General features: G+C 46.7%; 1 protein-coding gene and 1 long non-coding RNA gene across 2 annotated transcripts; both read right to left on the bottom strand.

Annotated features, from left to right (window-relative positions):
* Window positions 1-21,695: 21,695 nt before the first annotated feature.
* Window positions 21,696-67,538, bottom strand: LOC144146551 (uncharacterized). The gene is made up of 7 exons (XM_077678495.1): window positions 67,492-67,538; window positions 64,861-65,713; window positions 40,866-41,668; window positions 33,600-33,786; window positions 31,830-31,912; window positions 30,522-31,350; window positions 21,696-21,831 (listed from the first exon to the last, which is right to left on the bottom strand). Coding segments are annotated over exons 1-7 (2,760 nt in total). The 5' UTR covers window positions 67,495-67,538; the 3' UTR covers window positions 21,696-21,829.
* Window positions 22,767-28,149, bottom strand: LOC144147051 (uncharacterized). Its single transcript, XR_013317806.1, has 3 exons — window positions 27,882-28,149; window positions 25,354-25,438; window positions 22,767-22,886 (listed from the first exon to the last, which is right to left on the bottom strand). It is a non-coding gene; the product is annotated as an uncharacterized LOC144147051 (long non-coding RNA).
* Window positions 67,539-72,089: the final 4,551 nt, after the last annotated feature.

The raw sequence follows: 72,089 nt of genomic DNA, 5'->3' as shown, positions 1-72,089 counted from the left end.
CGTTTTGAAATGCCCATGTAGGACGGGCAAATCGTCGAGGGAGTGTGACATCCCCGCCGGTGAAGAGATCTCCTTTCATGTGCTGCCAAACGACGAACCGCGGCGAAGCAAGTGGCTACGTTTTGTGAACTTTGCAAACGGAGGAGAAAGAGAGCTAACGGAAGTACGAGTGTGCTCGCTTCATTCCCGAGGAAGTGATTACGGCAGGGACCCTTACGTTAGCTCACTCCTGGGACATGCTGGCGCTCGTCGCCGACTTCGTCAAATCGCCGTCAAAGCGCTCTGACCTTGGGGGAAAAAATGCCGTACACACCGCGCATTGACGCTCGTATCTTTCTGGTTGGAGCAGAGAGCTCGCGCGAACGGCTTTCTATACACGACACCGGCCAACTGGCATAAGCGATACTGCTACTGAAATTGAACTATTATTAACCGTAATAAAAATACGGCACATACGTACCAGTCTGTATTCGTCCGTCGCGACGGGGCTGACGAGGCAGCGGTGCCGACGGCTGGGCGTTCGTCTGTTGTGGCTATCGCGGAATGGTCGCTTTCCGGTCCATCCGCGTATCCCACAACTCCTGCAGCTCGTGCACTTAGAAGCATTGAGCGTTCAAGTGGTGTGAGGTTGTTAAATGCAAGCGCGAGCTTCTCGGCGAGAGGTTTCTTCTCCGGATCAGGCGATTCCATGACTAGGGCTTCGGGTGCACTAGGTTTTACTAGTATTTTTAAAATGGCCACCGTCTCGGTTTCGGCACGAGTTCCGGTTTCTGTTTGATTCCCGCCTGTGGGTGCCATATGGAGTCGACATACTAAGTATCTGTTTCATGGCCCGGCTCGTATGACGCCATTGTTCACGTCACGAAATGTGCAATTTAGCGGGAGATTTAAAATTTTCGCTTAAATTGCCTTATTTCTCAGTGAATAAAGCATCATTTGCTTCCGGGAAAGCGCTTAGGGTACTATGAAACACCTATCTTTCGAATCAAACAAACTTTTCTTTTCTCTTCATAGCTCCTTTCAGCCTGCTCGGTATCGGCGTCCTCTTCGGTTTCTTCCATGCCGTTGTCTTCGAGCTCTTCTCCATCATAGGCGTTCACGGCCGATGACTGTAGAGTGAAAGTAGTCTGGGGTGGCTGAGGTTCGTTGGAGATCGCCTTCCCGTCCATGGTAGGAGTATGTCCGTCTTCAGTGTGCATAGGAGTGAGATCGGAGTAAGTGGGAGCCTTTCCATCCGCAGCTGCTGCGACAGCCGCACACGCAGCCGCCACGCCGACAGCTGCGGCCGGCGGTAGGCGAGCACGTCGTGGAGGCCGTTGGGTTAGGCCTAACCGACGGTTCGGGGAAACAGACTTGGCTCTGGGACGCTTGGTGGTTCCGAAGGGCAAAATTTTGGGTTCGGCGGGTTAACAACATGTCCATGAAGATGGGCAAACACAGGAAGAAGGCCCAACGTCGCTTAAAACGCCAGAACTTGCGAAAATAGCAGGAGCGCGTTTGGAACACGTCCGCTCGGCGCGGCCCCCTAGCGGCGATCCGGCCAGCGAAGAAAACGTCACGAGCCGTTCCCACCGAAACCCTCTTAGTGGGAGACGACGGAGCTTTCGTCGCGCTATTCCAAGGTGAAGGTTAGAGGGCACGGCGTAAACACCATTATGCACTTTTCCTCATCTAGTGTAGCGCCGGTAATACTGAATACATTTTAATTATTCTTGCGGGAGGAGATTCCTGGGAAAATACCCCAAAATGCAGTCATAAAAGTCGGTGGTGGGTGTTGAAGGGTTCCCTTAATGATCTCCGTGAGGCCAAAGCTATTGAAGAGCCGTCCACTATGATGTCCCTTATTAGGCCGCATGTAGTTTCGGCGCGGGAAACCGCAAAATTGTTGGCTGATTTGTAGACTGCGTCTGTTGCTTCGCGCACAAATTACAACATAATTTCGAGAAACGCCTTGCATTAATTACGGGTATGCATATTTGTACAAGGGTATTTGGAAGACTGTCCCAGCGTTAACTTCAAATGATATTAATTTTCTGCCACAATTTAGACCGGCCACCGGTTGGCTCATTGTGCACAGCACATAAAAAGTGCCAAAGCTTCTCCCTGTCTTTGCGTCATAGTATCTACCTTTTAGAATTTCTTGGCATATCACCTAAGAAACAGTGGTTGAAACGCAATAAAGCGGCCGGCGTCTTGGTAAGCGGGCGCATGCATCTGATCACCCCCTTTCCTTTAATCTCATCACCACCCACTTTTCCTTCACTTTATTTAGTGTAACACTTGTTGTACTACGCCACCTTGCAGATACATGTCCCCCCTAGTTTTCATTCTGATACACGCACCTGCATAGCTCACGAGGGTTGACGCAGTGTGCAGCTCGGCACAGATATCAGTTTTAAGTGCCTCCGCTGTGCACCGACTTCTCCTTCTTAGCCCCACCTTCCAAGACGGAAGTCTTGAGCTAGCCTTCAGTGTCCCGTACTATATTATCAGCAAAGTTAGGACCAAACCACTTGGTAAATGTTCTCGTTAGCCCAGGGAATCAAGAGCGCCAGGTGTTGACTTGGCTCTCTTTAAGTTTGCTGTAGGCGGTCAACAAGAAATGTATCGACACTTATTTCCTGAAAATGTCGCAGCGATCCTAGGCAAATAGGTCAATAGAGTTTTCAGAAACAATATGGAAAGATGCCGTACTACATACGGTAAGAGTAAGCTGCGTAATACCTACAGTGTTTATCAGCTTGGTGAAAGCAGAGCTCCTCATTGCTTGCGGCATCTGCAGCGGCGGGACTTGCAAAAGCGGCATGCTACACCCGGAGTTTAAAGATTCTTGTTGGAGGTCAAGACGAAAAAGTTTATTGAAGGCTGCAATTAAGTCCCCGTGAAGAGGAAGGCTTGTACCGCAATGGCTCGCTGAAGGCCCGCCGAGTCCGTACTAATCCTAGCACTCAGGAAATAGGTGCCGGAATAAAGGCAAGCTTGTTGCAGAGGTCCACGTGCACCAGAAGCGATCTGCACTTGCCCTGATCTCTTGGCAGTTGGGACAGTAAGAAGCTTTTTGCTGCCGGAAGTTGTAGAGCATTACTCCCGAGGGGAGATCATTCGGTTGTATCGTTCGGAGGTTGTGGGTTTATCGGCACTCCGGGAGGCGTGCAGCTTAAAAAGGGAGTTAGCGCTTTTGTTTTGTGTGTTACTGCGCTTGTCTGCTTTGGTTATTGCATGCGAAGGTGACTCCCGGTGACATTGAATTTGGCTAGGGGGTCACATGGATCACGCTGTTCATTTCGCAGGTAAACTGAATGCATCGTCACTTCCATCAATGCGCTCATGGGCAGGTATCCGCGCAGTGTGGTTGTAACATTGTGTTTTCGCTTGCATTTTATTATGGTGTCGTGTTTCTGGCGCTGTATTAGCCTCTCCTTTATGTTTCTAATTGCTTTAGTAGAGTCTCTGTAGATGTTTATGTTGGGGTCTTCTATCTTCAGCCAGTACGGGAACCTTATGTGGGGGGTGTATAATCGCGAGTGCTCTTGCCGCGGCCAAGTCAGGGTTGTTATCAGCATCCCTCTGTATCATTAACGGGTGTTCGACATTTATGTCATGATATTACGCAGGCGTATGAACCTTTGACCACGCTGCGAATTTAAACATTGTGACACATCTCGGCGGGATGTTGCTGCGGCTTTTTCTCACAGAATTTGATGCATATTTGGCGCCGCCAAAAACTCGGACTTTCGTATATTGCGAAGTTCCTCCACGCTAAAGTAGTTTTTTAAAACTGTATATTGCATAGGTAAACCGTAGAGGCTAAACAGAGAGAAAACATGGAATGAATGGCATAACGCTAAAATTGAAAAAAGGAGAAAATGGAAAGACAAAAAGACTAGGGAAAGAACGGAAAAAAAATTTATCAGTTCTACAAAGTCTGAAATCTGCGGAAAGACCGGAGCTGAGGTTCGCTTGTGTCGGCTCTATCGCAAACAAGCGGCGCCGTCGCCAAGTCAGCAACAAATAAAGAGCTTCGCGCAACAAATCATGCGGCTGGAAGCTCTCTCTCCTCTTTCTTCCCTGCCGGTGGCAAAGGGAGAGGGTTAGGAACCTGCCTGCGCCTACGAGACCACTGCACCGGCTGCGGCGGCGATATAATTCCTGTATATAGCTCCCCCAGGGAGCTGAGAGTTGCGCGACCCTTTTCCACGCGCCACCGTGATGACATCAATTCGGTTATCCTTGCCGCGCAGAGAAGCCCCCACTACGGCTACGGCGTTGCCGCTGTCGCTGGCGGCATCGCGCCCCGCCCAGGAACAGCAGCAGCAGCAGTGTGAGCGACATCGCATGAATCCAGCGTGGGACGCTCTGTCCGGCCAACAACAGGTCGAGGTCATGACGTCACTGCTAAAAGTCACGTGGGAAAAACCTTCTCGGCACTTCCTTCATAGTTTCACCCGATTGCTTCGTGCGTTTGTTTTTGTGCTACGGTCGTTTCGGCGTTTGGCGTCCGAGCTTGTTTCTATCGACGTAGCTGCTATGCGCATGGTACGTTGTCGTGGCCGGTTACTTAAACCGAATAAGTGCAGTGTCGAGCTGTTAACACTCGTCTTCAAGTTGTCTGCTTCCTTGAGCCAGCTCACCGGTGAGCTGGCGTGCTAAGTTCTCGAAACGGTGACGAGATGAAACCGACTCACCTCCTGAAGAATCGAGGGCGAAGATCGTCACCACTAGTCGTGCGCTCCCTATCCTACAAGTATGGTACAAGTCATGTTGCCATCAGCAACAGCATGCATCAACGCGGTGCAGAGTTCACCACACGTAGATATGCTGTGCTGAGAATTCAGTGATGTGGAAATGATTGTGTGCATCGGGGTGTTGTGATAGCTGCGAAATGCTGTGATGCGGTACAGGGTAAACACGGAAATGAGATGTGGTCTAGTGTACTGTGTAGTGGCATATCTACCGATTGCACGCTGATATCGATATTCATGTCTGCCCGCTCGGCGGCTGGGATACTTTCACGGGCAGGGATTGTTGCAGGCCACCTTTGCAGGCAACAGGCTTTGCTGCAATGCACTTGTGATTTGCGGGTAAAAGACAGGAGGAAAGTGCTGAAAAGTAATTAGCGCTACAAAAACAGCGGACGATAAAAACGAATGAGGCAGGCGTACTTGTCATCCTTTCTTCTCGTGCGTTGTTTTTGTAGCGATAATTTTTTTATCTTTGTTATATCATTAACCAGCTCTACCAAGAGCACGTTTAGAAGAGCAAGATGCTTTTGGGGAGTGCTTCAATTTGAGAATATTCATCGTTTGGCGTCCGAGTTGGTTTCTCTCAACGTAGGGACTATGTGTGTGATAATCTTGCCGTCGCAGATTGCTTAAATAAAGTACAGCATCCAGCTGTTAGCGCCCGGCTTCGCGTTGTGTGCTCGCCTGAGCCAGCTCACAGCTGAAGCCAGCGTGCCGAGTTCTCGCCGGTGAGTTACAAGTGACAGCACTGCTTTGAACAACGCCGCTAAACTGGAGACAACACGAAGGCACTGATACATATCCTAAAGAATCAAATCAGCAACAGAGGACGAAGTTTGCCACCACTAGTTCTGTGCTCCTTATTTCACAAGACACGTTGCCATCCGCTAATACCACGCATCAACGCGCCAGAGTTTGCCACACGAAAAAATGAAGTGCTGTGATGTAACGAATACAGTGATGTGAAACCTATTGTGTGCATCGGCGTGTCAAGCTGGACGTATCAATCTGGATTGTTATTGCGGTGATGCGACACATAGTAAATATGGCAACGAGACGCAGTAGAGGTTATTGTGTTCCTGTATATCGACCGATTCCATGGTGTGTGTGTGTGTGTGTGTGTGTGTGTGTGTGTGTGCCCAGTCGAAAAATACAACAGGAATTTCTGTCGCACAACAGAAATTTCTGTCGCACGACAGGGATTTCTGTTGGGACTACAGGATGGTCTGTCGTGCGACAGGAAGTTCTGTAGTACAACTACAGAAAATCTGTCGTACGACAGGCATTTCTGTTGGGACTACAGGATGGTCTGTCGTGCGACAGGAAGTTCTGTAGTACAACTACAGATAATCTGTCGTACGAAAGGCATTTCTGTCGCACGACAGGAATTTCTGTTGGGACTACAGGGTGGCCTGTCGTTCGACAGAAATTTCTGTAGTACAACTACAGAAAATCTGCCGTACGACAGGCATTTCTGTCGCACAACAAGAATTTCTGTTGGGAATGCAGGATGGTCTGATGTGAGACAGGAATTTCTGCAGAATGATGACAGAATGTCTGTCGTACGACAGAAATTTATGTAGTACAACAGACATATCTATCATGCGACCGACATTCTGCACTCCCCACTACAAAAACCTTTGTAATAGAACTACAAAATTTCTGTCGCATGAGACATTTCTGTTGTACCAGTTATTGTGCAACACCCTGTAGGCGCTACACAAACTTCTGTTGGCCCACAGACTGTCCTTCAGCCACTACATTCAGCATTCCGTAATTACCATTATTATCTACCATGCGACAGATCATTTTGTAGTCCCTGCAGATTTTTTATAGTGTGAAAGAGAATGTTAGATCCATTGCGAAAGTGTCACATGACAGACTGTTCAGTATTGCTACAAAATCTCTTGCTTACCCTGTCGGAAAACCCCGCGTTTTCCGGCATTAGGAGAGCGATGGAATAGCCCGGAAAGAACGGAATACACAGGAAAACGCCGCGCTGAACGACAGCAACGCAGGGAGGTTGCTGGAGAGCATCGAATAACATGGGGACATTGCCTTTGGGGACAGGGCTTCAGCCAATGCGAAGGGGATAGCACGAACGGGATAGTACGGGATGGTATGGTGCCGCTGCTTGGCTGGACACGGGAATTCCGCGCGCCGCGATCGACGCAGATGCTCCGAAACTTGGTGTTTGCGGCCCGTGCGGTGCCGCAAAATCCCACTTTTTTAGCGTGCGGTGCACGGAAACAATGCTGCGTGCGAGTGACGGTCATCTCGTTCAATTGCATTGCAAGCGCCTGTTGTAATGAACGTTTGTTGCATTGCGGCCATTAGCATTCCGGCCGTGTTGGAAAAAACCTTCGCTACAAATTTGCAATTAACAACACAACTTAGCACAAATCACACTAATGTTGGAGCATCTAAGCGTAGCCCCATAATAAAAAAAATGGATACATAGAGAACTTCGGAAATTCCTTGGGTTCTTTGAGTGAATTGCAATTGCATATATTGTACTGTGGACAATGTTTGATAAAAGAATCAGGAAACAAGGGTAGCCGCTCGGCAAAACGGACGCATAAAAAACAAGCAAGATGTGCTTTTTGAAGACGTGGTGTAATAATTGCAGTGCACATTCTGACATGTATTTCTGGGTGTCTTTGAGAGCCCCATTGTTTCAATCTGCGTGCTGTTGTTTTATTTTTTTTGCGAGCAATTTTTTTTATTTGAACGCGAAACATGTGTCCAATCAAGCCGAAATAGTTAAAATAAGATTTTAAAAACAGCGAACTAGTTGCCGCTACCTGTGTGAAAAAAAAAAAAAAGAAACGGCGCCAGTGAACTCGCTGCATTACCGAGATGTGTTAAAAAAAATAAATGTAGAAAGAAAGAAAACGCGCGCCTTCCCTCTAGCCTGGCCCTTCGGAAGAAGTTCGGGGAAGCATCGTCACCACTGCAGGCATGTCGCGTCGCGGCAGAACTCGCGGGACGGGGAGACCACAATACGAAGAATCGAGAGGGGTCAGGAGGGGTCGTGAAACAACTTCTCGTGATCGGCCGGTTCCCTCCTTACCCTTCCTTTGTTCCCTCCTGCTTTTCGTCTCCCGGTCAAAATTTGCGGTGGCTGCGTTGCCCAGTGGCTCGTTCACATTTCACATCGGCGCTTTGCTCAGTTGAAGTTAGGCTTAACTTTTTTGTAAAAACGTGCATCTTATGTCTCCGCGGAGTGTCAGCAGCAACATTTGAAGCTTAGGAAGCTGTGGTAAAAGCAAGATCAGTGGTCCGGATTTCAAGCATCTCGATGTGAGGACTCCTCCAGCGACGACTAACCGGGGTGCTTGGGATAATTGGCACTTTAATGTGAGTGAATGCGACGAATCTCGCAGGCAGCGTGATTTGGAATACGTGCGATGTGCTTCGACAATCGACTGACCTTGCCACGATTTCGACGTGCGCTTTTCGCAACAGGATACCCTTCCACGCCTTGCTGTGCGAATGCAACGGAACAAGGTTCACAAAGGCAAGCATTCCAGCTAAAGATTGACTTTCCATTTTAATTTTCTCACGTTCTCTCACGTTTTGCAGTGTAAAAAAAAATTTGTTCACTTGTGTTTTAATGGCCCTAACTAATATAAGGAACGAATTTTCGAACGGTTATTGTCGATGATCGTTTAATATTTTTTTTCTATAGAATAAATTTGCTTTTATGAACAGGTTGAGCGTCATTGACGGAACGCGATGATGGGACGCGATTTGGCCCTGCTTCCGAAGCACGGCCAAATCAGCTGAAAAGTGCCCAAATGACTCTGGCTAAATTTTGTAGCGCTACTGAGGTTTCCCTGAAGGAATGACTTCTGTATTTCTTGTTAACAGCTACGCGGGTTTGCAATTACACGGCTATTAAAGAAAAAAAGGCCGGGCGTGTTCCAGCGTTACGTTCCAGCGGCTGCTAGATCCACGAGTTGGCGCGTCCGGCGTGTACCAGCGTCCAGGTTCCCGTGAATTTGCAGCAGGAGCAGTTTCGCATGACGTGCGGATGAAAGCTGTTTTGTACTAAAAGAAATTATAGTTCTGACCGTTTCCAAGTCAGCACGATCATGGAGCATACAAATAACGCGCCATATTTTGTTTTTATATTTGGCAATGAAATAAAAATTATTTGTTTTTGTGTAACAGCAGCATAAGAGGGCAGTAAAAGCCTCTCCATGACAAAAAGTGAAGCCACAGTAGTGCCCAGGAACAGTGTTGTAAAAAGAGGAAAATAAAATGGATAAACACCGCAAACTGCTTTTTTTTCGGACTGTGATCAGGCATGTGCAGTCTGCGTAACATCCAACTTTTGTGTTGCATGCATGAATGTACCACTAGTTGCATTGCTTAAATGCCTTTTGGTACAGCTTTCTGAAATCAGTTATTCACTGAAAACAATTTCAAGCTTGTACCAGAAAGTCAAGAATGACCCGAAATGCTTATGTTTGTTGGTCATATTTTGATTGAAATTGTTATTGAAATTGAAATTGAAATGAAATTTTATTAAAATCCTGCATACTTCATGTACCTAATAGAAAAAAACATCACGGGAAGTAAATTTCTTATGCCAAACAAGTTGAAATTGGAGACATGACAGGATTTACTACGAAAACAGACATGACAGGATTTACTACAGACTACAGAACAGGATTTACTACAGACTACAGGGCAGGATTTACTACAGACTACAGGACAGGATTTACGACAGACTACAGGACAGGATTAACTACAGACTACAGGACAGGATTTACTACAGAATACAGGACAGGATTTACTACAGACTACAGGACAGGATTTACTACAGACTACAGGACAGGATTTACTACAGACTACAGGATAGGGTTTACTACAGACTACAGGATGTCCCATTCCCTCACAGGATCATTCTGTCGTATTTTTCTGTTGTGTTTTTCGACTGGGTGTGTGTGTGTGTGTGTGTGTGTGTGTGTGTGTGTGTGTGTGTGTGTGTGAGAGAGAGAGAGAGAGAGAGAGAGAGAGAGAGAGAGAGAGATTGTTTTTAATGGTAAAGGCCAGGTTAGCCAAGACATTTTGCTAGGCTTGCTCTCGCCATTGATGTCAGCGCACTTGGCGGCTGAATGCCGTGCTTGCACAAGTAGCGATTACTGCAGGCAGCCTTGTGATCTGGACTTCCAAATACAAGGGCCTCACTTTTACACCGCCCAATTGGTGAACAGCGTGAAGTTTAAAAGAAATCAGCGACAAGCTAAAACGTAAATCTTGATAGCTTTCCACCTCACAGGGCGAACTGCGGCAGCAAGTGGTGAGCCAGTCGGCAACCACTATTGCCTTACCTGACCACATTACAACAACTAACGTTACAATATAAGGGTACTAACATATAAGCCATCTGCACAGACGCGGTACTTTGGTGTCCCTGGAAAACTCCCAGCTAATCATAATCACAGTTTATAAATCAGAGCCAAGAAGTGAAGTTAATCTTGTTGTCAGTGATCGTAGCAGTATACTGACTTCTACGGCCAGCCTCCTCCTCCTCTGACCAAAACACCTTCTCCAACGGCATCATACACCTATGACTAGTGTTGCTCAGGCCCCCACCATGCTGCACGCAGAAGCAGCCATTCCACTGAGAGACGGAACAGTCACATTTTCAAGCCTGAGCAATTGAGATGTCAAACGTCACATGTACTCATTCAATCGGCACTCCAATTACTTTCGAAACTCCAAGTTGTACGTTGTACTTTCAAAACTGTAGATGCTCTCCGACACAGGGCCACACGTCTACACTAGTTCAATCAACACAGTGAAGCACTGTAACAGGAATATGATTTGAGTCCCCCAGCATATTCATGCTCACAGTTCGAGATTTCTATGCAGTGATTGCAAGGACACAGCCTGAATGTTCATCCCGTTGCGAGTGACATATTCCACCTGCCTTACATGAATGCTTGCCAAATCACTGAATTCCGGTCCTGTCACTTTTTTTAGCTCACAAATGTCTGCCCTGTAATTTTCTGATGAAACTGCTCCATTCGTTGAAATGTTTCCGGGAGGAGGAAGTTCCTCTCCAAACATTTGTAGTTTAGTGGCACTCGCACTTTGGCAATCTGAACTTCAAGAGCCAACACTGGCTCATCTAGGGTACTGCCCATGTTTGGCCCTCATGGCTGAAGAGAGTGCTGATCACTTACTGTGGAACAAAGACAATGACCATTTGTGGCAGTCTGTACGGTGGAGGTACTATGCTGCTTGATAACCGGCACGACTTAGGCTGCTGAATGCACTGCATGTAGTCCGCCCATTCGTGCTACCAATACTCTTTACTCTTCCCTTCTTCACCTCTCTTCCTACCCTTTTCTCTCCATCATTTTCTTTAAACCTACGAGAAAGAACAAAGAGGGTGGGAAGAGCACTGAAAAATTTTGACGTTAAATGGTGCCTAACTGAAGTCGTTCAGCAAAAAAGCAGTATGGTTTTTCGATTGATTAGTCTTGGCCTTGCCACAAACTCTCTGAGAAGATACCTGGCTTTTGTTTCTCGCATGTCTTCTTGTGGTTTGAAGACTCCTCATACTGCCTGTGGGCTATCTGCAGTGAATCAGACTGTAGAGCCCGACGTGTATGTTATGTAACTGAGTCAACTTGAAGCATATGTGTAAAACTTCAAATATTTATTTGTCACTTTATTTGTTTTTTATTGTCTCGTTGCCTAACTCCATTTCAGGACAAAACTGGAGTGTCGGCGTTCAGATTGTTAGCGACGACCCCTGCACTAGAAGATAACCAACAGAGTCAGTGATGATCGTATGCAAATATTCGGGACCGAGCGCCGTGTATGAGGCGGTTATGGTATGCAAATATAGAAGTAAACATCTTTGCAGGCTGCGGGCGTGCGATTTGGGGCTTGTTTTGCGTCCATTATTAGCGCTGAATTTGTTGATTTGACGCTATTGCCTCATCTACTCGCTAGTATACATGTACACTGCTGTTCGTAAATCATGCGGCAAAACGTTACGCAAGAATCATTTAGTTTGCGTAAATACAAAACAAAATTTCCACTCGTTTTCAAGTGGTGGCAGGCCATGGAGAAGTGCCAGTTGAGTCGGCTGCGCAATTCTTGCGTTCGCTCGCATGCTCCCGCTGAAGCAACCTTCTGCAGTTACCAGCAGCATTCCGTGTTTATGCTACTCGTGAACTTTCCTTTGTCGACCGCACGCAAGAAGAAGGAACGGTAATGGTCGTCAGGAAGTTAGACCACCCAACCTGGCGATACTGTGCCGTGCACGCCGCGACGACCGCGGGAGCTCGCTCAAAGAAAGCCGATAAATCGGCTTGTTTTAGCGGATAATATTTGGTTTAGCCTCTGCAACTACTTGAAGGGCTGTTTCATACAGTATGCAGCCATTTAAATGCGCCACAAAGCGATTAAACGAAGTACAACCAACTTTCGCTCTGGCTTGTAATTGAAAACACATGAAAGGCGGCGAGGGTCGTCTGCTTTTGTACTACCCAGAGGCGTCGGCCGCCAGGGACGCTGCATGTCGCCAAAAATCCAGCGCAAGAGGCTTATAGGGCAGCGTGCTACTGTACAACCCCGCGACATGTCGCGGCCGATGATCTGGCGTTGTGAATATGGTTTGCGTTTTGGGCGCAACCTTTTTTGTAGTCCATGCTAGTGATTTGACATGTTGTTTTGTTGCAGAAGTTGCAAGCCCCTCTTATTCTCGCAAATCATCTATCTTAAGCACTTTGAATCTTGGTCATAACGTTCACTTCACGGTCCTTTTTTACGATACTGTATACTTTTTTTAGTCCAGATGCGTGAGTGCATAAAATTAAAAAAAAACGCTAAACAGACATACACTGAAAGATATGAAAAGAGTAAAAAGACGTATCATTCGGACACAGCTTTCAATTTTGCAATAAATACTTCAGCACTGGGGATGTCAACAAAAGACTTCAGAAACTGATCCCAGGCTGCTATGGTGCTGGTTAAAAACGAAGATTTGAACATGTTAATATTTGCTTGATGTCGTTCTACCCGTTAGCCGTTATTGCAAGACCGTTGGCCGGAGATACAGATGTTATGATGGGAGACAAATCAATCATTAAGACGTTGTCACACATAAAAACATGTACGTAAAAATTTAATTTGAACTAATCCACGCGACGTACCGCCGCGCTGTAGTCGAAGCAAGAAAATACTGCCCATGACTGCACTTCTGGTTTGTGCATATAATTGCTTCTTTTGATATTGGAGTTCAATGGGTTGTCATTTTACATAACCAAAAATTGATATTATGAAACGCCGAAAACGTTTGGTATGGAACGGAAAAGATGCTATGGAATCCGGAAGAGTAAGGAACGCACGGCAGTTTTCGCGAGGCGTCCGTTCTAGCGTCTCGCCTTGAAGGACGTAACGTAGTTACTCGATACTTATCTAGATGGCGCTACTTGCCCTATGGCGGGCGTTACAGATCATTTACATCGAGCAGTTAGGCCCGCTATAGCCAGATGGCACCAGCGCCGCTCTCACCGCTACTGATCTTTTCCAGTTTCGGTTTCGCCGTAGACTCCCATTTTCCGCCCGAAGGGCGTCGTTAGTAAAATAGGTTAGGCACGAAGAAAAGTCACAATCTAATGATGTGGGCTCAATCGAAGCTCATGTTGGTCGTCACGAAGCCGAGCAGAACGTTCGAGAAAGCCCTCCAATATACGGAAGCATGTGAAGTCGGTGGCGCAGTGCCACCAAGCGTGATTCAGTCATTCGCTGCTAACAGTTCAGGTTTCCTCCATAGGCCCCATGTGTCGTGTTTATTGCGGTGCGACAGGTAGATCAAACGCAGTGTGGGAAAGCAAAGAAAAAACGGTATCGATTACGGCTGTGGCTGGAAACATCTACTCAGCCGGCGCCCTAAGCGAACATCTTGTGCCTTATGAAGGGCATTCTCGAGGACATTAGTATCTGAAATCTTGAGCGATACATTTCGCTGCGTAAGTCCTGGAAGTATATTATTCTAACGGCACATTTTCCGCGTAGTCCGATGCAGAGCCACAACTGAGGATGTACAAAATGGAAGTTCGCAACTTCAGCTCGCTGTAATTAATCCTACGTAGTGTTCCAATCGGTGGCATACATGGTTATTGCAATAAAGCCATTACGTAACTGATAAATAAAACTTGCTGCTGCAAGTCTAAAAAAAATTAATGCGCGAACGAATAACAAATAACGAACGAATAACAAATAAGAACTAAGGACATAACACTGCCAGGCGCACGATGCTAAATTTCGTGCTCTTATATGCACAGGTATTCCTGGGACTGGGTTTGCGCGGCGATGCGTCGCTTCCGGCGCCTTTGGGGCACACTGCATCCGTGACATCGACAGCATCGTATCAAGTTGGCCTGGCCCCTGCTACAGCCATATCGCTTCCCCGGTTTGACTCGGCGAAGCGTCACGTGGTCCATATCGATAGAAGTTTCGGCAGCCCAGCAACCCCCGCGACCTACGAGGAGCAGCATAAATTGGGGCAACGCCTACGTCCAAGCTTCAGTGGGCTCGGTGGCACCGCCAGGCGCACGATGCTAAATTTCGTGCTCTTCTATGCACAGGTTGGTGAAAAAAATCGTTTCACGAAGTGTTTCAGAACTAGCTGTGCATGCCTTGTGGTGTTGCCGAGCCCCGGCTGTTTGTGGTCATGTTGTATGGATGCGTCTCGTATAGTTACCTTATTGCTAATTCTGAGCGGCGACGTAGAGGAAAACCCAGGTCCCGATTCTGATGTAGCGGGTAATCTTGGTCCCGATTCTCATGTTTTGCAGAAGATTTTAAATGCCGTCACAGAAATTAAGGCTTCCCAATCTGAACTTCAAATCGGAATGCAAGGAGTCCAAACACGCTTGTCTCTCATTGAGAATACACTGGCATCACTCAACGACTGTAAGGAAAAAGTTGAAAAGTGTGAAGAAACTGTTAATGCGGTTCAAAAGCAAGTCGCACAGTTATACAGTAAAATGGACGACTTGGAAAACAGAAGCCACCGGAACAATATTGTGATATACGGCATACCAGAAAATAACGATGAAGGCCCCGCGTCTTTGAGGAAATATGTCGAAAACAAAATCTTCAGCCATCTGCTGAAAGTTAAAGTGAAGACCGTGGAGCGCGTTCATCGTGTTGGCAAAAGAATCGTTAATCGGGATTGCCCCGTCATATTGCGTTTTTATGACTTTGCTGAAAAAATGGCAATACTGCGCAACTGTTCAAAGTTGAAAGGCACGAACATATCGGTGTCCGAAGATTTTTCATTTGCAGTCCGTGAAACACGCAGGAAATTATGGGAGTCCTCAAAAGCTAACAGAGACAGCGGCGATAAGGTTGTGCTTCTTTTCGATAAACTGAAAATAAACGACACGCAGTACGTTTGGGATAGCCAAGTTGGAAAAAGGATACCTCTGCAGCCGGCGCGTTCCGAAACTGCTGGCCACGAAGGCAGTAGTTCAAGTACATGAAGCCAAGCAAGTACGCCGTCGTTTTCTTTGTTATGTTTCAATGCCAGAAGTATAGTTAACAAAACGGATAAACTAGAGGAGATTTTACTGGCTTTCGCGCCTGATATTTTAGTGATTACCGAGACGTGGCTTCATGCCAGTATCCATGATTCAGAAATAATTCCAGATGGCTATAGCCTACTTCGCAAAGACCGTGATAGCCGCGGAGGCGGAGTGGCTATCGCTATAAAAGATGGCCTAGCGTTCCAGGAAGAACATGGTATACCGAACCATGAGAGTCTGTGGTGCACTGTCACATTTCAAACCACGCCTCTACTAATAGGTGGAGTATACAGACGACCTGGGGCACCTGAATCTTACCTTACGGAGTTGCACAACTATCTTCTCGAGAAAATGCATGATCGGACGAAGCTAGTACTTGTTGGCGACTTCAACTTGGCAGGAATAGATTGGGATAACCTAACCGTCAGCAATAGAGAGGCAAATAGCTGCGAGCAACTTCTAGATACCATGCTAAGTTTCTCATTATCGCAATGCGTAACGCAACCGATACGCATTCAAGGGCTTGCTTCCAACATCTGAGATCTTGCTTTAATTTCTAGCTCAATAAATGCTCAAGTTACGGTGGAAGATGGAATCTCTGACCATAAACTGGTTCTAATTGAATTTCCCAATCTTAGCCTGGTAAAAAGTGGCAATGAAAATTCACATGTATTTATTAAAGACTATTCCAGAGCGGCCGATGAAAGCATTATTGATTACCTAGAAATGAAGTTAGACGATTTTTACGCTGAACCTCCCGACGATGTTGACAACTTGTGGTTAAAATTTAAGGCAGCAATTTTTCACTGTGAAGAAACCTACATTCCTACGAAACGTAAGAGGACAAAACGAAGGAGTCCTTGGATAACGCGAGAAATAATTCATATGAAACGGAAGCTGAAAAGAATGCGGAAGCGTAAATGCGATCCAGCTGTAATAAGCCAGTTTTACCAAGAATTTAAAAGCCTGTTGCGCCAAGCGAAGAACAATTTTTTTTCACACACCCTAACCGATTTTATGACGGCACAACCGAGAAAATTTTGGCGTTACCTTGCTAAGCCGGACAGTCCAATCCGTAAGATGGAAATCAACGGCATTGTCACTGAAAATACGCATGCAATAGTTAACTCGTTCAATTCCTTTTTCCAATCGGTATTCACCCAAGCATGCCCAGTCCAAGGGCCGCTTGTTGAACGTGACTCTGCCATGCCGGAAATCGAGATAACCGAACAAGGTATCTTGAACCTGCTTTTACAACTTGATGCTAAGAAATCGCCGGGTCCAGATAAAATCCCAAATGCGTTTCTTAGGCGTTATGCAGAACAACTTGCTGCTTTTTTGCTTAAAATATTTATACTTTCACTGAAAACTGGTGCACTTCCGAGAGACTGGCTACGCGCAAGAATAATTCCGATCCATAAAAGTGGTAACAGATTTCTGGTGGACACGTACCGACCCATATCGCTAACGACCTACTGTTGTAAATTAATGGAGCATATCCTCAACAAAGCCATTATAAACTACTTAGAGTCTAACAATATGCTGTACCCGAAGCAACACGGATTCCGTAGGGGTCTGTCCACGGTAACGCAACTTGCAGAAATAACGCATGACTTCGCTGGCATAATTGACTCCAAACTTCAGGCTGACGCAATATTCATAGACTTTGCGAAAGCTTTCGATCGTGTGCCTCATTCCAAATTAATATCCAAGCTTGAATCATTTGGAATTAATAGTAAAGTAATTGCATGGATCTCGGCTTACTTAACCAATCGCTCCCAGTATGTAACTTTAAACAACATAGATTCTGACTGCCTCAGTGTATTGTCCGGTGTACCTCAGGGGTCTGTTTTGGGGCAAACATTATTTCTTATCTACGTTAACGACATCTCTTCTTGTGCGGAACCGGGTGTAACATTGCGACTTTTCGCAGATGACTGCGTCATTTACAGTACAATAGGCAGTATTGATGACCAATTAAAGCTAAATTCTTCTTTACGAAACATTTCCCAATGGTGCGAGATGTGGGGAATGGAAATAAATGTGTCTAAAACCGCGTCATAAGCCTAACCAAGAAAAAACGACCTTTGTCTTTCGTGTACAGCCTTAATGGTTTTAATATTAGTAAAGTTGACAAGGTAAAATATCTGGGAGTCACATTTTCGCAAGACTTAAAGTGGGAACAGCACATTACCAATACATGCGCCAAGGCATATAAACAATTAGGATTTCTGCGTAGAAAATTGGGCAAAGCACCTTCAGCAGTTAAACTAACCGCCTACAAAACCCTAGTCAGGCCCATTCTACAATACGGAAGTATAGTGTGGGACCCTCATCAAAACTACCTTCGCGACAAACTTGAAAGACTGCAGAACAGGGCCCTGAGGTTTATCTATTCAAAATACTCTTGGCGCGACAGTGCAACGGACATGCGCAATCAAGCGCACATAGCAACTCTGTCTTGCCGGCGTCACGTTGCTTCCATGAAGTTTTTTTATCTCCTTTTTCACGGTCACCTTAAAATCTGTAAAGACGACTATATTCATCCGCCTGGCCGCCGTTCTAGTAGGACGAACCACGATAAATGCATACGTCCCTTCAGTGCGCATAGCAATGTATTGAAATATTCCTTTTTCCCTCGCGCTGTGAACGCTTGGAACGCGCTACCAAGTGACGCTGTTAATATTACAAATATTGACCAATTTTGTTCATTTGTGGAGCAGGTAACAGAGCCTGAATAGTTATTTTTGTTGTTGTTCTTGTTGTTGTGATAGCAAAAAATGTGTTTTGCAGTGGTGTATTGTACTTTTTGTACATACTTTGTTTGTCATGCGTAGAACGCGGTTTCTAGTACTTTTGTTTCTTCTTCTCGTGTATGGGAAGAACACCAAAGTACTATCGATGTACTCGCTATTGTAAGTGTTCCGCTGTTCTGCGTATCGTCCCTCGAAATATTGTATTTCCTTGACTTTGTATCTAATCAGATACCTGGGATGTTTTATGCCCGCTTCCTGTATGGGTCTGCAGAAGACCTACAGTATTAATAAATAAATAATAAATAAAATAAATAAAAAATTGTAGCGTATTATATACTCCAACTAGATTAAATAATGCATAATATAAAATATAAAAAAATGCTCACATCCGTGGCCTGATGGGCGATCTCGGGAAATATTTGCACGTGTTAACAAGGCTACCCGACTTGAGCGTTTATAAACTTCCCTGTGCGCGCTAAGCATTATTTCGCGATTTGCGCGTGAGCACGCTTTATGTTAATAGCCACGCATATGTGAATTTTTCGGTCCACTGTATATTGCACATGGCAGTGGCAACATGTGTGTTTCCATAGCCAAGAGTTAGCACATACCGAACAGGAAACAGCTGATAATGCGAAACAGATATACAATGCACACCACGTAGGCTGTAAGTCAGCTGTCAATTGAAACGCTCAGTGCTGCAGCTTTTTCATCGGAAGTCGAAACATAGAGAAGCGGTTACGGAGTAATACACCATTCATATTATAATGGTCCACGGCCAACCATATTAGCGTAGGCCGGAAAAGAAAGCTTTCAAAAGAAGTTTCGGAGCATTATGAACACCTCCAAACTTTTGTTTTATACACGATGTTACAGCTGTTTGGCTTTCATTTTGTAACTCTAAGAGACTACGTGGAAATAGAAAAAAAAATACTAAAACAATGGGGCAGCTTTATTCGGACAAAACTCGTGAACAGGAGTCTAGGTGACGCAAGCATATCAAAACCGCGCTCAAGCAACCTTTCATGCGGGATTTTTTGTGACGATGTAATCTCTGAACGTTAGCCCACCCTACATGCTTCTACAACAAGCCCATATTCACAGCAACCCTAGAAAACAATTGTGAAATCCGCCCGTAGAGCCACGCCGGTGCTCTCCGATGCGCACGGGCTCCAGCGAAGGCCACGGGGAGAAACGTGTTCTGAAGGCCGGCCATGCCCAATAACATCACGAACGCTGCCCAACATTGCCGCGACAACGGCGTCGCGCTGTAAACGGTCTATACCTTCGCTTCGAATTGCCGTTGCAGCATCACATTCTCTGAAGGGCTGCTTCAATTAGGATCTCGCACAGAGCGGGCTGTTGCCACAGTGTGTGTGCAACTGTAAGGTTTTCGCCCTACATGTAAAACTATTTGGGGAGTTTTCCCTCGCCGTAGAACCATATGACCATGCAGCCATTTTTACGCCAGGCGTCGGGCAGTTTTGAAATTTCTTGTGGGAATTTGATTTTTAAGAGAAATGATTTGAATCTTAAGCTAAATGAATCCGTGAAAGTACGAAATTATTCTTTCATTTAACGGGTTCTAAAGCCAAGTTTGTCTGCTTGATTGCGTTTCTGCAGCTAGATCCGCCTAAAGAGAGCAACAGAAAATCACACTCATCAGAGAATCACGGGCCGCAAATGGATACGTGCCGAGAAGGAAGACGTCTTCATTAAGAATTGAGCATTCGCTATCAGCACCATGGAAAAAGAAGGACTATCGGCATAGAGTTCCACACTATTTAACATTGTATAATAATAAACGTTACATGACTGTCAGTTATATGGCGACATGATGACTTCACATAATAAATATTTGCCCGTCGTTAACATGCGATAGAGCTAGTAATTCGGCACCCGGTGTTGAATGGTCTGACGGTTATGGTACTCCTAATCCCAAATTTCAGCGCAGAGCGAAGTGCAATCTTCAAGGCGACGGCGCATAACCGCTGCATGTCAGGAAGTGGCCACGACATCAGCGAGCACACGAGCGCGCTATACCCTGAGGTTATCTTGTAGCCCGGGGCCACCGGGAACCACGTGTCGCGCGGCCCCGGCATACCACCCCCTCCTCCTCCCCCTCACACTTTCGTCATAGTATCATTCTTTGCTTTCCTACTCGCTCTATCCTCCGTGGCCTCTTAGTTCTCTCGGTTACTTGCAAGGCCGACGCCCAGGGACGACGCGACACCACAGCAGCAGGTACTTTAGAGCTGAGCTCTGAATTCCTGCGCCCTTGCATTCTGTGCAGGATGACCAGCGAAGGCGGGCGCAGTGCAAGGAAAGGACAAAACAAAGCGCAACTTTTTGTAATCGGCGACTGAGCATGCTTCCTCGTCTTACAGGCAAATGAAACTTGGAAGGACACTAGTTTTATTGTAGCACAAGAGCACGGAGATGATCGTTTTCCTGCGTTAGAAGCCTGTTCTAGGGAGGCTGTCACATGTTCTAGCCGGTTTGATGGCATATTTTACGCAGTAAGGCAAACAAATGAAAGAGAAAAACTGACGGGAACACGTCATAGCAGAAAAGAAGCCGGTAGAAGCAATTCGTGCCGAAAGACAAACAAAATAAAGAGAGGAAAAAGGCGCAAGAAGTTGTTAATACGTATCGCCATGCTTTCTCCCTAAAATCACGTAAGAAGACTTGAGTACCCCGCAGGAATTTGATTTTGTATCGGTAAACGGACGGAAGGGTTTCGATAACGTAACACCGAGCAGCAATTATTTTCAACGGGGCGACCTCCCACCACCTGCCTTCTTTTTTTGGCAGTCGCCCATAGTCACGTGATCGCATGTGTGTCGCCGACGGCGGAAAGTGCTTGTTAGGGAGAACATTTTCAAACAAAAAGGTTAAATGACCGTCTGGAATAAATAAATAAATAACCTTTGTAGTCAAATGCATATTAATCAAATAAATGCGCGATGCAGCAAAGTAGCTCGATTTGGTTGCCCGCAGTAGTCGCAAGTGCAACAGTGGAGCGAGAGAAAGGACTGAAAAGCGCCACGCCCTAATCTCACCTCCTCGGAGCACGCTTCCATTAACTGATTGTGTCACCTCAAGAATCAGAAAATAGCATGAATCCCGTTTTTAAAGCGCTTGATCTCCTCCTCGAAATATTATCATGCTACGTGGCCGCGCCAGACCTCGTGTATCCGGACTTTTCGCGCAGTCTCGGGCCTTCTGGAAAAGCACCCCAAGATAATAAATATTTGTCTGCCTCTCTCTTTATTGCTTATGGAGCTGCCAGCATAAATACAGAAATGTGCCCTAGATCGTATATTTCTGCACCTAAACTTGCATCCATTTCTGAACCAAGCTAGCACAAAACGTGGCTTCACGACGGATAAAGACACTTATGAATGCGGAGAAAAAGCAAGTGATGATGTACTGAAGAATATTCGGCAGCCTATTATAAGAAAAAAGAGGTATTGCTGTCGACCTAGGTCCACCTATAAGACTGTGTCACTCGGAAAGTCACGAGGGTGATGCATCAAGAGAGACGGCAATGCGGCTGTTATTGGACGGCCGTGAGTTCGATTTTGAACCACAAAATAGCCAACATTAAGATGTAAAATAAAGACAACATTAAGTTCAAACTTCTGGAGGTTTATTGTCACATCTCGGTCCACTTGGGCAGATGTCCAGGCAGAGGTGGATGCCACTATTAAATTTGTTAAGTCTTCTAGCTTTCTAAGATGACTATGGAAACTCCTGAAAAAGATGTTTCTGAAAAGAAAAAAAAACAGAAATTTGTGAATATTAGCATGTACGCTGTCTCACACTTTGTCTTGATCGCGTTGCCATAAACAGCAATGACGTAACAAAAACAATACAGACATCTTTTAGAAAGCACAGCCGTTATGAAATTAAATTATCGCCGAGCAACCTTGTTTCCGTAGAAAAACAACAAAGTGCCATATCTGCATTCCGGTGCTAAGATATGAATTTTGCTACCAATATTTAAGGTGTTCAAAAAATTGTCTTGAGGGCATTGGCACCAAACAAGCCACAAGCGCAAAAATCCTAGTGTATAAACTGTATTTATCACGCTCTAAGGCGCCGTTATAACACTAGTTAGACCATAAGCCATTCACATTGAGATTACCCGCGCGGTGGCTCAGTGGCTAAGGCATTGCACCGCTGAGCACGAGGTCTCGGGTCACATTCCCGGCCGCGGCCCCTTATGAAAATTTCTATGTCCAGTCAAAAGACAGTCTGCGTCCCGAAGGAAACAGACTGCGTGCGTCCTGTGTGTTTCCTCTGTGTTGGAATTTCGCCACCGACTTTCTGCGTACTCCAAGTGTCCCGTGTGTTTCCGTCCTCCATGCGTCCAGTCTATCTCCCAAAGGCAACACAGACACCATACGGCCTTTGTGTGTCCCCTATATGTCTTGAAGGCAACAGACCGCATTCGTCCCTTGTGTGTCCCCTGTATTGAAATTTCGCCACCGACTTTCTGCGTCCTCCAAGAATCCTTTATGTTTCCGTCCTCTACGTATCCCACAAGCTTCCACCTTTTGAGTGCCCTTTGCATGCTGTCAAATAACAGTGCCCCACAGCCAGCTGCATGTAGAAAATGTCAGCCAGCTCCACAGTCACTGTTTCATGCTGCAGCTGTTTCTGTAAGAGCAAGCTGACGAAAATCACATGAATCACACGACTCTTGCAAACCTGACTATTTTATTCAGGTTGGATCCATACGTGCTGCTGCCGCCTGCCACACCAGGTGTCGCCTCATCTTTACCCCTCACAGGACGGGATAGCCACTGCCACGCTTGAACCTGAAATGACAAACGCATTGATCGCATATGAAGGGGTTTAAACAAACACGTCTCAAACATTTGCTGGTTATGCTTATAAATATAAAGGAGTGTTCCCATACAAAACTGAACCAAGTATCCTGAAAGAGAAGGTATAACTTCTAGGTTGCAAAATTAGCCACAAAATTTAGACCACATAAATTAACTAATGAGCTTACGAACATCAAATATGACATACTGTTACATAGGCAACACAACCCAGAACTAAGTACTGTTTAGATTCATGGCCTCCTCATGACGGGCATTTATACAGCCTCGCAAGAACATTTGAGATGAGATTATTGCAGCAGCACTGTGGGAACAAAGCAATATGGGGGGGGGGGGAGGGGGGCAGGGAAGGCAACATAAAATTGCATGAACATGCTAAGACAGGCATTGATCAGTCGTCATCATGAGTAGTTGCTTGTGTCTACGCGTTCTTTGGAACCTATAAAGCCAGCAGTTTTATTGTGCATTTCGTTTACGAGACAGCACTTGCATTGTCTAGTTTGTTTGTCTGTGCTTGCTTACAAAAAGCAAAATGTACATCACCATGAACTGACCAACCTCTAGGTTGGCTCCTCACTTTTTATATTTCCTTGTGTCGATGGGTAGCAGACACGGGAACAGAAATAAAAAACAACCCTAGAAAAACGTCGGAGATAGCACACTTGCACCCATCATTGCACGCGTGCCACGTGGTCACTCATCCCAACAGATGTACAGTGCACGGAGTGACCCCCAAGCAGCGAAAGCTGGGTGTGGTCGCTCTGTACTTTGTGAAAATACAAGCTACTAGAAAGATTTGACAGATAGCACAAACAGTGCAGGTGCGCCAACTTTGCACCATGGCACGAATTTTTCAACGCACAACAGAAAACGCACCGGTATGTCAGTGACACCGTGGAGGAGAAATTCGAAGACAAACCAGGACATCAGTGACAGTGAAAGGGTTAAAGCGGTCGAATACAGCAAATTTAATTTCAGGGTTTATGCTTACCAGCAATGAGGAAAGCTACCGCAGTAACCTGAGCTGACTACTCTGTAACGTGCACTCAAATGCTAAAAACACACAAGCATTTTTGCATATGTTTGCACACAGAGCATTCATACTGTTCGGAAATAATGCAGGTTTTTCCTACTATAAACATCATAATATTGCCCCCAACCACGCCATTTGATTTGTTTACAAAATATTTTGTTACAAGCACCTGGCCACACCCTGCAATCTTATCCTTTTTTAAGGGAACCGTCTTTTTCCCCTTTTTTCTTTGTATGCTGCACCAGCAGTCCTGTTTGATATGGAAAGGGTGTTGCTTTGTGATCCCTATCCTAGCTTTTCCTGTTTTTTATTGAAAATGTTCTCGATCTAAATGAACAAGTGCAAAAGAAACCCTGCAACATTCAATTCGCCAACGCTCATCCATGCACGTCCCTTTGCTGACTCCTTCGAGGTTTGTGTTTTTTTATGTTTACTGCGGAGCACAAGTTTGCTCTGATAATCTATATTTTTACAAAAACCCTGCATTATCCGTGGCTACATAACAATATTCCAAACAAAGTCTGATACACAAACCAGAACCCCCCACAGCTCTTTCTTCAATTGCTGAGTACCCTTCTACAATTGATTAATCGTAGGGTTTAACGCGCCGACGCAACGCAGGCGATGAGGTGCGCCGTAGTGGAGGGCTCCGGATTAATTTTGACCCCCTGGGGATCTTTATCGTGCGCTGAAATCTCGTACACACAGGCGTTTTTGCTTTTCGCCTCCATCAGAAAAGCAGCCGCCGCGGCCGGGAATCGAACCCGCGACCTCGTGCTCAGCAGCGCAACGCCTTAGCCACTGAGCCACCGCGGCGGGTACCCTTCTACAATTAGGACCATCATTAAATTTGCTAGAGTAAATAGCTGTTCGGGGGGGGGGGGGGGGGGCTACGATGTTTAGTGAGACTCATTACACTACATGAAACACAGTGGCAAAAAGGCACGCAATACACCCTTTTCACTGCTGCATTGAAGTGAATTCACCTAAATTCTATTTCTGGGTGCATGGAATTGTTTCACTCATGTAATGTAATCCATAATATGACTTTTGAGTAGAAGTCTAAAGATCTAGTTCATCTGTAATAGGCGGTAGAAGTAAAATCCCCACACACTGTCTGTGGGCACCACGCAACTACCACAGTGAACAAGGGTGACAAAGTCGTTATTAATTAATTCATGGAGCAAGGATGCAGCCCTGATGCGACAAAAAAAATAAGAAAGGTACCAGGAAGTTTCTCACCCTCATCAGTTCCTTATTTTTTGCCCCATCTCTGCAATGTTCTTATGTCTTAATATCACTAAGGTACCACAAGAATGCCACAATGGTTTTCTATGTTTTCATGTTCTCTCAGCCTTCAAAATCGAGATTTTCATGCATTTTACAGCCGTAATGAACTCCACTTACAGGTCGTGCAGGATAGATAGAAACAGGAGGCAGCCAATTCTTCTGGTAGCTCACAACGTACATCCTCCATGTCAAACACCTGGCCCTGTAAAAAATGGAAGTTCAAGTAGTAAACAAGCCGTAAATATGCGGTATAATGCCGTGAAATACTCGCTCTGACAGGACATGACAGAATTTGTTTTTTGTAGGTGCAAAAAAGGCACCTTCAGTTCTTTCAAGCTAAAAAATAAGTACAGTGCTCACTGACTGAAACGCAACACTGCGAACACGTGGCCGCCAATACATGCAGCGCCGTCCATGGACGCCGCTGTCGCTGACAGCGCACCGCTGTCGCTGCGGGGAACCACTGCCCCGCTTATTGGCAACCGGAAGCAGCAAGCTTATGGTCAAAACACTCTCATCCTCGTGGTATACCACAATGCAACACCTAGCTTCCACGGGCGTCCACTGGCGGCGCTGCATATAGCGCAGGCCACGCGCTTGCAGTGTCGCGTTTCAATCCGTGAGCACTGTACATACATGACAATCCTTACAAGGCTTTCAGCCATACTTTAAAGGAACAGAAGCATCCTTACACTGAATTAATGTTAAACTAAGCCTATTAAATATCCCTAGGTGGTAGAAATCTGTGGCCCCAGATTTCCACTGTGCAAGCATATTCTCTGGTCCAGAGGGTGCGAAACGTGGTTACGGCTTTTAAAGAAGCCATGAAGAGAAAACACAAGTTTGGTTCATTCAAAGGATTCCGTTGCTAGAATCACGCTGACACCATTTTTAACATAAACTCCACTCAAATAAGCTACAAATTAGGAACAAAGGAAATGGCCATGCGACCCACTAGCTCATTTCCCGCAACAGAACCTATGTCATACCAGCCAGCTCTGCAGTTAGCGGAGGGCGGCAACAGCAAACGCGAATTAGGCAGAGGTTATAAGCTTGCCGAACGAACTATTTGCGCTTAAATTTAGGGCACATTCTTTTTACAGTAGTAAGAATGGTGGGACCAACAGTAAAGGTTAGGAAAGCACACGTAAGCATAGAAGTACCGATGCGTACTGCTGTTGGTACTGCGCGCACGGTTTAGCTGCACAGGACTGCGGGGCTTTGGGGTTGTCTCGGACAACAATGGCCGATTGACACAAGCAACGGTGTCTTACGTGACCATATTTGTGGAGCGAGCACTATGTTTCATGAAACGATTATTTTCTCGCTGAACAAAAACAAGCCACGTTTAAATACGGTAAAAACAAAACAAAAGCAGAAAGCGGCTTGCCACGGTATGGTGGCACCATCTAGGTTACTAACGGTAAAGAAGGTTTCCCAATCGGCTGCAGAGCGGTCGGTTCCTGTGATGTCATTGCAGACCCTGAAAATGCACGATTTAGCGGGAAAACCAAAATTTTAGCTTAAATGAATGAATTTCTCAGTGAATAAAGCATCGTTTGCATTTGGACAAGTGCTGGGGGCACCATACCACACGAAATCTTTCGAATAACACAAACTTGTATTTTGTCTTCATGGCGCCATTAAAATTCTCTCTGAGGCACATGGTGAACGTCTCAGCGTGCCAATACCTCTAAGGGGTAGGCAAGTTGAAATGCTGACGAAACGAAAAAACAGGATGGTGAAGGAGCACGGTGGCAAGCCCACGCCCTGTTGAATCTTTTTCGCACCGTGATTGTATCCCCATCACATGCATATTTGTAAGAATCAATACGTTTAACCCATGCTCTACATGTTACGGTCAACACAATTTATGCAAGCCAGCTACAAATAATGTCACACCACACAAGAATTTCTGTCTGATCATGACGATGCTGGATGAGCTTAGGAAGGTGGAAAAATTCCTTGCATTAAAACAGTGAAAGCTGCCCTGTGACTGCACCAGCAATGCAGGCTGGAACAGCATGTTTTCAAGCTGCGACGTCTAAACAATTATCTGGTCAAATGTTCACTGTCTAAAGACCTTGCGCATGTGGTACTACTTATAAAGTTGCTAGCAATGCTTAAATGTTGAAAATTCAACGTATATGCAACTCTTACGTATTATAACTACAAATGTAATGCAGCCTCCTTGCATTTCTTTACCCGTAAACGAAAACTACCCGTTAGAACAATGCTAAGCTGCCTACGTGCTGTAAAAAAATATACTGTGGGTCAACTGCCTCCTAAAAAAAAAAAAAATCGGGGAGTGGGCGCTTTGTTTTACAACCATTAACGCAGTTTTCTTTTTTTTTTTTTTATGCAACAAGCTTTAGCGTCGAATCCACCCAAGCCAAGCGGCGGCCGCTGGGCCGTCAGCATAATGTTTTCGTTGCCGGCAATGGCAAGGGGGTCAATCACTCACACAGCATACTGGCCGCCGCTCCTGGAAGCTCATTATGACCGCGCCGACGCAGCCGGTAATTTACAATAAAAGAAGCGCGGCGAGCCGAACACCAAGGAATATACTCAACACGTTTAACAAAACAGCACCGCGGCAACGCGTAATAAAATTTTAACATGCACCACGATAAACAATTACTTACGGCAGAACACGCAGCATTTTTCACACGTCGCGTCGACAGACTGGAACTTGCAGTAGAGACTCTTGATTCACGTAGGCACGCACAACTTGTCAGGTATTTTGTCAAATGGCGACCTCGATGTGCGTTTGCTACAGCAGCGCAGTACGGCGACGACACAGACGCTTTGCCAGCACTCACGATGTTTCAGGTGGCACAAGAGCACTAACACGTAATATTACGGCAGGAGGAGCACGTAGTAATTCACGTAACACCAGCAAATCGAAAACAAACCACTTAACGAACCAGCCACGTCTTTTCTTGCGCACCTATATAACAATGACTGCATATATGCTAGCCTAGACTAGACTTATTACTACAGTTGGCTATCTAGCAGTCATAGAGTTTTAGCAGTTACTTTCTTCCTTCATCATCACCCCTGAAGCAAACTAGGCAGACGCCATTATAGTATTTTGTTAAAGTTGATAATAGCAAACATATATATAATGGCAGTATATTTTCTTGATGCGAGCAACGTCTTTTGTTGTCGTAAGTTGTTGCTACTCAAAAGCGAATAAAAATGGATTAACAAACGAAGTTATTATCATCGTCATCTACATCTAGATTTACTGTTTTGTGTTTTGTTCAGCGTCCAAGCATTCACCATTCACTGTTTGTGGGCTTTTCACAAACAGAACGGCCGGATAAAAAAATTATTCCCCGCAGACATACGCAAACACACGCGCACACGCATACGCGCGCACACGCGCACACACACGCGCACACACACACACACACACACACACACACACACACACACACACGCGCGCGCGCGCGCGCACACGCACGCACGCACACAAAAGCACCGTGCGTCAAATCCACGCAGGCAAACAACTCACTCAAATGGAGGCTTAGCAAGGCTATGTGAGCTCAAGTATTTATACCTAGGTTTACGACGTGATCGTGCGCTGTTTTGGTGGCTTAGAGGTTAAGTACTCGCCTACTGATTCAAAGGGCGGAGGTTCGAAACCCGCTCGATGACCTTTGTGTTTTTTTTTTTTTAACCGTGCTTTAATTAAAGTTTTTCTGCCTTAGGTTATATTTTGACATTGTTGTTGCTCTTGTTGCTCTCGTCTGGCTGTGTCCCTTTTTTTTCTGTCGCAATATATTTCTACCGCAAGCTCTGCCCCAAAAAACAGTACACCGCTCAGCATTTAGTTGCAAGGATAAGCCATTTTACAACGACCCTGAAGGAAAACACACACTAGGACAATCGGAAGCCACTTTTTAGGTTGTTTTTGTTTTCATTGCTTCGTTTTCTATTCGGCTTTTTGTGTTTTTACTTTTTCTGGTCTGTATATTCTTCTCCCTCCCACTTTTTTTTCGTAATGGGAGGGACGAGGCACTTCGAACAGCCTCGTTCAATATGTATCCTTCTTACGCCACTGTTTCATACAAACGTACCAGTTGGTAATATTAATTCTGCGCATTTATCAGACCTCACTAGCACGAAATAACGTATACAGTGCTGCAGAATTTCCACAAACCATCGGCATTGTTTCTTACCATCTCTAGCCAAGCCAAAAAACTTAACCTTTCGAGTATAATTAAGGCTTACATGCTCGACTTTATGTTTACTTGAGGAAGCACAATCTTCAGAAAAAGAATGTAAGGCAACAAATAGTTATCCTTCCTCCCAGTGTCCTAGAGGCAACACAAAAGACATAAGTCAGTCTTTTGACTTCATTTTGCCTTCAGTACATACATAAGCAACAGCATTACGGCACACAGAAGAATTAAGACAGCAAATTCAAGTTCTATCTTACCGCCTTTGTCCTAGAGGCAACACAGGGGAAACAGGCCAAAGTCTTTTGACTTCATTTTGCCTTGAGTACACACATGGGCAATAGCATTGCGGAACTCAGAAAGAGAAGAAAGCAAGTCATTTTTAAAGTTTTATACCTCTCATCCGAAATAAAATCTTCGTATAGAAATTTAAACTTTGTCTTTACCATAGTACATATAAAGGTAAAACATCATGGCTGTTTATCCGGCAGTCTATAAAAAGTACACAGCCTGTTTATGTCCTAGAGGTAACACAAAGGAAAAGTCAAAAGAAAGGCCACACAGTCAACATGCAGGAGACACAAAGTAAACAGAAAGGAAAAGTTCATTTTCATAAGGGGCGGCCTCTCTTCTGATGGAGCCGAAAAACAAAAATGCCCGTGTGTACGAGATTTCGGCGCACGTTAAAGATCCCCAGGTGGTCAAAATTATCCGCAGCCCTCCACTACGGCGCGCCTCATCGTCTACGTTGCGTCGGCGCGTTAAACCCCACAACCAATCAAACAGATTTCGGCGCACGTTAAATATACCCAGGTGGTCATAAATAACCTGGAGCCATCCACTACGGCGCACCTCACCGCCTGCATTGCGTCGGCGCGTTAAACCCTACAATCAGTCAATCAATCATTCACATTGGGATTATTGAAAAAGATTCGTAGATAAGTAAACTGGCTAAGCATTGTATTCCTGCACTGAAGAACCTCTATTGCAATTAGAGCAATACAAATTGCGGTGATACACCGAGTCAGTGCGCTCTTGTTGTCCGTCAATGTTCGCGTCATTCAGTGACAAGCTAAAGAAATTTTTGCAAGCACTTACACTTCTTCTTGCGGAGGAGGGTGGTGTAGTCGAAGGGAGAGCCGAGACCGTAGCCGTAGTTCAGGCCGTAAGAGCCGAGACCGTGGCCGAAACCGTAGTGGCCAACGCCGTAGCCGAGACCGCTGACACCGTAGCCGTAGACTGGGGCAGCGTGGGAAACGCCGTAGGAGACAGCTGGGGCAGCATGGGCGACGCCGTAGGAGGCGACCACTGGGGAAGCGTGGGCGACGGTGGCCACAGCTGGGGCGTGGTGGACGGCGGTGGTGGTGACGGCTGGGGCAGCAGCGTAAGTGGCGACTGGAGCAGCGGCGTAGGTGGCGACTGGGGCGGCGTGGTAGGAAGCGACGCGGGTGATGGCTGGGGCAGCAGCGTAGGTAGCAACTGGGGCAGCAGCCACGACTGGGGCAGAGCGGACGACGCTGGTCACGGCGGGGGCGGCGTGGTAGGTGGCGACACGGGCCACAGCTGGAGCAGCGGCGTAGGTGGCAACTGGAGCAGCGGCGTAGGTGGCGACGGGGGCAGCGGCGTAAGTGGCGACTGGGGCAGCGTGAGCAACGGTGGTCACGGCTGGAGCAGCGTGGTAGGTGGACACGGTCTTGGCAACCGCTGGGGCAGCGACGGCGTAGCTGGCGGCTGGGGCGTAGCTGTAGCCCAGGCCGAGACCAGAGTAGCCGACACCGTGGGCAAGGCCGTAGTTGGACAGGCCGTAGCCGCCGTAGCCGCCGTAGCCACCGAGGCCATATCCGAGGCCGTAACCACCGTAGCCGGCAAAGCCGGTGTAGCCAGCGAAGGCGCTGGTGGCCAGAGCGAGAACAAGGCAGGCACGGATCTGCAATGATAAAAAAAATGTTTCATCGGTGTTCCCGAACCTTACTGCGTCGTTAGTCTTAAAAATCGTATTTTAGCATTTTTTCACAGTTCTAGTGACCACGCACTTTTCGGTTGACGTCGTGCGTACGAGATTATTAGCGAGTGTAGTCTTAATATGGGCGTTCGTAAGCGATTATAGTTTTGTGTAAAGTCGCAATTTTGTTTTTGCTTTGTACGAAAACGTGAAGTGTATCTCCGTTACGCCTCCGCGCATGGTTTCAGATCGACAAAATTTGCCTTTTTACAATCTTTGCTTTTCCATTGTGCATAATCTTTGAAGAATAACAAATTTATCTGGACTAAACTTTCACAACCTATCCATCGGAGCAAATTGATGTTTCACTGTTATCCTTAAATAAAATCGAAACTTAGAGTAACGCGGCTAGAGTTTCGGAAGATTCTGGTCAATATTACCATAGCCGCAAGCAGGCCACTCACCATGGTCTCTTTCAGCTGCTGTTGGTCCAACTGCTGAATTTTCTTCTGTTCGAGTCCCTTTTTATACATAATGGCTGTTGAGGCTCATCCAGTTATTCCTAAGCTGAGAGGGAATGAAACAAAATGCTATTGGATAAGGAGGATGCCCGCCACAGAAAGTAGCAAGAACAACGTGAACGCTGCTGTTGGCGTCTCGAGCATGATCTGCATTGTAATAGGATCAACGCACACTAAAGGAGTGCTCTACGTGGACAACCGCAAAGAGAGGTTACACCCTGACCTTGACATCGTTACAAATGGACGTGTGTGTAGGATATGATCGCCGCAATGAACGCCAAGTTATCATGAAACACAGAGTAACCACGTAAGATGAGTAATTATGGAACATAATGACAAGTAGAACCCGGATCCTGCACCTTCATGGCAATGTTTTAATTGATGAGCGTCGGCACTTTGATGAGATCATTTCATTGACAAATAACTCATAGATTCAAGGCATGCGACGCATTCATCTGTTTTTTTTTCGATTTCAGTTTGTGTTTGCATTATTTCGGAGTAAGCACAAAAACGTAGAAAACGGATACAAATACCACAACGTTGTCACTTTTCGCTGGATATGTGACCTTTAAAATGTATACGGGGCATAGCGGGGGCTTGTGAAACGAGAGTGTTCACTAGATCCCTGACGTAATTTAGAGTAAATGTGGCGGCTGTAGAAAGTGTTGCATTACAACGATTAGGACAAGAAAAAGACTATACTGAGCGCACGTAGCCAGAGCTACGCTTGCACAAACGCACACTGCAACCGGTTGTTTACGACACTGCGTGCACCGGGGCACATTCTTTTACCACCGTATTACTGTCTATGGCCTGATCTGCACACGAGGAAGTATTTGGTGATAGAAACCTTGGCTGCATTCTTGTTCCGTTTTTGCCAGTTTTCTATTTTGTGCAATAAACTCAGAATTCATAGCTAGCTCCAGGAACTCCACATTCTATTTCAAACGTTGTTTTCTTCACCATGGCGAGCGGGGAGGCCAATGCATGCCACATGGGAACGAATTCTTTACGGGACGGCTGAGCATACAGGTTGGTTCAGAGTCAGTATCCCCGCTTTGTTGCTGCGTAACCCGAAGCATCATTATATAATGCGCCATAGACCACATTTTTAAAGCACAAATGTTGTTTGCTCTTCAAACTATGGGACACGTTAGGGCCAGTCGTTGATCACACAATCGGCTGTGGCACTGCAGATCCGAGAGAAAATCTATAACTGCGAACGTTCATGTCATATTCGGTGCTCGTTGTGGCTCCACGCGAAAGCTTCACCAATGGGTGAAGTAATGTACATATTTAACAAAAACCTGCTAGCATTGTAAAAACGTTCGAAACGTAAAATATCTGCGAAAGAAAAATTTTGGCATTAAAGCATGAAAGCTGCATCACGAGTGGGGTCGCGTTGGTGTAAAGGGCTACTGAAAAAACTTGACGCCCAAAATGACTTTACCGCGCGGCGAAATACGATACGGACAAGCTTTGCAAATCGGTTATGCGTACGCCTCAAGTCCACGCTCAACGCTTAGCACACTTTATTCAATGTTGACGGACAGAGCCCGTTGTATCTATAATTGCGCAAAATGTACCCCAGAAAAAAATAGACGGACTCCAGACAAAGGTGGGAATCAACTTGAACCGATGCTCCGATGGCAAGCAGTTTTGAATTCGTTCCTCACAAAGTGCTTGTCGAAGTATTTCTCCGTGCCAACATACCAGCCCCGCTGCTCTCGCAAGGCAACGAGGCGCTCTTGTCGACGCAGCGGAATGGTTCGGACGGTGACCGAAGTGCAGTCCGTGTCGCTTCCGTAGGAGATGTGGATTGGTTCGGTAGGGGTTGAAGGGAGGCCGGTGGCTCTTCGCTTCCATCGACTAATGAAATAGAACAAAACACTCCCTTCACCTTTGGAGAGTTTGCAGGTCAGAGGGATGCTAGCAGGCTTTTCCTGGGTTTGTAGCTGGACTAAGAGGCTCCGCCTTAAAACGCTATCTTTTGTAGTTCCAGCATGGCGTAACTTTTGACAAAGCTTTTGTAGGTCCAGCAAAAAAAAAATTACTGAGTTGGACTTATAATCTACATCCTCTGTCTTGTAGGCGGGGTCCTGTACGCATGTGGACTGAGGACTACTCTTAGACCCTAACGTTTCAAGCTCACATTATTCTGATATTACTCGGGTTGGTACAAATATATCGACTTTGTGGCTCAAATTTAGCCGGAAGGCATCGCAATATAGCCAAATTGTCTTCATTGTTTACTTCTGTTTGGGAAATTTGTTGCTTAGATCAGAATCAACCTTCAACCTGAACATTTCTTGATTTAGTCAGGACTCCCGACATTGCTAATGCTAGATCTTATTCCTTGTTGCCACTTATAATGCTTCGGATGTTGTATTTACAATAATCACTTTTGTAGAAGAAGCTATGCAGAAAGTTCTGCGAATTAGCCGAAGCAAGGCATACAGAACCACAAATAGCCTCGCGTAGTCTGCATCGGCACCAGAGTACAAAAGAATACTACAGCTAAAAACTCCACGAAGCTGCGGGAGCCGTATATCAGATAGAGCAGGGTTATGTTTACGGAGTCCGAGAGCACCAAGTGTGCCACTTCTTTCTGCTGTGAAAAAAGCAAGCGCTTATTCTTCAGTAGCCTTGTTAAAGCAAGGGCAACCTCCCAAGCGTTGGACATTCGCATCATATAGATACGACATCTTAAAGGGACGATGAAGAGAGAACACAGGTTTGTTTAACTCCAAATACTAGGGGATTTACAGTGCCCCCAACGCTTGTCTAACGAACCAAACTTGCAATTAGTCTTCATAAGACCTAAATATGTACCTAGGTAATTAAGTGACCTTTTTTCTTTATTACGATGGCCTAACAGTACTCTGCAGAAAACGCGAACAAACCGGTAGTATCTTTATGCGTCTTTTGCAGTGTGGCAAGCATTGCATTCGGGATTAACAAAGTTGAGCGTATTTTCACTTCCTGTAGTCACACCCGCGAAGGCAAACGGCCTGTACAACGAAATCGCCGTTGATGAAGCGCAGAAATGTAGCCGCGTTCCTGCTTGCTTCGCCAATAATAGTTCTTTTCCCCTCCTGACACGTGAAACCGTCCTGTCTCCCTCTTTCCTACCACTCACCATATTGCAAACTACACACGCTCTTTCCCACCCACCTCGTTCCTCTCATGATGCATACAATGGAGGTTTCTTCAATTAAGTTTAATATTACCGCCTTCGCACTGCCTGCCCACCCTCATTTCACAGCGCTCTTCTATCTCGGCTCTCTTTGACGCCACTTTCACGTGTTGTTTTTTTAAACGAGAACAATTTAACGTATATAATAGGTAAACAAACGCTGCTATTCTCGATTATGTGCTTATATTTGCCTTACGTATTCATGAATGTTTCTTAGCCCCGAATAATGTGTGACATGTATGAACCACGGGATAGTAACTTGCTTCGAAGCAGGCAGATAGCCCGCTAAATTCTTGTCCGGAGGGTCCCAAAACGGACCATTGTTTTCCGATTAAACACGCCAACAAAGAATATCATCTTTATTGTGTTGAAATGAAGCGCGTCACGAATTCCTTCCCGTAGGTGAACCCGGCATTATAAGGGTCAATACTCCTGAAAACGTTCTCCTCAATCCGAGAGAAAAAGCTGTGCCTCTGGGACTTTCTAGGAAAACCTGTGGGGTACCTCAGGCTGTTAAACACCACCGCACCATTCGTCTTACTTGCGGGTGTGACGTAAATCTCACCAAGAGCTATACTTGTAAAGTGTGCTTTGATGCTCGGCACGGTTGTGCTTTGGAAAAATCTGCTTTCAATGAATATTCGTACCTTCATTGTGGCAGATTTAGCACAAACGGCGTATGGTCATGTGTAGGCCAGTCATACGATAACTAATTTGTAGCATTGAGATACCAATCAGTATTCCATTGAGGACTCAATATGATTATAACGCGGCTGAAAGAAGTCGGTACCACTTTTAATGTTTGTATTTTTTGCCGTTTTCTGCAACTTCGGAGAACTCAAGGAGATTACAGACAATTTCAACATTTGTCTGCACAAACTTTAAACTCAGTTTCCTGTTCTTGTAACACGTGTACTGGCAAAGAAGTGTGAACGAGCTGCCCCACTGTTTGTAACGTCAATGGTTTCACAATTACACCACCGAATGGTATTTTCTTTCCCTAATAGCTTCCTTGAATGTTTTCGCAGTGTGAATCGTTGTAGTGACATCTACGTGGCCACATCATATATAGTAACAGCAGCAAAAATCACAGCAGAATTCAGTGATGTTTCGCTGATAAGAAAGCACGATTGCCGATACTCTACTGCTCTAGTTGTCACCGCCGTACTGCAATAATCATTCCTGTGGCTACTAAAAACAAGGTAGCGACCTCTACGGCGCTTCCAATATTTGCAATAATATTGCTACTAGGCCATTCCAAGCGGATTCATCGCTAGGCCCAGCAAGGTGCTTGACGATACCAACGTCCGCAGTACCGCCATATATAACTGTGACATTAGTACGAAAACAAATAAGGCTTCCACCTTATTTAGCAATGTCATGTGCCCATTGGCTGATCTCTGAATCACCATTAGATTGCCGACAAGCGGTCTCTGGTCTCATATTCTGTACATTGGCTGCGTTATATCGAAGAGACAAGGTACTCTGCGTCCCTGCAGCCTCGTCTTTGACAGTGCGGGAAATGCTCCTGCAGGACCTACTTTTTACTTTCTGCGCAGAAGTAAAAACTTGTGTTCAGGTATAACGCAGTTCTCTTCAAAAAACCGTAATTCATCCAGGAACAATGGGCGATTCAAAATGTTCATTTTATTGTTATTCGCGCATAGAAGTGCCGAATCGCCCGCTTTTCCAGAAGTACAAAGTTGGTCAGTGTTATTAAGTTGTTGGTAAGTGTGAACTCAAAGATGGCAAAATATTCCGGCTGAAACGTAACTTCTTTAAATGATAATTCAACAAAAATATACCTGAAATACAAAACAACGGTGCATGCAAATAGAGCGAAGAGTGGGTGTAGTTATGTGCCACCTGTTTGCAGAAACAGCACGCTGATCGGCGTCCCTGGACACTTCACTTTGGCACGATCTCGTTCCGGGTACGCAATATTCCCCCCATTATTAATTGCCGGCACCCTGCACTTTGGCGCCACCACAAGCCTTTGGCTAAACATGCAACCTGAGTGGATTTGGGGCCATTCCAGTAGAAAAAGTTACTGAAAACCAGTTAAATTCGTTTGTACCTATTCATAAAGTACTCCTTGGTGCTTTTAACAAATTACATACCCTTTTCAATCAGATTGGCAGCAAACTGAGCATCTCCACTGAACCTGAAAAAAATGATGGTGCAACGACGCGTCGGTTTTAAGTGCAATGCACTTCTTAAGCGACCCTGAACCTGCGTCCACCGGTGATGTCCGCGCACGTGGAGATGGGCGCGCGCAGCCTGGCCGCTGACATAGCACATACCCACGTGGGGGATTGGCCAGGAATCTCCTCGTCTTCCTTGGCAACGGGGGGAGATGGGCGCGCGCTGCCTGGTCGCTGACATGGCACATACCCACATGGGGGATTGGCCAAATATCGGGCGTGAGAAGGGCTAATGCACCTGCTTAAAGGAGTACTGACACGAAATTTCAAAGCTGAGATCCGCTCTAGCAATCAAGTACAACGACAACACAAATAGGTGTCTGTGAATAAATGCATCTTTCTTTCTTTGTAGTTGTGTGTGTGTGTGTGATCTCTCTTTCGCGAACATTACCGAACCGCGCAAATTCAACTCGTGCATTCGCACTTTCACATTCTTCCCCTCGGGGAAATGCGGGGAATTTTTCCTAAGACGGTGTTAAGTTTGTACAGTAAACATCCTAAATTATGCTTTTACAAGTAGGATGCTGCTAACCTTTATTTGCACATAACCAAAAAGGGAGAAGTCCGGGTACCCAGCCTCTGCAGCGAAATGGTGCAAGTGTGCAAAGAGCTAGGGTAAAATCAGTTTTGGGAAAAACAAATGGAGTCCTCTTTGGTTTTCGTGCCACGCAAGGGGTTCCACCTTCTTATCTATCAAAATTTAAACGAATCTTATACCCCAATTGTGTAACTACGTGAGGTAAGATTTGAACTACCTCTGTCCAGTGCCCAGCGGCCACCGTGCTACACAGCGTGCATCAAAAACTATAAAAAAATGCTCGAAAGCTGTGTTCATAGCAATGTCCAAATGGCCTGAATTAATGTGTCGATGCGAGCTAGTTGGTACTTCATCATGGGAACAGGTTAAGCGGCAGCCATGTGCAGGGCACGATTGCTAGCGTTCTCCATCAAGCAAGCACAGCGCCCCTTTCCTGTCTGTTTTTACTTCCTCCAGTTGTGCCTGGCGCTTAACCTGTTCCCATGTCCAAATGGCCACATGGAGAATCATGTGACCATTGATGTGTTCACATGTGGAATCGTGTGAACACCTTTAATAGAACCATGACGAAATTCGCGAGCTGATATTCAGAGTGTTCATTGCTTGCTCTGTTTATTGCCCACTTAAGCCGTTCATGTACCAATCCTAGGCTACCGTCATCATCATCGTCATCGGCGTCATCGTCGTCCTCATAAGTATGGTTGTGTCCACTGCAGGAAGAAGGCCTCTCCGAAAGGTCTCCAGCCATGTCTGTCGAGTGCTAGCTGAGTCCCGCCTAAACATTGGGGTGGGGGGTGGTTTTGTGGTTTTGAAGCAAATGTACTCATTCACAGTTGCCAAATTCTTCTCTGGTGAGAAAATGCTCCTTTCGTTCGAGGGGGCCTCACATAGTATAGTTCCCCTCTGTAGTACAGCCTCGTAGTGCTTCCGGCGAAGTTGTAACCGGAGCAGACAACATTTAAGACCAAGTTATGTTAGGGTAATGCGCATATATGTGAAAATAGCGTGGAAGTAGTATTGGCTATCACCTGAGAAGTTTATCTGCTGAGTAACGCTTTCGTTATAGCAGAAAAGCTGCCGATTTTAGTGCTTCCACAAAACTATTTTTTCGATTGAGCTAGTGGACGCATTTAGCCTTGCTATGCATGATATTGTAGCATATAGACAGCTTTTCCAAACACATCACAGCTGTTTTGTGGAAGGTACAATTATTCACAGCCTTTTGGTATAATAAGAAAGTGCACAAAAAGGTATACACACAACGTGTATAGGCGATTGTAGTGGGCCTAAAATAATTTTAGCAATTTTAAGATATACAAATTGTTCCCAGGTTCCCTGGCTATGATTCAACATATAAATGAACGCTGTACAGCAAGTTTTAGATATTTGCAGACCCGTGAACCTAGGAAAACTGACGGCTGTGCCACTCCTCGAAGCCACTCTAAAGTAACTCGGTCTCTGTAAAATATGGGTCCAAGCATACTTTTTTGTGTTCCCACACTGTATCCTTATCACTTCAGTGGTAAAGGACAAGAAAAAAAATCCAGTGCCATCGAGAAGCATCGCGCATCACTCCGTACGCTAATCTGACACGAGTGCCAGGCTGTATTGAAAGTGATAACGCGATACGCCGCGGGGCATTTGGCAGAATATACCTGTCATACGTTGTACAGACCGTGCACATGAAGGTAAAACCGCAGTCGTCTGATAGGAAGCATGTTTTTTTTTTAAATACAGCTCGAAGTCAAAAACAAACCTACCTGGCAGACCCTGTCCTAGTCTGAGGCCTTTAAAATGGGAGCGTTATCATTAGAACTCAATATCTAATGATTACGCATCGTTATAGGAGTCATCACTTCTTGTGGGGTAGCAAAAAGCAGCAGCAGCAGCAGCTCCCGAAGTCCCTGCCACACCCGCGCACTTTTGCGGTGCACGCCGTGAAGCGGACACCATTCTCACACAACTCGCCACTATCACAGGTTCAAATTTCACTCACGCCACCATCTCCGCAGGCAAAATATGAACAAAACAAAACATAATAAAAAAGGGAGTTTTGAATAAATACGTCAGATTGCGTTAGTTGTCCGCAAGGTGCCGTTTTTAACTTCCGCGGGATGTTTGAAATCATCGGAACTCCATGTCCAATGGCCTACGGCACCGTAAGGAGAGAGTTAAGCGTATGACAAAATGACAGCACTTTGTTGGGAAAGCAGAACTGTGAGAAAAAAGCTGGAAGAGATTTAAAGGATCTGAGTAAGTAATTTTCCTGGACGCCGCTTTAATATTACCGATGTTTGAGCGTGAAGTGTGGTTGTACTGTTCTTTCCAACGCCCTTTCCGCTACGTTTATTGTGCTGAGTGCTTTTATTTGTCCTGTATGAGTGCTTGTGTTAAATGCTACCCTACAAGGCTATACGTGAACAGCTGGTTTAGTTCGTGAAGGCGCTACTCGTTCTCTCCGCTGTTGAAAATGTAATATTGCCGCGAACCATGTATGGGTTTGTTTACTTATTGTTTGTTTTTACTGCAGGGCCAAGCCCGGCTGTGTTATCTGCGTTCCAAGCTAAGCGCGGCTTCCATTCTTTATTTTTATGCCACATGGGCTATCACATTCAGATAAGCAGACTGTTTCGCCCTAACGTCGCTAGCCCAGAATAATCTTCTGTGATCTACAATGTTCTGTATGCAAATCGACGGTTCCAGAAACACTTGCGCCGAAAGATAAAAGCCTGCAGAGCAGACGCCGCGGCATTCGAATCGCCAAAGGTCGCCTGCACACGTCACTTTTTTGACTGCCGCTTCGCCGCCTCTGTATTCTTTGAGTTGGTAGGGGAGCACAAGTTCGCTCCAATAAACTTGTTTTCCTTGAAGACAACTGCGTCGTCTTTGACTTCGTGACAATATGAAGGGCAGAGAATTCTTTATTACGTCGTACAATGAACTCTTTAGCTCTTTCTCAACGTATCAGGGAAAGAGCAAACATTTGTTTATTGGTTGAAAAACAAGCCGCACTGTCCACTATAATAGCCTAGAGTTCCTACATCGTACTCGCACACTGCGCCGGCGTTGGCAACACCAAAGCACGGGACACATGGGGCAGCGTAGGAAACACCATAGCATGCAACAAATGGCGCAGTGCTGGCGGTGGTGGCCGTGGTCTGGGCCTGGGGCACGGTGGTGGTGGTAATTTCCGAGGCGTAGCGGACGACAACTTCACTCTCTACGGAGGACGCAGCGTAGGTGGCGATTGGAGCAGCGGCGTAGGATGCATCTGCCGTGGATGGGTACGTGGCTCGGTAGGTCCCGTCTGGAGCCGCTGCATATGCGGTGACTTCGGTAGCGGCGACGACTGTGGCAGAGAGGGCAGCGCTACCTTCGCCGGAAGTAGCTTCGTAGGTGGCAGCACGGGTTACATTTGCGGCAGTGGTGTAATTGGTGACTGGGGCATCAGTTATGACTTCAGCAGTACGGAGGCCACTGGTCGTCGAGGCAGGGGCGTGGTACGCGGCGACACTGGTTTCCACAGTCGGAGCAGCGGTGTACGAGGAAACTGGGTAGGCGGATTGGGTGGTGAGAGGGGTGGACGTGTAGCTTGTGACTGGGGTAGGGTGAGCGACTTTTGTCACGGCTGCAGCATCGTGGTCAGTGGGCGTGGTCTTGGCAATAGCTGCGGCAGCAACGGAGTAGCTGGAGACAGGGGCGTCGCTGTAGCGGAGGCCAAGAGCAGAGTGTCCCAAACTTCTGGAACGGCCGTTGCCAGGCAGGGTCTTGCCGACGTCGCCACCAAATTCGTAGAAATAATCGGCGGCATAGGTTGCGTAGACAGTGAAGAGCATGGCCAGAGCTATTCCAAAAAAGGCACAGATCTGTGCGTGGAAGATGTAAAAATAGGGATTAAATTCTTCTCCAAAATCGTAAAGTTTTCTTTGCTTCTCATATAAGCACAGATGTTTTGATAATGGGTTTGATAATTGATGATAATGTATTGATGATAATGTTTTGATAATTCATGTTATGGCTGGAATAACTCCATCCACGCGCTACATTGATTCTTATCTCGTGGGAAAATTGCGGGCATGACGTGTCCGAAACTGCATATTTGCTTACATGTCTGAAAATAAATCAGAAGATTAATATTACGTCTCTATGACGCATATAAAAGGGTAGCTATTTCAAATAGCTGCACTGTTTTTCTTAGCGCTGAAGCGTTGTCAGTCTGGGATGCGTTTTGGTGCGCTGCCCTTTGGCGGCCGTCTGTGAGCTGAGCCGGTTGTCGGCGTAACCGAGGGAACAATGGCCTGGACCGACGAGTGACAAAAAAGGGAACGGTGAAAGAAAGCAATGGAGGAGAGTGTCGCGAAATTGGGAGGGGAGGGCTTTTCGCCGAGGCGGCGCGAGCCAGCGCTCTCCGAAAGTATGCGGTGGGGGAGGGGAAAGGGCAGTATGCTGTTCCCGCAGGAGGCGCTCGACGGCGCGACGCTGGGGCGGAAACGTGAGGGGGGCGTGCGCGTGACTATGATGTGCGTTCTCTTAAGAAGCAGTTCGCAGTCCCTTCCTAAGACGAACTTCTTGCCGCCGGCGCAGAGGCTCACCATAGCTGCCGTCGAGAGAACCCACGAGTTAGTGCTGCCTCAGCGCACTGCTGCTGCGCCCAAATATCGCATTCGGGACTATCGTAATGGCCAGTTACTTTTTTATTATTTCCACTCTCACCCTCCACAACATAAAGCGCTTGCCTTCGCCGAACTATTCAGCTAACTACTCAGCCAAAAGTATTATTTCTGCTTTAGCATTACGGCTATTTCAAGGCGAAACTATGCCTGGACAAGAAACGTCCGTCTGAAATTTTCGTTAATCCTCAACGTTCCGGAGAATCAAAGGCAGGTTTCTTACCATGGCCACTTTCAGCTGGCGATGGTGCAACTGGTGATTCGCCATCATCGTCATACCAAATGGCTGGTCGATGCAGCTGCAGTGCTTTCAGGCAAGCAGGCTAAAAATGGAAGGAAAAGGTACAAAAAAGATTATGCGAGCGCAGAAAGAAGTACTAAGAGTGGCGTGAGGCAGGCCGACAACGCCCGGGGCATGATCTGCATGAAAATGAGATGCAAGACGCCGCATTAGGCAACGCTTCAGGGGGCCACGAAGTTACAAATCGACCTCGACTTTGTTGCGACCAAACGTGTTCTGCATTAGGCCATCATCCACCTCGAGGCCAAACCACGTTTGATGAGATTTAAATTTATTAGGTAACGTAAGAGAAGATGTAGGAACAAGATGGCAGCCGAAGCTGTGCTTTACTTAGCGTGAGTTTGAGAATGTTCCTACGTGCAGACAGTTTGTATCGCATCAATATTGTTTTCGAAATGCCGAATGCCGAAGGAGCCCTGCAATACCACGCAATAGCCGGTGTGATTGATTTTAAATTTCTATTTGTGACTTTACGGCACTGGAATGCACAAAAGTAAAAATGATTGAAAAGCGCATTACAAAAACGTATCACGCTTCACTAAACAGGTTGTAGACACTAGAAAAATGTATGCGTTGGGAATCAGGGTTTGTGAAAGTTAAACTTGGCACTGTGCCTGCCGCGATGGCGTGTACTAAGTTTTTGTAGACGAGACGCGCGCTGGCGGCACAACGTCCGAGGCAAGGTCGAAATCGCAGGGTGTGCATCAAGCCCCGTTTGAGCTTGCGTAGACAAACCGTGTCGCCGGTCGAGAAGCTGGCTCCGCATGGCCCGAGGCTGCTTCTTTAGACTTAATATCGGTGCCGACAGAAGAATCCGCTAAAATAAATTGATTCCTGTGATACAAAACTTTTCTTCAGTCCAGTTTATACCACTATTTCTCTCCAATTGTGTCGCGCTCATCCTTTCACTATTCCTAAAGAACTTTGCGTACGGCGTCCCAATTACGCACGAAGGCTTTCACTTGGGTCAGCATCGCCTGACGCACCGAACTGACCAATCGCTAACACTGGCGGATAAAAGCCCATTCGCAATCTTATGCACAAGGGGCGTTCTTGGTGGCACTAAAATCATGCTCTTCATACAATAGTCATCACAAAATGCCTATGATCAGATTGTGTGCCGACTTGTCATCACAAAAGAAATTGCAATGTTTTTTTGAAACAATTCTCGTAACGACTCCAAAATTAATAGTTTTATGGGCACATCCACGATATACCGGTCGTTGTGGTCGACAAGTTACAGCTGACATTTTTCGTTTACACGCCGTAACCGGATGACCTCTGGGTTCCAAGTTCTACAGGTAAATTCCTTTGGCCGTTGCAAAATGCACGACGTCGCAACGGCACGGTGCTCTCATAAATCCTTCCTTGCTACGCGCATGTTAGGCGGATGTTCTGTTTGTCCAGTTCTACGTTTGTAGCCTTAATGCGAGTAATACTCTGACTTTTCCGGCGCACGGGCGGGCGACCCCGTGGTCGGCGACGACACGTCGGCGAGACTATATATACGCCCGCGGCAATTCCTACCACTGTACAGTTCAACACGGCCGGCGCAGCGTAACCAGATGGTAACCAGGCTGGCGCATCCGCAGAAGGTTTTGTGACTAGTGTGCCGATTGTCCTAAACTTCATAAAATGGCCGTGGGCACGCGAACGCCCAGTATGAATTGTCTGGTGAGGTGCCCGCGGGGTACGGGGCCAGCGCGTCCAGCGTGCCTTGCGCGGAATAGAGACATGTCCTATGTCGGCGCTCAGGCCGCCGAAGTGCTCTAGCCTCTGCTGAACGCGCCGGCGTTCTAGGACGTTGGGGTATGTGTCCCCGCATTCGCCGACGCAGCGTAACAGTGCCGCGCGCGCGCCAACGCTACGTCGAAGTATATACGCGCTTTTAGCCCAAGTCTTAAAGGAGTACTGACACGAAATTTCAAAGCTGAGATAACTACGTACAATGCTTCCTTTTTATCAGAAGATATCTCTCAGCAAGTTTCAACAGCAACCGTTCGGCGTAACATATTTTAAATTCATTTTAATCTTCGCCCGCACCAGAAATTCCAGCGCGGGCCGACACGACATCATCTGCTACTTGCCCCAAACTGCCGACGTCGGGGCTCCCGTGACGAAGCCGACGCGCTGGCTGTGGTTGGCGCGCGCTGCTCTGGCGTCTGTAGAGGTAATGGTTTTGGGACTGACGTCATGCTTCCCGGGTGCGTGGGGACGGTGAAGACCTCGGGCGGTCTGGGCGCGCGCCTGCGCTCGCTGTAGCGCGCGTCCAGAGCGGCAGTGGTACGGCAAGAATTGTGACGTCACGTGGTGCCTTCTGTCATGGCGGCCGCTGGGCGTTCGTTTTGTCGAAACCGGAAGTGAGACGAATAAACGACGCCGTAAATGAATGCTTACGCTGCGCTCGACCGTCTAATGCGTCATTCTATGATTAGTTGGCTGGTAGGTACGCATAGCAGCGAAAAAAAAAACGTAACCTGAAAATTTTGTGCCAGTACTCCTTTAATAACACGGAGCTTTTCAGGCCTCCCCACCCGCCGCGGTGGCTCAGTGGCTAAGGCGTTGCGCTGCTGAGCACGAGTTCGCGGGTTCGATTCCCGGCCGCGGCGGCCGCTTTTCTGATGGAGGCGAAAAGCAAAAACGCCCGTGTGTACGAGATTTCGGCGCACGATAAAGATCCCCAGGTGGTCAAAATTAATCCGGAGCCCTCCACTACGGCGCGCCTCATCGCCTGCGTTGCGTCGGCGCGTTAAACCCCACAATCAATCAATCAATTTTCAGGCCTCCCTAATGGCCATGTTACGCAACAACGCACCGCAGGAAAGCCAACTTTACACAGTAGGAGGGCACGTTATGATGATGAAACGCGAATCTTTATTAGATACAAATGTGTTGTCCGGAATTCGATAACTAACATTCATACACTTTGCGAATACAGGCACATCTTGCCAGGCTAACACCGCCTCATCCACCAAAGCAAACACCACCACCAACCCCTGAGACAGTTCAGCATAAATGTGTTTGGTAATTTATTCGAAATAACCTCCGAGCGATTCGCGAAACCAACTTGTGAGAGTGCATAAGAACCAAAACTTAGAATTCATGCGGAAAATTGATAGAATAAAACATTTTGTTCTCCTCAACCATACAAAATTGTAAACGAGTTCAGAACAATGCATCCAACCACTCAAATCACACACAACATCACTATGGTTCGCCGACTCTTCAACTCCCTTTAACGATGGAACTAACATTTTTGATGTCTCGTTTTTTTTTCTGTGGACTGCAATTGAACGGAACCAACTAGCAGCATCATTAATCAACAGCACGGACACAACTGATCATATTGTATTTGGACCTGTACTGTGAACGGGCTGCAATTTTTGTTTGGTTGGTTTTTTAAGTTACGCCCTAAATTTTGTGGTTTCATGTTGTTGAACTTTTGTTGTCCATATCACACCGTAATTACGCCCCTCGGATTGGGCCCTTCAATAGGCCTGCAGTGTTCTGTAAATAAAATACTTAAAAGCAATCATACCAAGTCAAAATCAACGACTACGCGTAATTGACCGAATCAGCACAATCAGATAACCTAATCACAAACTATGAGATGCGAGATGAAAGCATCACGTTCGGTTAGCTCAGCATTGTCGTAGATTTGGGCTTTCGCTGATTGGGTTGTGGACTTCTCATTTGTATTCACAAAAGCTTGGCGTTTGAGCTTCCTTCCAGATAGGGCAGTTATATTTTTGTTGCACGGAAGAGCCTTGGCCATGAAAATTTTGTTGTTCAATTGTGTTTGGACGCTTCCTCGTTCATTGAACTGGGGCGTCAGGTCATTCCGTGAGAAAACTCGCCGCTACTCGTTCCTGTGTTTTATTCAGCTGTGGCCTGAAGTCAGTACGGGGGCATCCAGAAGCCATTTGGTATGGTATCTTTTTTTTAAGGACGCTTTTATACAGACTAGTGTTTGCGAGTGATCAAAACATTTACCATTCCTTCCCAAGGAAAGGTGAGAGAAGCGTGAAGGCTTTCTTACGTGAAAACTTCGTTAATCGTCGTCAAAACCTTTACTAAAAGTGCGTTCAACCTTCGCTGCAAGTACATCCAATCAATCGTCAAACATTCAACGACCCAAATCGCAAACGAAAGATGAACCCAGTCGACAATTTTTTGCACACTAAGCAAACGCCTCTACGAACAATCAAAGTGTATACCGATACGTGGTTTATGAGAAAAAGGTATGCTATTGTGCTCCGTCTTCATGATGGATGCGTGAACCGTATTATGTAGAACCACTGCGTTTAGGCGATTTCCAAAAAAACCCTTTTGACACAGCAGAAGCCTGGTTTGATGCACGCGCCGTGTCCTGAGATCCCAGACCTTTTCCATGGAAGAACCGTTCTGTGGGGAAACGCATCAGTTTTTTGATAGGATGCCATCGGCCCCACTAAAAAAGCGGTCGCTTTAAAAAATTAAGCGCCGCCCCAAAAGACGCGTTGGCAGCTCTCCACATAGCGAAGTTGTGTATTCGGGGTGGGGTAAATGTTCATGTACACATATTCCATGTTCGGCCCTGGGTCGTCTCTGGTAGTGGATTAGACAGGGTCAGACAATGGGTTAGGACAGGTCACATACCATATTAACATGATCGGCCAACGACGGTGACTGCTGGGGTCCGGGGGAGGAGGAACGGGAATCAAACTCAGGGAAGCGCGGTGAGATGCAAGTGACTTTACCAGTTCTTACACCTACGCCGCGCTCACGCCGGCTTTCGAGGTACACTTCAGTCTTCTTACTTGCTTTGATTCCCAAGCACCCAAAGCGCGAAGGAAGATTTATTGTACTTCTCGCGCGTGTCCTGGTGGTTCCATCACAGTACGGCAACATACTTTTGTAGCGTCTTAGCACATAGTTCTGAACGGTCTTCGGGCATATCAGATGCCCGCTCAGGGGGATACGATAATAACAATGACACATGCCATGAGAAGCTCACGCGTGTTTCGGTGATTACCTTTCGGCTTCGACAGCATAGCACCGTCACCCCATACCACAAGATTACGGGCACCGCCAATCAAAGCCTCATGGCCGGCTAATAAGTTTTCTTCTCGTAATGCCGTCGCACTCATACCAAATTAGCAGATTCAAGTGGCCCAATATATTTTTCTTACCATTTGAAGGGATGTGGACGTTTTTGCCAAGGGTTTTTGCCTCGTGGACACATAAATGTTTTCGCACTAAGAAAGAGGTACTTTGAAGAATGCAAGTTGTAAATGTTTTCGTCTGTAACTTGACAAACTCTTGTGGATGCTCAAAGGCTGTAGCTTAGTTGACACCAGAACTGCCTTTCGCAGCAGCTGACTTGCTTGAGCGGAAAGAGACCAGCGCCCGTCAGTTTTTGAAGCGAGGATGCTAACCACTCGATCAAGAGTCGGGTCGGGAAAGAAGCTACAATTACAGGATTTGTATTTAAGTGTTGGGTATTTCATCCGCGCGCCCCGGCTATCTGGAGCGGCTTGCCGTAGAGGTACACAATAATATAGTCCTTATATGTATCTTCAAGATGCTCGAACTGTCGATACAGGGGCATGTTCTCTTTTCCCCTACAGCAGAATAATGGCCGCCGCGGCCCCTGTCAAAACGATCCCCACGACTTCCCATTCATCCCCATGATTTCCCACCTGCTGCCTTTTTCTAGTTTCTTATTGATTTTGTTCTTGTATAAACTTTCTGGTGAACTGTATATGTAACGAACTGTATTTCTTCTTGTGCTATTCCGTACTGCGGTGATTGTAGCCCGCTAACTCCCCTATGTAATACCTCACTGGAGACCTTAATCGTTGAGTAAATGCTGTCGAACCGCGCTCTGAATGTTCCATTCGGTTCTGTGGCCTGTTTAGGGTGTAGGTCGTAACAGTCGTCAGGGCTTGTCGCTATCCAGGAAGTTGGGAACAGCAGCAAAGAAATGCACGCTCTTACTGCTACAGACCTACGTCGACGCAAGACACATATCTATACGGGAATTGAACGAGAACTCCATCCAAGGACACTAAAGGAAACACCACCTTTGACAAGTTCCTTTCTTCTAGCATCACAGCCTTCATTCCTCCAAATTCATCTGCAAAAAAGCTACAGCAATTTTTAGCGCACCAGCATTACTTGGCTCCACGGGCGAACGTGCGAACCCTGTACGAGTCTGCAAAAATGCGTCCGCATCAATTAACCACCGACGTGCACTCGATGCTCCTTTACGGCGACGGGCTCCACAGCGGCCCGGGCAGAAAAAAAAACCTTTAAACACCTTGTCAGAAGAACTAAAACACAAGAAAACCCCTACCGCAGGCTGTTCCATAGCCTTTACTAAAAATGGCCGCGTATCAGCTCCTTTGGTTGCAAATTTCGCCGAAAGACGATAGTCGACTGGCGCCTCTGTAAATAATGGCCTCCCTTCTTTTTCCCGCTCACCTCTCATGCTGTTCTTTTCCCGTCTCGTTCCTCCCAAGATAACACGCTAGAGGCTTGCTCAAGTAAATTTAACTTTACCGCGTTCTGCTGCTCAAAGTTTGGTGTCTCGATGCCAGCGCTGTCGTACGGCGGAGACACGGGTGAAATGAGGCGCCCTACTACAACATTTATGCAACCACGATGCCCTACTGCACGAGTGTTCGAAGCAGAACGTGGAACCCATCTAGCGGAACCTTTCGTTGCTATTGCCGTTTGATTTTTGAAATGCCGCCAGGAGGTACGCTGGCAACAGCAGGCGACGGTTTTCTGCCGTTGATGTATTTCGTTTGCTATCGTAAAAACGAAGCATCCATGACTTTTTAAATAAAGGAACACTGCAAATACTCCGTATGTGTTGATTTTCTGCCTTATGTTTATGTAATATCTTGTGCTTGGTCTACAATGTTGACAAGTATGAGCACTGACACCGGACTTAGACGTTCAGATTTGGCTGTGAGTATATTAGACTATTGCGCAGCTTCCATTGCCCTTTGGCCGGGTGGCTGAATCGCGCCACAGACCGACAGACAGACCAAAATTTTCGCATTTAGGTAGCCCAAGGGAGACTATCGTCTTTACAAAGCCATACCACAAATAAACATTCGTCGCACGGCCAACATTTTTAATCGCGCCAGCGTTAGAAAAAATTGTCTAGGCAACTTCTTGCTTTTCTTGAAATGTCGCAAAAACTATAACGTCTTCTCCCGCCCCTGTCAAGTAACACCCTCTCTTCTCGTGCCAGCAGTCACAGTTTTTCTTTTCCTTCTGGCATTTTCCATGATGAATGGGACCGGCTTTTGCGCAATTGAATCCAATTTTTCGGCGTTTGCACTGCTCTCATCCCAAAAATTGAGGCCTGGTTTTCCGCGAACCGTGATTGCGTACCTTTATTCGATGTAGTTTTATTCGCCTTACAGGGCTACTTGCGCAAGGAATTAGAGTGACACTCACCACAGCTTGCGTAGAATGAGGTTTCTCCGCAGCTGAAGCGCAGCTGTTCTCCTCACAAGCGTCACGACCTATTCTTATGTGCGGGGTGGTTGATTATATGAAGCGGGCACACTTTCCCCTCAAAGCTCCAGACTCCCGGTCAATCCCCTGTGGGCAAGGGTGTAGCCAGGGTTTGGGGATGGTGGAAGGGGTATGTCTTAGTGTCACAATACACCGATATATTTTATCAGCGCCGCACTCTTGCCTCTCCCCTCTTTTCAGCATTGTTTCGCCCGCGCTCCGCATAGGTACACACTCCGCATAGATATACAGTAGACTCTCGTTAATTCTGCTCGCATTAATTCGGGAGTTCGGATAATTTGTCGTTCGCACAGCCTTCCTTCAAAATGTACGTAGCCCTCGGGAGACAAACACTCTCTAATTCGACTCAAAATTGTGCGCGCACCGGTTAATTTGGACTGGGGGTAAGTCAAGGACGGCGCAACGGAAACGAGTTTTCGGAGGACGCATCGTTACCGTCTACAACCATCACGCAATTTAGATTCACACGATTCGCAGTTGTGGCGAACTGTTTTGGCCACAGTGGATTTGTGCGGCTCGAGGCTTCTGAAAACACGGAACGCCGCCCGGAGCCCGAAGCGACAGAAGTGGAGGATGAAGGTATGGCATTCTTCGGTCTGCTTCCCTCCGAAGTGCAGCGTGCCGACTACATTGCAATTGATGACGATGTTGTTGTCGGCGGCCAGTTGACCGATGACCAAATCATCAGCGCTGCCTTCAGTGTGGTGGGTGAGGCGACCGACGAAGAAAACCCGTGCAATATGCTACGCCTGTTGCGTAGTTGATTTGATTGATTGTAGAGTTTAACGCGTTTAACGCGCCGACCAAACGCAGGCGATGATGCGAGCCGCAGTGGAAGGCTTCCGATTAATTTTGACCACCTGGGTATCTTTAACATGTGCTGAAATCTCGAATACGCGGGCGTTTTTGCTTTTCGCTTCCATCACAAAAGCGGCCTCCGCGGCCGGGAATCGAACCCGCGACCTCGTGCTCAGCAGCACACCGACTTAGCCACTGAGCCACCGCGGCGTATTCCCGGTGCGTCACACCTCAAAAGAAGCAGTGGACGATCTCGTCGTTCTAGAGGAGTTGTGCTACGATGTTCCAGGCAATACGCTTGCGCTAGAGGGATTGTTACATGACCGCAATCTAGTCATTTCGCCTCAGCTGTTCGCAAAAAGCAAACAAGCATCACGGACTTCTTCTCAAAGTAAAGGTATGGAATAAAAGAACTGAAAATGTGGGTTTCTGTTATTCAATCAATAAAACGACATTCCTATAACTCGGACATTTTTTTCACTCCCTTGAGGTTCGAAATAACGAGGTTTTACTGTACACTGATAGCTCGTTAATTCCAACTTCAATAATTTGAATCGATGGATAAATCGAAATGTGACATTTGGTTTCCCGGAGTATCCATAGAAGTACAGGTATAAAGAAGCCCGTTCGGCTCAGATAATTCAAACTACGCGCCTTCGCGCAGGTATCTTGGCGCCTGGTACGCGGCGAGCGCAATGGAGCTGCTCCCTCCCCACGAGGCTGCGTAGAATAGAAAGGAAAACTAGAAAACAAAATTCCACATTGCTGACTTTCGGAAGACGCATTCTTTGCGAGCTACGTCGATGTTGGTGTGTATGGTGCTCTAACAGAAGATAACATCATATCTTCGGTCAGAAGTGCCGAACCTGTCGCTGCTAATGACTACAAAGATGGCGAAGGCGAAGCATAGTGCTGCTGACGTCCTCTCGGAGAGTCCGGTTACAAAATCCGGTTACAAAATCTGGCTGAAGCCCACTCTTCATTTGGACGTGTTCACCCCCCCTCGCCGCACGCACGCACGCACGCACACACACACACACACACACACACACACACACACACACACACACACACACACACACACACACACACACACACACACACACACACGCACACGCACACGCACACGCACACGCACGCACGCACGCACGCACGCACACACACACACGCACACGCACACACGCACACACACACACGCACACACGCACACGCACGCACGCACGAACGCACGCGCGCACACACACACACACACACACACACACACACACACACATTCGCCACAGGCTACAATAAACTCCGTTCTAGCATGATTACGCCTGCAGCGCCAAAGGTTGCAGCAGCCAAGTGATTTTTGACGGTCAACAGGTCAGAAGAAAATCCAGCAGAAGGGCCACGGCATCGCCATTGCTTAGAACTTTCTCTCGCGTAATTTCTTTCCACATGCTCCCCGTCGTTTTTAGTTCATCTGCCTCTCTCTGTCTACGGATAGACAGTACAAGCATTCATTGGCATGAGATATATACTCCACTTAATGAAGGCAACGCATGAGGGGCCACTAGCTGCCACCGCGGAATAATCATGAAAAATGCAGTGGCACACCCAACCCTCCCTCCGTCGTCTGCAAAATACTTTGCACCAAGAAGCGGCGTCGTCCTAATCTTTCATTTAGGAGTGTTACCAGCAATGTGTAAGCAAAGAAGTTCACCCGGCGCAAGTTGCGTATTTTAGCGGGTCTTTGGTTGCGAACATTGCGAACAACCTGGGACCTTTAGTGGGGCTGGCCTAAGGGGCTGAGAAGAGGCGAAATTTTTGAGAAGTTCATTATTTCGCTTCCTAAGCGGGGACATTTCTATTACCCGCAGTTGCAGGCTGAGTAGCCGAAATTCTGTATTTCATTTGTAACTAGGAATACAGTGGTTTCAACTCGTGGATTCTGTTTCGGTCTTCCGATAATTTGCAATGCATGATGGCGTCTTGCTTCTGTCGTAGCTGTGTTGCAAGCATTTTTTTAGCGGACTTTGGTGTATCCGTCCTTGTTCAGTTTCAGTTTTGGTCTCATTCTCTTCGCTGCGGCCGGCGAAAACTTGCCACCGAGAACAAAGCATGTGTCGCTCATTATTTAAAGGGAATGTGTTTCCAAGCGGATTGACTAGGAAGCTCTGAAAACCCGGCCACCAAACAATGTCGGGTACCACCCACAAGAGAAGCTCCAAGATTTTTAAGCTCCTTAGAGAGCTACGAGGAACCAAGCATGTAATGAAACTAGCGAACAAGTAAAAAAAAAACAGAAATCTTAGCCCATGGTCTATACGCTTAGGAAAGGTCGGTAGAGGGCGCTGCAGGCTCCCCGCTCCGGTTTCTTGCGGACAAAAACACGTATCCGTGAGCCGGTACAGGAAGAACTGTGCGCAGGCTGCAGAAGGGAGCCAGAAACTATGCGACATATTGTGACAGAGTGCAAAGGTAAACGTCCAGTCCTCAGTGAGGGACACATCCAGTTTCCGCAAGCTATTGGCTTTAAAGTTGACGGAAAAGTGAATTGTACACAGGTGGAAGTTAGTCAGAGAAGGTTGGAATGTTGGTGGAAAAAGAGCAAAGAAGAACCTGGAAAGACATGCCAACAAAGAAGTCAGACTAGCAGAAAAATTCCATAAAGGAATTTTCGTTTTCTTTCGCGAGGTGATTTTACAGTGGCGTTACGACTAAGGTCGCTGTCCAACACCACCCAGTTACAAGGGGAATCCGCTAAGCATCAATAATAATAATAATAATAATAATAATAATAATAACAATCATCATCATCATACGGGAGTATGCGGGGCCGACTCTGCTTTGGTACCGTGTACTAGAAGGTAAGGTGTGTCCTTCGGGGGAAAACCAATCGAGAGTGTGAATCCTTTTTGCCATGAAAAAATTATACGGAGCGCAGGCGTTCCCCAGAACACTGCTGTTGCAGCCCGCGGCTCCTAAAGGTTGTAAAATAAAACTTCACAATTGTTTAAGGTATTTTATAGCACTTTAGGTGAAGAAATGAGACTGTTTAGGGAAAAAAATAAGGAAATATTTAACAAACAAAACTTTTAAGACCAGGCTGACAAGCAACGGCCTCCAGGGGTGCGGCTTACAACAGGAGTTCCTCATCAGAATGTTAATCTCAAAAGAAACACCACCCCCCTGACTCCATCGGCCCCGTATGACACACCTCTCTGTTTTAGTACATTGCAGCTTTGGCGCATGCTTTTATTGCTGCACGCGTGCTGCATTTCTCGAGCTAAGATGAGGTCCGGGCAAAATTTTACGTCGACTTATGAAACCATTCGCGTTAGTACGTGTCCACCAAGTCCGTTTTACATTTAGAGTAGCCACTGAGTTCATTCTTGCCGGGGCTTCTCTTGTCGTCCGCTAGAGACGCGTCGTCTGCTACGCGCCGCCCTACCGGCCGAGTGCCTCGGAGATTTCACGGGATGAAACTCGTTGTTCGGCGGTCGTCGGCTGCCGTATTCGTGTCAGCAAGGTAACAGCTTTTCAGCTTGTCAAGGGGTATTTTTCACTTGTTTGGTACTTCCTTCGCGTGTTCGCCCTTCGAACATCCGGATTTTATGGACTGCGGGTACATTGAGGTTTGCAAGAATTGTGACGTAAACGGGACTAATTCCGTTAACGTATTATTTGAGACGCTTGAAATAATGAACTGCCTCATACGAAAGACGCATTAAAAGGGCACATGCTATTAGAGAGGAGTGGGTAAAGTGCCACACTTTCATTTTGTTTGTCTTTAAGGGCATGTTTGTTCGCAGCGTTCGTCACAAGTTTGACCCGCTTGGAGTGCAGCTATGGGTTATAGTGACCGCTCACGGTAACAATAGAACAGCTTCTGGCGTATTACTTTTAATATTACTCTTAATTTACATTAGTACACAGAATGTGGTGTGTAACTATTTTATATATAGTAGTGCTAGTAAATGTAGGATAAAAAAACCGCAATCACATCGTTTTAACGCCCTTCAGAACACAACTTAAAATAACGAGAAATAACGCAGCTAATACAGCCACGCATATTGCTAGACACCATTTCATTTGTCACCCATGCAATTTGTAAACCTATTGTGCCTATGAGCCCCTTGCGCTGGTATGGTGGCGCCACTGAATTTGAACCAGTGGCGCCACCTGTCCATCCGCGCCGCATCTTTTGCTCATAGCGCGCTTCGTCGGTCCGCGTACCCCGTGCGCAGGGCCAGCGGGACTGCGCGAAGTAGGCCGTACATGAACTGTTTTGCGGTTTCCAATAAATAGGAAGACATGAAGAATACTAAAAAATAAAGGCTACTTAACCTGCGGACAAAAAAAAAAAAAACCAGATGCCAGCAACTACGCCAGCAACCGAAACAGGGCCGTTCATAAAGCCCTGGAACATTGTGGGAGTCAAATTAATAGTTTAAAACACACTGGGAGCAAGCAAATAATATGGAATATAAATTTCAATCCGTCAGCAGTTTTCGCTAATACCCGAGAGCACAATCTGTGTAAAGCTTGGCCTTTGAACAATAACGCACAATGGGAGGTCGAAGTTAACCCATCGTAATAGTGCAACTGTAGACCATTGGTCGAGTGAAATTAAGAAGACATAAAGGGAAAAATAATAAAAATGAACTTGCTATATCGAAAAGTCTACCTTATTCACAACATTCGCAATATTAATAAAACACAATTACAAAGAAGCCGGAAATACAACCCGAACAAGACAACAAAATTATTGAAACGCACCAAACGCTAAAAGCTTGCATTGGCACAAAAGGGCATAATTAGCGAAGTAACGTATCTGTCGCATAGTAGCGTAAATGTATGTTATTTGTATAAGAAAAACCAAAAATATCAATATAGCTAGAACGGAACTAACGAAACAAAAGGAAACCCAATTCACCACACTCACCGGTTTATTGGTTCCAAGATAACACAAACCAAGGAAAACAAACAAGAAAGCGAAAAAAAATCAGAAAACCGTCAATCTGGCCGCAATTAAAAGCCTCAAAATGAACAGAAGCGGCGTAGGAATGCATTTAGAGCAGACGTGCAGTTCTCTAAATTTCTCTAATTTTCTCGATACTGCACGTACATAATCTTTTGTTTCGTTTCTGTACGTGACAAACCCAAAGCGCGTTTTGTTTTCTTTTTTTTTTTACGATTAAGCTGCTGCAAGACTGTAGGCCGCGGCTGGGGTTAACACACGGCGACGGTGGCCGAGCAGAAATTGTCCACGGAGTTGCCGCACGCATGGTATAAGCAATCTGTGCGTCCAATGCAGGACACATAGCATCAGATAAAACGCTTGTTTAAATGTTAGCATGACGAGCGCTATTGAAACTGTCGAACATCGAAATTAGTGCACATGTCACCCGAAAAATGTACCCGCATCAATTCGTGATGTGTAATGTGGTTATGCTGACGTTCCTGCGTGCGAGGGAACTCACTTAAATGTAGAACCAACATGTTCTCCGACACACGCTGTTGACGAAGAAATGCTGGAACCAAGCGTTGAGGTGATCAGATGGCTTCTCAGAATGCAACCTGCGCTCTAGTTATAAACATTTGTATAGAGACCAACATAATTTATTCTTTGGTGATGTTCCAGCCTTGTTTTTAAGTGCGAATGCACTTCTTAAGCGACTCTGAACCTGCGTCGACCGGCGATGTCCGCGCACGTGGAGATGGGCGCGCGCAGCCTGGCCGCTGACATGACACATACCCACGTGGGGAATTGGCCAGGAATCTCCTCGTCTTCCTTGGCAACAGGGGGAGATGGGCGCGCGCTGCCTGGCCGCTGACATGACACATACCCACGTGGGGGATTGGCCGAGAATCTGGCGTGAGAAGGGCTAATGCACCTGCTTAAAGGAGTACTGACACGAAATTTCAAAGCTGAGATCCGCTCTAGCAATCAAGTACAACGACAACACAAATAGGTGTCTGTGCATAAATGCATCTTTCTTTCTTTGTAGTTGTGTGTGTGTGTGTGATCTCTCTTTCGCGAACATTACCGAACCGCGCAAATTCAACTCGTGCATTCGCACTTTCACATTCTTCCCCTCGGGGAAATGCGGGGAATTTTTGTAACTGTTGAGCCATCCGCAAACATAAAAGTAGGCAGAATTGCTTATTTTGTGCGCGTAAAGGCTCTGTTCTGTGGAGCTTGGGGCGGCGGACCTCGCCGGGCACAAACGAGCACAATATGCCGCCCTGTCTGCCACGAGGCACTGCCTGTGCCGTTTAAGTAGGACCGCACTAGCCCTATATACTCCTGAGACCCGAAACATGATGCAGTAAAAACTAGTATGTTTTTTTATTAATTTCATTTTTCAAAATATTTGAGTATTTGAGTATTTGAGTATTTGATTTTTATTTCTTGGCAAAACCAAGGGGAGGCTGATACTACAGGCGGGCGTAGCCTGACAGGGGCCTCAGCCACTCGATTTACAGGATTGTGATATCATTCTTTATTTTCTACGACGTTTCTCTGAAAAGTTATCAGATGAGCAGTATATTGCACACTGGGACTAAACGGCCAAAAAACCACGAAACATGATGGCCTAGACACTGTGTGTGTTGTGTTGTGTGCGCGTGTGTGCGTGTGCACGCGTGTGCGTGCGCGTGCGCGTGTGTGTGTGTGTGTGCGTGCGTGTGCGTGCGTGTGCGTGTGTGCGTGTGCGTGTGCGCGTGCCCCCCGATGTTTCCGACGAGGATAAACAAGCCGATCTGCAATGGAACGTCAGTCCTCTTCATGACACTATTAGAAACGTTGCCTCACACTGCCGTGCTCACCAAACAACTGCGTTGACGAGCGAATTATTCCCTTCAATCCTAAGTTCCCAGTGAAGAAGTTCATTCCTGGGAAGCCCAACCTGACAGGCCTGAAAAACTTTATCTTGGGAAGGCCTCAATCCCTTGTCATAGATTTCTAAGTCTTTCAGAGAAAAGGAAACCTCGCACAAAAGAAACAACATGGAATCGGTGCTGCTTGTCCCCATTCGCTTCAATCCACTCAAGAATATCGAGAGCAGATATATCTTTTATGATTTGTTTCCGATAAATAGACCCCTAATTTAAATTGAGCGAAACCGCAAGTAAAAATTGTGGGGTCTGCCAAATGTAGCCACGTCCTGACGAGCAACTCGTTGCACATTGATTTTGCAAGTGAAATGAAGAGGAAAACAGAAAATTCAAGACAGAAATAGCGGTGCTAAATGATAACTTACTCTTTCATGAGCTCGTAAAAGGAAAATCAAAAGCGTCACAGCATTTGTAAACCCATGAAAACGGTTTACTTTAGCGTCGTCGATAAAAAGCCTCCGGACTGAAAGACCCTATTTTTGCTTGTAGAGTTCCCCTATATAGCTCCCCCAGGGAGCTAAGAGTTGCGGGACCGCCCGACATCTTGTTTTGCGTATTGCTGCGGGAAAGCAGCCCGTCGCGAGTGTAGGAGCCTCGCCGCCACGCTTCCGACGGCGGCCGACGCACGGTGAGGGCGCTTCGGTCAGCGGCGTCTTACGGTTATAGTGCTTAGAATATACTGGTATATTCTAGGCACTATATTACGGTGGCTACGCTCGATTTCTGCGATGTCGCTCACGTTGCTGCTACTGCTGATCCTGGGCGGGGCGCGGCGCCGCCCGCGTCGATGGCGGCCAGCCGTGGTTAATCGGAGTGACGTCATCACGGCGGCGTGAAGAAAAGAGTCGCGCAACTCTTAGCTCCCTGCGGGAGGTATACAGAGGAACTCTACTTGCTCGTTAGTATGAGCACCACCTCGTGCCTACATTTTCATGAAACACCAATAGACGACCCCACCAGTGTGTACTGTAGCTTGGGGAGACTGTTTAGGTTTCGCTTTCAGCTAATGTTGTTCACCGAACGCTGAAATCTGAATGTGCAAAATGTTGCACGCGGGGTCTGAAAAGGATATGGACGTTATCGAGCGGCACCAACTAAACTTCAGAGTTCATTTGTTTTAGAGGAAAACTATCATTGGCAGCACGCATTAAGAAAATAGAGAGGGGTGGTCGGGGGTTCAGAACAAATTTTGAGCACTAGTTCGCACTTCGAAATAGTAACCCCTCGTTGGAACGAAACCGCTTTACTCGAAATGTCGCTTGACTCGAAATTTCTTGTGGCCCCAACCCCAACATAAGCATTTTAGGCCGCATTACTTGAAGCGCACGAACAGATTGACCCACTCAGAGCGAAGTGGCGGCGGCGATCCAGCGGCGAATAGGACTGTCATCATGGCGGGTAAACGCAATCTAGTGTTTCCCCGGCGACTTTCTCCAGTCCCTCATACTCGATTCGCGCTATCCGACTATAAATACCGTCTGAAATCTGTGCTTCTGGTCATTGAATTTTGGTCCTTGACTTTCGTCAGTTTTGTGGGCGCAACTTTGCGCGAACACGGACACTCGAAACGTAAGAGTAGCAGTGCCGTCGACAACACGGTGCCGAAAAACTATTCTTTCGCTAACTTCAAGGCAGCACACCTCCGAAAAAAGTTACCCAGTGACGCCAAGAATCGGCAAGTGATTTTCTTAGTTAACACTTTTCCCAGTCACAGGAAGATCGATGACCTTAAGGAGCTCGCTTTGGTGCCACCGATGGATCAGGGCATCATTAAAACCACCCGCAAGCTGCAGCGCAAGATTCTTTTGTAGCGCATGCTCACAGCTTATGACGCCAGTAAGAGGTACAACATTGATTTGCTCGGTGCGATCGATTTTCTCAACTATTCATGGAAGGTTCAACTCGCACCTGCAAAGGTCGCAACTGCTTTGGGCATGCCGGCTTCTTCCGCACCGTTCTAGGCGACCCTGACGATGACCAGAATGACGATGACCGGAATTGCAGCGATCTATACGAGGCTGTTCGTAAAATTGCTAGCCAAGAGATCGAAGGTGACTTCGAGACGTTTGTGTTGGTGGACGCTGCGGCTCCAGTGGTCACACCAGCGACGAATGCAGAGATAATTGACACTGTTGTTGGTGACCCCTACGAGGAGGAAGATCCAGCGGACGAAGAGCCACGTAAAGTGTCAACTATGGTGCAGACGCAGGAATGCCTACGCCTGCTGCGAAATAAAGTTGGATGCATGAGCGGCAACCACAGCCTCATGCAATGCTTGGTCAAATTGGAACAGGGGTTATTGCTCGCGCCCGGCGAGTACCTGAAACAACCAAAACTCAACGCCATTTTTCACCTGAATAAAAATTTTGCTTTCCTGAATAAATTGTGATTTGATTCCTCGCAGTTGTGGCACGAATAAAGACCAATTGCTTTAGCTTATCTCGAGTGGTCACTTATATCAAAATACCGTTTATAACAAAATTTTCCGCCGTCCCGCTGACTTCCTTATAACGAGAGATTACTGTACACGAAATGCAAACTGAAAGTGCGGAAATAAAAGTAAAATATGCCAACTTCTTTCACCTTTCGAACATCAGTGATCCATTCTTGCCGTCTTCCCTTTTGGTACCTTTTGCAGGGAATCTGCAGAATTTTACGAATGGTTTCTTCACTCTTGATTGATTGATAGTGGGGTTTAACGCGCCGACGCAGCGCAGGCGATGAGGCGCGCCGTAGTGGAGGTCTCCGGATTAATTTTGACCACCTGGGGATCTTTATCGTGTGTCGAAATCTCGTACAAACGGGCGTTTTTGCTTTTCTCCTCCACGAGGTCGCGGCCGGGAATCGAACCCGCGACCTCGTGCTCAGCAGCGCAACGCCTTAGCGGTTTCTTCACTCTTTCGCCTTCTTGTTAGTGTTGCGGCATCCGACCACGCTACAATATTGGGTTTTGTCCTTGGCTTACAGTTTTACCACTTTAGACATCGCGAAATTTACTGCGGAAGCTTCCACTCTTTCCCGCTCTACCGAACCGAGGGAGACGCCCTCCATCCCGCCCGGCCGCGCCTGATAAAGGCATGTGCAGCTCGGCATGCACGATGTCGCACTCCCCGACCCATTTCCGTCTTCACGCCCCGCCTGAGGAACCCGTCACCCCTACTCGCGAATGTGAACAAAGCACCCACCGGCTGCACTAGCCATTTAACTCAGCACGCAGGAAGTGCGGCAGAAACCTCTCTCACTGCTGGGCCCGGCTACTTCGAAAGGACAAATTCTCCACTTGACAATAAAATCAGCGCCGCCATCGCTGGGCAAACTTGAGCCTGGCTTCGTGCGCTGGTGCTTCGAGCGCAACCGCAGCGCCGCCGAATAGCGGCGCCGTCGAAAATCGGATGTTGGTCACCCCGAAAGAGCGGCTTACCGGGCGGAGATTCCGCAGTCATTGTGAAAAAGTCAAGCTAGTAGTGCGCATTTCTGTACGTATTGCTGGGTCTACGGCTCCGCAACATTTTAAAAAGGTCGCGAGGAGGCTGACGAAAAAATAGTTTATCTCGGTCCCCTTGAAATGAAGCGGACAGGCGACGGCGATGAACCCGCGCAGTGCGACGGGCAACGTTAACAACGCCGATCGACTTCTGGCCATAAGCATTCGTTTCGCTGTTTTGTGTGCATGGTTTATACTCTGGAATCTTGTTTCTGTACACACCCGCTATCAATTTCGGGGGGGACCTACGACAGACGGCGCCCGGCGAAACTTGCATAGGCAACGCGAACTTCATCGGGAACGAAAACAGCGCGCCAGCATACATCCCACCAATCTTATCTGATTGCTACGCAATAGGACGCACAGTAACGATTGACACGAAACTGGAGTGATCCCGCAGGCAACCACCGCAGCTAAACGAATGGGCCATTAATATGCGCCTCAATCATCTTGAAGCAGCGACGGTGTCGGTCGTTTTCTTTTTTCTTTTTGTCGCTGAGATTTTGCTTCCCCGGCATTTTAGCATTACGTGTTGCTTATGCTTTACCAATCTGTATCGGTTATTCCTCTTCTGTATTGTGGTGCTCATCGGTGCTTATCGCTTCCTAGGTGTAAGCGCGGACGTTCTGCCCGTGCGGCCTCGGCGGCTGCTTTGGCGCAAATATCGCGGCCAACTCCATACGACTAACATTTCGTTAATTTGGACAGAGCTGGAACACCGGCGCTGATACCGGCGCTAAAATTTAACAATAGCTGCCCGGTGCTCACAGTTATGAGTTGACGAACAAAGCAACTGCATCAGCATGTTTACGCGAGCCGTGGCACCCGGCCTTGCGCGTGCATCTTCCCCCGCCTACCTCGCTTAGACTCACACTGAACTCATAATAAGTGCAGAGATGCGTGAGCCGCCTGTTTGCAACAGACCTCACAACCATTCACTGTACAGTCTTTGTCAAAATTTTGTGGGCCACGCCGCAAGCCGGGAACGCGCAGGCTGCAAAAAAATTCAATGTACAAGCTTACGTCCCGAGCGGGGCTGAACCCTTTTATGCAGCAAAGCTAGAGAAAACACCGTTCTTTCATACTGTCTAAAAATACGTTTGTCACACGTAAAGGTAAAGCCGATTCTTTGACTTCTTTGGGGTCGAGAAGGCTTAGGATTGGCCCACAAAATTTTGACAAAGGGTGTACCTGCCTCTAACTAAAAGTCGCAGCCCAGGGTCACGTCTCTCATATGCCCAACGCCACTGCTGGAAACATCGGACGGCTCCGTTGCGTTCGCTAGCTCCTCCCGGATGCAGTAAACATCGTTTGCGGCGTGTAGCTGGCGACCACGTTTTGAGGTTTTCTTATATGAAAAAGAAAACGAGCCAATATATTCTATATCTATAAAACCGTTAAAACAAGCGCGCTGGTTTGAGCTGTCATCGCAGCGTAGCACGGGCGGTACGGGGAAGGGCACAAGCCATGGCGCAAGCGATGACAACAACATCCGATAATGCCTCCAGTGGCCGTATATGGCGCTAGTTGTACAGGCGCTGGTGTCGCCACCATACCAGCGCACGGAGCCTATAGATCCATTGTTGGCGAATGCCTAGCATAAATACCCTGCTCTGGTATTTTAGGGCCTCGCAGGGAACATATTACACCTACTTTACACGTCTTATACTTGTGATACACGGCCATTTCAGAGGTCTTCCAAAAGACTTCCAACCAATTGTCTATCGAGTGGCCCATTGTAAATTCATAGGGCAGACGTGAAAGTGGCAGTTCAACTGTCACTTAAAAGTTGCCATGTTGCACATGCAATCAACGGAGTGCCTTTTCACGTGGGCCAAAATCGGCCAAAAAGGAAATTTCTTTGCAACCTACTGACAACATACCGCGCCAATGTGTAATACGTCAGCACAAAGTGGCATTGCATGCCTGAACCAGTCCCAGGCTATAACCCCTAAGCCGGAAGAGACGGATAATGCGTTTCCTCGGGAGTAGTCATCAGCATTTTCTACATGAATATTTTGGCAAAGACAGCGCCTTCGCCGCGCAAATTCTACGATTTGCGCAAAGAAATCGGTAGCTAGACGTAAGCGGCCGGGGCCTCCCTCTTCTAGCGGAAATGAGAGGAACGCTTCCTTGCGAGGCCACGGCACTCTCTATCCGTGGGTCTGGGCACCATCGACAAGGTGGTTCCCAGGCCCGCCAATAGATGTCACCAGCCGGTCTGGAAACTTGCTACTACCCCGGCGAGACACGTGACATACAGTGAATGGACAAAGCGTCTCGACCTACAACAGCTCCGCGGTTAGCAACAATTATGAGAGTGGCATGAGGATGACCGTTGTGAATCTTGGGTAGCCCTTAAGTCCAAAATATTCTTTGGAGGTCTCGGACTCAGCCTTTGCAATCCCACCTAGTGTGTATAAATTAGGCCTAAGGAATGCTTTATTGCTGTTATGCTTAATCCGAAGACGATGTCTTGCCGTGGCCACATACATTTTAAATTGCATGCAAAAATAAATATCGTGAAATTCAAGTGGGCTCGTTAAAAAAAATAAAACTCAATTTTCTCTTTTGGTTCCTTTAAGCAAGACTGCAGCTTGCGCAATGGCTAAACGTAAATGTGGCGGTCACTACTATGCTCCCTAAATAGTCATCAAGTACCTAAGGAAACAAAAAAGAAGAAGACACGGGACACTACAATTTTATGTTTATAAAGTGTTTTATTGTCATACTTCTGTCCCCTCTAGGTGACTTCACCAGGAAGACAGAAGCAACCAACAAATTTGTTAAGTCTTCTAGCTTTAGAAAATGACTATTTTCCTTCCGGAAGAAGGTGTTTCTGAAAAAAAGGAAAATGGCGATTGGAGATTACAATACGGCACTTCTCGCCCTATATCCAAACTACATCAGAAGACAAGCTGCGGAAAACCCAGAACAGAAAAATTTCGTGGTTGCAGAGCAGAGACGATATGACCTCACACTTAAACAATTCATAAATTTGGAAGCAGAAAACCGTTTTGTGCACATTCACAGTGGGATATAGGTTCCACTAACATTCAAATCGAATTGGCTTTAACAAACCTGCATGTAAATACAAACACCAAATAGTAAACCCCCAACGAACACATAGCAATGCTCGGGCAGGACACGTTTCGGCAACGCAGTTAGGTAACGCAACTGTTGTGTCAAGTTGAAAACATAAAAGTAAACGCAGCCGGCAAAAAGTTAGGCCATGCACCCAATAAGAATGTATTTACAAGACGTTTATACCAAAACGTAATGTTGCCCCATGCAGTTTTACCATGTTCCTTTTCACCCCCCCTGTTGATTGCAGTTCGAGCAAACGTTTGTCAAGTACTTACACTTCTTCTTGCGGAGGAGGGTGGTGTAGTCGAAGGGAGAGCCAAGGCCGTAGCCGTAGTTCAGGCCGTAGGAGCCGAGGCCATGACCGAAGCCGTAGTGGCCAACACCGTAGCCGAGACCGCTGACACCGTAGCCGTAGACTGGGGCAGCGTGGGAAACACCGTAGGAGATAGCTGGGGCGGCATGGGCAACGCCGTAGGAGACAGCTGGGGCAGCGTGGGCGACGCCGTAGGAGGCGACGACTGGGGCGGCGTGGGCCACGGTGGCCACAGCTGGGGCGTGGTGGACGGCGGTGGTGGTGACGGCTGGGGCAGCAGCGTAAGTGGCGACTGGAGCAGCGGCGTAGGTGGCGACTGGGGCGGCGTGGTAGGAGGCGACGCGGGTCACGGCTGGGGCAGCAGCGTAGGTGGCAACTGGGGCAGCAGCCACGACTGGGGCAGAGCGGACGACGCTGGTCACGGCGGGTGCGGCGTGGTAGGTGGCGACACGGGCCACAGCTGGGGCAGCAGCGTAAGTGGCAACTGGGGCAGCAGCATAGGTAGCGACTGGGGCAGCGGCGTAAGTGGCGACTGGAGCAGCGTGAGCAACGGTGGTCACGGCTGGAGCAGCATGGTAGGTGGACACGGTCTTGGAAACAGCTGGGGCAGCGACGGCGTAGCTGGCAGCTGGGGCGTAGCTGTAGCCCAGGCCGAGACCAGAGTATCCGACACCGTGGGCAAGGCCGTAGCTGGACAGGCCGTAGCCGCCGTAGCCACCGAGGCCATATCCGAGGCCGTAGCCACCGTAGCCGGCATAGCCGGTGTAGCCAGCGAAGGCGCTGGTGGCCAGGGCGAGGACAAGGCAGGCACGGATCTGCATGTTTTGAGATGCGTGAAGGGTGTATGAAATTTTTAAGCTAAAGTAATTTCTTTGGATCGTAATATCCGCAGTCTTTTTAGCGTGACCTTCCGAGTACTCAATGCATTGCATTTTGCTCCAAAATACGGAATCGCACGATTCGAGCAGTGCAATTGGTGTAATATCGTATGAACATTACATTGTTAGCGAACAAACCAGAACAAAAGTACAAGCACATGAAACAAACAGTGTCCTACTTGCTCATTGACACCCTAATCTGACATCCTTCGAATCCCAGGGAAAAACAAAAACGAGAAAAATTGCAATGGTCTAACAAAATTACGATGTTAAGGTAATGAAGCACCCTCGAGTTATTAACTAAGAAAAATAACCCTGAAATTGAAGAGAGTGTGGAAATAAGTATACAAAAGAAAAAGCTGGTTTTAAAGTGACTCTGAAACACTGCCCCTGAACGCTTTAGTTTACCTCCTCGACCGTTATGAGGGATTCTAAAAACGATCTCGCCCACACATTTACTCTTGGCTGGAGAACAAAAAAACTCGTTCTTGTATTTTGTAACTCCTTGTGGCCTGGGAGAAAACAATGTGCTCTAACCCCCCAAACAATTTAATTGCATCTTTTGTGCACACATTTTCGGCACAAACTTTGCATCAGTACTCAGTTTTTGTTGTTTCTTTTAGACAACCGCATTTTTTACACCCAGTGCTCTTGGAGGAACTTCGACTCGGTATCATTCGTAATACCACCTCGACTATATGACGCGGCCCCTTACAGCACCCTATAATGCATTTTAGCCAATCAGTTGGGATGCCGGCATTCCTTGTTCTGCTCATACGCAAATCATTAGGTCGGGAGCACCGGGCAGTACTGCATAATTTGCTGGCCGTATCAGGTACGCCATTTAGTATCTGCCTTGCCTTTCTTGCTCATTTCATTACATTGCTTTTGAAGGCGGGTATTGCCGCAGCTCAAAGGAAGCCGGCCAATAGCCGCGACATCATTCGAACGACATCATTTGAGCGCGCACTTGAAAGACCAGGAAAGAGAAAAGAAGAATAGTTTCTGGGTTGTCTCATGTTCGGAGAGAAGTAACAAGTGGATAATATACTTCCATACCCCATTTATCTGAGTAATGAATATGGTTGTTGACTATGTTTTGAAACCATTTCATATTTTTGCGTAAAAGCAGAGAGAACTGTCACAGGGCCACCTTTAATTTTGATTCCTTCGGCAGTAACTAAACAAAGAATCAAACAAAAATTTTGAAAAAGTGGGAACAAATTTTCAGAGCGAAAAATGTGCTTTAATTTAGTGCCGTCGTGCGATAAGACCGAAAAAGAAAACCTAAAGGCAACGCCTTGCCTGAGCTACAGTGCTCCTTCAATGCTACCAAGAACATTCGACGTGCCACGGAGAAGTGGTGGTCTAAGAATGCCTAAGCTTTAGTAGATGAGTCCGGGGATTTTTGCACGTTTCTTTGCTTTCTTAAACGTAAGATTTACACTAATGGTGAAGTATTGCTCCTACATGCTACATCCAAAAAAGACAGAGTTGTTTAAATCTCAAAGCAACTCCACAGCCTCAATGTAAGGGTTGACCTTTGCCATTATTTGGGGTTTTATGTAGCCATACGGACTCCTCTCATAACAGCACGGTATATTTTTGCTTCAGTATCAGCAAATACTCAAAACGAAGTTTCGCGACTCAGAGAAACGTGCATAATTTGTTAAAACTAGAATGTTCTGCTCGTTCCGCTAGCCATTCGGGCTTACCATGGTCTCTTTCAGCTGCGGATGGTCCAACTGCTGATTTCTCGTCGCTGCGACCGCCTTTTTATACCGAACGCATCGCGGATTCTCTTTTCGTGATTTCGGACAGAACTAAAAGCGAAAGCAACGAGAGGTTACTGAGAAAAGCAGGTTACGCAAATTTGCAAAAAAGAAAAGAGGCTACAAGAAGGCGGTAAACGGAGACGGTCGATCCCCGCGAGTGAACTGCATATCAGTGGGCGACAAAGCGCCAAGTGAAGTAACGCTTCGGGCATTTGAGCACGAAAAGGCGCTACACCCTGACCTTGGAAGAATTACGAGTATACCTGCATTGTAGGCTGCCTTCGTCCCTATAGGCACTCAGTCACGCCTTGTGAGTACGAAATTGATTGCAAAGGATGAGGCCGATCCATAGATCAATGTTCGGATTAATGCTGGAAGCTGAAGGTTAACAGCGATGACTTTTTATTCGTTGTATCGGGTGCACAGAGTGTAAAATATCATTTGTAAGTTCAGCATATTTTTTTTCAACTAAACGTAGCCCCTGTATCGATTGCTTTTTCTTCTTCGTACATTATGCTGACCCGGGTTATTCTAACACGTCAATCTGTTATTTCTAAGGTGAGGCAAGCACAAATGCTTCTTCGAACTGATTTTGTTTACCGGGTGGGCCAAGCTGTGTTATCAAATTATTTTTGAACTACTGAGATCAGTAACGGGTGTAATGGTTTTTTCGATAACACAATCTAAAACTTTTCGCTGACCCATCACTATGCTCTTGTGTCTTGAGCGTCAACTTTGATAATCAACTTGTGCCCACAAATTATACTTTGCGACGGAAATCGGCACTCTCGTCTTGCGGAACTCCCAGCGTTCATAACGGCTCTGCATATGCAGTAAGGCATATTTCCCCCCACAAATTTGTCCTTAAAATTACTTGCGCTCTATGAAAGGTGCTTACAGTTCTTGCCTCTTTACTGGGAGTTCTCTTGGAACTCTATTCTTATTTCTAAACGATGCAAAGATCCTTGGCTACATGTATACATTTTCAGACCAAAGATGCTGTATACTTCGTCCTAACAAATCCGGTGGTACGCGAATGCCAATATCTGGTATGTTTAGAAAGAATCTGTGCATTACTTCTCCTGCATATTGAATATTCATATTTTCGCAGGAAATAACGGGCCAGCGATTAAAGCGTGACTCCGCTGTATGAGGAAGTCGTTTGAAGGATATGGGAACTTGGCGCGTGAAAAGCGAAATCTACTTAGTCTTTATTCGGCTACCTAAAAGCAAAAATGTGTCTTGTCTGTCTGTGTCTCGCGCTCGAATCACCCGCTTGTTACCCGACCGCCACTAAGGACACACCAAGAGTAAGCTGCCGACATGTGACGTCAACTTGTCATTTCTACATATCTTTCTAACGCTAACTGGCCCTGTGCAGAACAAACCCACTTGGCCCCTTTGTCAGACGAGTGGCGTAAACATATCTCTGTACGACCCCTACCAAAGAATATGAACCCCGACCTCCACCCTTTGCGCAGGGCCGCCCGCAGCCAAGCCCACGAATGCTTATATGGCACTCGCTCTGACGTGTCCTACACCGATGGAGCGAGCTACGCTGAAAACTAAACCATGGTTGAAGTCAGAACATCTAAAAACCATGTAATTTTGTGCGGATCCATCCGTACGACATCCCGTCGAGACGCCGAAGAACTCGCAATTGCCTTAGCTCTCGTCCAATGCTCCAGCAGAGTCATCATCACTGACTCTAAAGCAGCCTGCCGCAGTTTCCTTTCAGGGATGGTGGCACCAACGACCCTACGGATACTTAAGCGATACCGTCCATCTCACCGTCCAGCGATACCGTCCATCTCACCAACAACGTCGTCCACATAATGGCTCACAAACTGGCCCACCGAGCCCCAGAGGTCACCACAGCTCTGACGCCACTTCTCACCTATCAGGACATTGCTCAATTTTACCGGACCACCAGACGAAAATTGCCGTTCCCTCACCCATCCCTCAGCAAAACTCAGGAAATAATACTCCGACAATTACAAGCAGGGACGTACGTTCACCCGGTTCGAATGAATTTATTGTTTCCCACACAGTACTCGGCTCTATGCAAATTTTGTCCACAGCTAGGTACCCTCCAGCATATAATTGTGGACTGCGCTCACAACCCAGCCCTACAACCCCTCTCTACCCGTTCCTTTCCTGAGCTGTGGGAGACCATGTTGACCAGCTGTTAACCGGAGGACCTGACTCTCCTGGTGACACGGGCCAAGACGGCGACGGCAACGCATGGATATCGGACTAGGGTTCCACCCTTACATTTCAGCTTATTAAATGTTTTTTCTCTCTCTTTTTCTCTCTCTCTCTAACGCGATAACGTCGCCCAACGTAGCGACATTTCGCTCCCTTTCGACCCGTGTAGACGCCTGTGCTCTTTATATTTGTCAGGCCTGTGTTGTTTTATTTATGGTGAAACCCTGAAAATGGCATTACCAGGTTTTAATTCCGCTTAGTAACTTTGAAATTGGTATATAACAGTGGTACATAAATTGCGATGCAATTCCAAAGACGATGACACCGTGATCACAAAAATCAGAAAATAACTGCAATTTCTCCTTTTACAACGGCAAAATCGTGACATCTAAGATAGACCTAAACGTGTTCAACTCTCAAACTTCTGGGCAGTGCCATCCACAAAAAATAAACACCACCCCCCTTAGCCTCGCAACAATATCCACCCAAAAACGCCAACCATGCGTCAGGAAACATGTGTTTATTACCTGGAAAACGCCGTTTAAAACTCTAGCAAGAATACGTGGTCCGTGGGCACCTATCTCTGCGCGCTCAGTAAGAAACTTTCCGCAAAATTCTACAAGGAACCAATAAGTACTCTGAGAGGAGTGTTTAATGGTGTCAGGGGTGTCGAGAACGTTTGGAGGGAGTTACACATCATGGGGGGCAGAAACATATCCTACTTACATCTCAATAAGTGATGCTGCGATTTCTCCCCCACATTAAACACTTGCGTGAGCACGGTGCCCGTTATCCACGTTAGCTGCGAGGGCATTTTTAATCTCATCAAAGAACTTAAGTTGTCGTCTACTGCCGGATCAGATCGAATTAACGGTAAATTATTCAAAAACAATATTTTTCATCCAATCAGATCCTTTTCTTGATATTTTCACAATGCTGAAAATCCAGTGTCATTCCCGATGATTAAAGTGTTGCGTAGGTTGTGCCGCTTTTTAAAACGAGGAGTGGAGGAAACCCCGTCAACTATCGCCCTATTTCGCTCACAGGTGTCCCCTGCAAATTGCTCCAGTATATTTTAGCGTCGGCCCTCAAGAATTACCTGGAAACAATTAACTTATTTAATCTACGTCAACACGGTTTCCGAAAGTCGTTTTCCTGCCAAACGCAGTTAGCAGAGTTTAGATGCATCTTTTACTACATGGAAGACAACCTTGAAGTGGACGCAATATTTCAGGATTTTTCCGAGGCTTTCGACCGGGTTCCCCATAATCTTCTCTTGCTTCTTCTCTTAGAATTCCCATTATTATACTACGCTGGAACGAACACTTTTTATAAGGCCGCACGCAATATACTACTAACATCCATGGTTCATCCCTCACCAATGTAACTTCCGGAGTTCCGCAAGGCGCAAGCCTATCACCATTGTTGTTCCTCCTCTACATAACCGATTTACCGACCGATATTACAAAAATTATGATTATTTGCTGATGACTGCGTCTTTTTTAACCCCATCAGCTCTCCATCCAACAACAATTCCTTGCAACACGATCACAACACAATTTCTACATAGTGCGATAAATGCCTCATGTCATAAAACCTCGAAAAATGCAAAGTCTTGTCACTCTCCCGAAAACACACTATTGTTCAACACATGTACACAATTAAATCAGCACCAGTAACCCCTGCGACCACGTACAAATACCTTTGTGTTCATCTGACGTCATCGTTGTCATGGGTGTCGCATATGGAGTCCATCTGCTCGCACGCTTCATACACACTTGGCTACCTCCGTCGCAACATTAAATCTGCATCCGCCGATATTAAAAAACTTCCACATCTAACGTTCGTTCGACAAAGGCTAGAATATGAAGGTGGAATCGATACAAAACCGTGCCACCCATTTTATAACCTCACAGTTCTCGCACACTGTCAGTGTGACGTCACTCAATCAATCAACTTTCCCACCCTCGCTACAAGCCGCATTATCACTCCGTTTTGCCTTCTACACACCTTTTACTACCCGTACCAATCACGACATGCTTTAATAACGCCCCCACCCACAGCTTCTGCCCGCACTAACCACAGTCACCCAGTCTCTCGAATCAAGTGCCGCACATTATGAATGAATAGCTTTTTTCTTTCCTCACGCAATAGCAATTTGGAATTCACTACCCAATGACATAGCTTCATGCCCTGACCGCAAAGTATTTCGCAAAGAACTTGAAACGACGAACCTTTCAGCCTTCACGTGATGCTCCTGCAGAATCGATTGTGCAAATTCCGTTGCTTTTTTTATTCTCCCCAGTTCATCATGTTTGCTAACGTTTCGC

Source organism: Haemaphysalis longicornis, unplaced genomic scaffold, assembly GCF_048455015.1.
Source record: "Haemaphysalis longicornis isolate Haplotype H1 unplaced genomic scaffold, Haemaphysalis longicornis Haplotype H1 scaffold_7, whole genome shotgun sequence".
Taxonomy (NCBI): Eukaryota; Metazoa; Arthropoda; class Arachnida; order Ixodida; family Ixodidae; genus Haemaphysalis; species Haemaphysalis longicornis.
Note: the sequence above shows the minus strand (reverse complement) of the source record. Positions and strands in the feature narration are given on the sequence as shown.

What these genes read in the sequence shown, in the direction of transcription:
- LOC144146551 (XM_077678495.1), bottom strand. An exon ending in GCGCAGTGTGCGAGTACGAT is followed by an intron (nt 33,787 to 40,865) that starts GTAGGAACTCTA and finishes AACTCTCCAAAG; the next exon opens with GTGAAGGGAGTGTTTTGTTC. An exon ending in AGCAGCTGAAAGAGACCATG is followed by an intron (nt 31,351 to 31,829) that starts GTGAGTGGCCTG and finishes TTATCATTGCAG; the next exon opens with ATCCGTGCCTGCCTTGTTCT.